Source organism: Oncorhynchus keta, chromosome 23 (assembly GCF_023373465.1).
Source record: "Oncorhynchus keta strain PuntledgeMale-10-30-2019 chromosome 23, Oket_V2, whole genome shotgun sequence".
NCBI classification, from domain to species: Eukaryota; Metazoa; Chordata; class Actinopteri; order Salmoniformes; family Salmonidae; genus Oncorhynchus; species Oncorhynchus keta.
Genome location: NC_068443.1, coordinates 37,624,487 through 37,695,571, shown reverse-complemented (window position 1 = coordinate 37,695,571; position 71,085 = coordinate 37,624,487). Strand labels below are relative to the sequence as shown.

Here is a 71,085-nt window from a genome sequence, read left to right as displayed (position 1 = left end):
TGTTTTGGTCATTAAAACCATCTGCAATGATTGAAACTACATTTATCAATTCTATATTTACCTCAGAGGAAAACATGCCAAGTAGACACTACCATACATATCAATCTCTAAACAACATGTTGGGTTGTCACAGTTTGTAATCAACTCAGTTGACATAAATATAATATCTCTTAGGTAAGCTGATAACCTATGAGCCATATTTAGTCTCAATCACATTTGACACCTTTGGCGAAGTTTCATTGAAAGCGGCCGATGTGAACGTCGAGAAAGGTGACACTTGATAAGAGGGAGAGATTCCAAGCTGAATGCTTATCAGACTTCTTAGTCAACAACAACATCTCCGAAAGGGATGAAAACAACAAGGTGTCAGCTTACTTCTCATCACTCCACAACACTCATATCTGAATCATCAACACGGGCAGCATGTAGCCTAGCGATTAGAGGCTGTGTGTGCGTGTGTGTCTTTCTCTGTGTGTTTGTGTGTAATAAAAGTATAAATAATAACAAATAATATAAAATGGTAGTAAATAATAATAATAATAAAAACATGAAAAACAATAAAATGGTAAACAGTCAATATAGAAATATAATAAATATAAAAAGCTAAACATGGAAACTAACTATGTAATTGCCATCTTCACCATTTCGTCAGTACTACAGCTGTTATTTTACAGATGTACTACAGCTGTTAATACTACAGATGTTATTATTCAGTGTCCTTCAGGCTATGGCAGGCAAATACAAATTTGGCTGCAAGAGGAGCCATTGCTCCTTCACCCATAAGTATTTTTAGTTTTTCCTCTGGGTTTAATAAGTAAAAATTTGGAATAAGTGTCGTAATTTCTGTGAATAATGAATCTCTTGGTGAGGAATATTTATATATTTTTATGTCTGCCGGTTTCTATTGCCAATTGGTGGTCACTCAGCCTGTACTTGGTAAGAATCTGTCTCTGCTTCGTATTCTCTGTTTAGGGCCAGATAGCAATTTAGTTGAAAAGATTTGGACTCAAACTGCAGCCTTGTCTCACACCTCGACGTTGTGAAAGGAATTCTGTTCTTTGGTTTTAGATTTTTATTGCACACTTGTTTTCTGTGTACATACATTTTATTAAGTCATACACCTTACCACCATAGCCCGTTGTGCCAAATATAATCAAATAATCAGATTTTGCCCTCTTTTTTTTAGTGGACGTGTTTATTAATTGTGTGTGTGTGTAAGGTGCATATATGGTCAGTAGTGCAATGGTTGGGGAGAAAGCCAATTTGATATTTACTTATTACAGGACTTAGCACTGAATGTAGTAAACTTTCTCTATAGCCTGAGGGACACTGAGTATCTATGTCTCCACGACACCATGTTTCCAGTAAGATGATGATGTCCTGTCCCATGATGTTATTAAGAAATTCTGGATTTGTTTTTAAAAACCAAAATAGGAAGAGTATAGGCCCTGGATATTCCAAGAGCTGATAGTATAAATGATCTCATTTATAATAAGTGATAATAACTGGTTTGAGTAAAGTACATTGAAAATGAATAAATCATGTAAATTTCAATATATAGATATATTTGTAGGAGCTCATTTTACCAGCAGCTGCTGATCAATTTGGATCCCTCCCTCTCCCCTCCCTCCCTCCCTCCCACCCTCCTCCCTCCCTCCTCCCTCCCTCCCTCCCTCCCTCCCTCCCTCCCTCCCTCCCTCCCTCCCTCCTCCCTCCCTCCCTCCCTCCCTCCCTCCCTCCCTCCCTGTGTCTGGGTGGGGGTGGCTCGCTCTCTCTGTGTGTCTCTCTCTGTGTGTGGGGATGGCTCTCTCTCGCTCTCTCTCAAATTCAATTCGCATTTTGGCATGACGTAACAATGTACATATTGCCAAAGCTTACTTTGGACATTTCAAATATTAACATAATTAATAATAATAAATAATGTGTGCTGCCAACACACAGCTCTCTAAGTCCTCCCCCAACAGGACGGGTAGCCTATCCTCATCAGAGAGGTCTTAGAAACCTTGAATAAGGGTTTCAAATTTGGGGAAATTACACTCCAATTGTTTTATATTTTTGTCATTTTGTCAAGAAATGTCTCGGGTTCTGCTGTGGTGCAGTGGTTTCACATTCTTTCCTCTACAGCCATGATTTCCTGTATCTACCCTTCTCAATGGCAAGGCTGTGCTCACTGAGCCTGTACTTTGTCAAGGTTTTGCTAACGTTTTGATCAGTAATCATGGTCAAATAGTTTGCCACGGATTTAGGGCCAGATAGCACTGCATTTTGCTTTGTGTTTCCCAATAAGTAATGTAGTTTTGTTTTGACTGTGTTGTAATTTGGTTTATTCTGATTGATTGGATGTTCTGGCCCTGAGGCTTCAGTGTGTTAGTAGAACAGGTTTGTGAACTCAGCCCCAGGACCAGCTGAATGAGTGGACTCTTGGTATTGCTGGGCTTGGTAATGATATGAGAGGGGGTCACTGTATTTTAGATGTTTCCAAAACTGAATTGCTATTTTTTTAGTTTTTATTATTAGTGGATACTGGCCTTATTCTGTACTGCATGCATTGTTTGTAGCTTTCCTGTGAACATGTAGGATACTCTTACAGAACTCTGCATGCAGGGTTTCAATGGGGTGTTTGTCCCACTGGGTGAAATCTTGTTTTGCAATTGGACCCCACACCTCGCTGCCATAAAGTAGAATTGGTTCAATGACACATTCAATTAGTTTTATCCAAATCTTTATAGGTATTTCAATTTGAATTTGTTTTTTAATGGCGTAGAATGCCCTGTGTGCTTTCTCTCTCAGTTCATTCACTGCATCATGAAGGTGTCCAGTTGAGCTTATGTTTAAAGTAATTGTAGTGTGTGCAGTACTCTATATATTTTGTACCAATTGAGAACTTGGGTATAATTCCATGAGATCAGGATCTTCTCTGAAAAATAATTATTTTAGTATTTTTGCACTGTACTGCTCTAGCAGGTCCAGGCTCTGCTGTAGGCCATGTGCTGTGGGTGACAGCAGGCATAGGTCATCTGCAAAGAGGAGGCATTTAATCTCTGAATTGTGGAGACTAACACCAGGGGCTGAGGAGTTTTCTAGAATAGTGGCCAATTCGTTGTAAATATTGAAGAGTGCAGGGCTCAGATTGCAACCTTGGCGAGGGCCCCACCCCTGGTTAAAGAATTCTGTTATTTTCTTGCAAATTTTGATGCTGCACGTATTACCAGTATACATTGATTTAATTATGTCATAAATTTTACCCCCTACACCACTTTCAATAACTTTGTAGAACAGTCCTGTATGTCAAATAGAATCAAATGCTTTTTGGAAGTCGATAAAGAATGCATATATTTTGGTATTATTTTGGAGGACATCTACTAGGGTGTGTAGGGTGTACATTTTTGTATTTTTTTATTTCACCTTTATTTAACCAGGTAGGCTAGTTGAGAACAAGTTGTCATTTACAACTGCCACCTGGCCAAGATAAAGCAAAGCAGTGCGACACAAACAACAACACAGAGTTACACATGGAATAAACAAACTTACAGTCAATAAAACAATAGAAAAAAGTATATATACAGTTTGTGCAAATGAGGTAAGATAAGGGAGGTAAGACAATAAATTGGCCATAGTGGTGAAATAATTTCAATTTAGCAATTAAACACTGGAGTGATAGATGTGCATAAGATAAATGTGCAAGTAGAGACACTGGGGTGCAAAGGAGCAAAAATAAATAACAGTATGGGGATGAGGTAGTTGGATGGGCTATTTACAGATGGGCTATGTACAGGTGCAGTGATCTGTGAGCTGCTCTGACAGCTGGTGCATAAAGTTAGTGAGGGAGAAATGAGTCTCCAGCTTCAGTGATTTTTGCAATTCGTTCCAGTCATTGGCAGCAGAGAACTGGAAGGAAAGGCAGCCAAAGGAGGAATTGGCTTGGGGGGTGACCAGTGAAATATACCTGCTGGAGCGCGTACTACGGGTGGGTGCTGCTATGGTGACCAGTGAGCTGAGATAAGGTGGGGCTTTACCTAGCAAAGGCTTATAGACGACCCGGAGCCAGTGGGTTTGGAGACGAATATGAAGCGAGGGCCAGCCAACGAGAAGCATACAGGTCGCAGTGGTGGGTAGTATATGGGGCTTTGGTGAAAAAACGTGTGACAGTGTGATAGACTGCATCCAAATTGCTGAGTAGAGTGTTGGAGGCTATTTTGTAAATGACATTGCCGAAGTCGAGGATCGGCAGGATAGTCAGTTTTACGAGGGTATGATTGGAAGTATGAGTGAAGGATGCTTTGTTGCGAAATAGGAAGCTGATTCTAATTTTAATATTCTCTCTCTCTCTCTCTCTCTCCTCTCTCTCTCTCTCACTCTCTCTCCCTCCCTCTCTCTCTCTACAGGCCTTCAGGCCTCTACTTGTACAGAGCAGGGAAAAACAGCAGGGTGACTTGTCTCGAGGGTATATCATAGTCAACAACACCTCGCAAAGTTTCCAACCCAACCGCAGGCGGAAAGAAAAACATGAAAACAGAATCTGAGGTACTTGTTGAGACAAGTTCTCATATAGTAATCTTTACTGTGCACTTAGTATATGATGTGTAAAGCAATTTCTATGTATTTCATAGTTGCAAACCTCCTTTATTGTGCTGGTTTTCTTTTGTCCTTGGCAATTAATTAGATTTATGGCAGTTCACATAACTGGCTACCCATCTAGCAATCTGATTATTAGGCAGTAACAAACAAAAACAGGCCTACACTCTGGCCCGAGAGAACCAAAGTTATGCACCCTATGCTATATCTAACAATTGTATCACAGACCTTACAGACTTAAAATTCATGATGTACAAATTGAAAGAGATATTTAATGGAGGTTCAATTATGTAAGACTAGCTACCTCAGACCAATAGATCATTAGTGGTGATTCTGAAAAGGTTCCTTCAGACACTTGGCACGACAAACAGGATGACTTCAGGACAGCCCACTTAACCTACTCCTCAGGTTTCCTCCAAACATATCGTGATAACCTTGTTTGGAAGCCAGACAGCGGAGTATTAAGCTTCAACAATGCTAAAATTGGATCCTGTGCCAATAACACCCTATCAATGTTAAAATTGGAGTTGGTGTCACTGTTTAAATTATATCCCCCATTGCATATAGAGGACATTTGGGAAAAGGCATCTCTGGAACTTGGCAGAGCCTTTGTCACTCTCATGCTGTGTCGTAGGGCATGCTGTGGTGGGGGTCAGGGAACCTCCTGGGGAAGCGGGGCCTCTGATTTACTGCCCTTGACCCGGACAGTGGCCCCAGTCATGGTGCTCATATTTACTAATGGGGCCCTTAGGACACAGAGGGAGGCCTTCAGACAACTGCCTCTGAGGTAACTAGCGGACATTCACTGGTTCTCTGAACTCCAGTGCAACCTTAAGCACAGAGAATCCATTTCCTGCCATTAATTGCAGCACAACGGGTTTAATTAAGCTCCAAGATGGAGGCCAAGTTCCCACAGCTTGGGGGCATGAAAGCAAAGTACATTAAATAAGTTAAGAGACAAGAGAAACACAAATTTAAAAAAGGCACAAATACTCTAATTTGCATTGACGCCAAGTCGTTCATTAAGATGTTCTGAACTTGTGCTAGCCCAATAACCAGTAAACAACCTGCCTAAAGCTGCCGACTTCCATCCTGTGCAGTAGATGATCAAGTGTGTGTGACCATGAGAAGGACATGAAGAATGGGGAATTGAGTGTGTATGTTCTCAACATGTGTGTGACCATGTAAGACACAGTGGGAATGAGAAAGAGTGCTAGGGGACTTCAGCCCGAGAAAAAAAAAAAACATTTCAGACTTTTTGCTTTTCACCAGCCCATACAAATAGCACTGGGGATTGGTCAATGAAATCTAGAACTATTTATTTTCAAAGGTGCAGTCCCCCACGTCGCATACCGGTTGTTTGTATATCAGTTTACCACAATTCCCACTACTCAGCAAAGTGGCAGTGCAAATAGCAGGTGCAAAGAGTGACTACATGCTGGAGCCACGAGGCAGGGTCAGACATGTTGCTGCTGGTAGGCCCGTTTTTGAGTGATTGGGGGGGGGGGTAAAAAAGAGTTATGACCTCCCTTCTTTAGTAAACACTGCTGTGATGAAGCTGATTAACTGTGTACTCTGCGCTGCCGAAGCCAACACCACTCAATCGCCATAACAGGGAGTTGGGAGCTGAACAACAAGGACTCACTTTGTTTGGCATTCCAGCAACTGGGCCTAGCGCTTTACCCTGTTATCAGCCACATTGCGGTCGTACTTGGTCTGAGAAGAAATTATCATGTTATCAGAACTTCCAAAATGCTTGTTTTGCTTTCAGTTGTTGTGTTGGCAGTCAAAATGGGTCACTGCAAGATAAAGAAAGAGAAAGTGGTTACTGGAAGGAAATGTCATTTTTAAAATTAAATATTAGGAGCGTCTGTCTGTCTGTCTGTCTGTCTGTCTGTCTGTCTGTCTGTCTGTCTGTCTGTCTGTCTGTCTGTCTGTCTGTCTGTCTGTCTGTCTGTCTGTCTGTCTGTCTGTCTGTCTGTCTGTCTGTCTGTCTGTCTGTCTGTCTGTCTGTCTGTCTGTCTGTCTGTCTGTCTGTCTGTCTGTCTGTCTGTCTGTCTGTCTGTCTGTCACTCCTAAAGTTTTATTTGCTATTACATATAAAGCCAACATATTAAGGAATTGACAGTACATTTGTGTCTCTATTTAATTCCTTCCTCCACTGCACTCACCTCACACATTTAGCAGCGTCGGCCTCTAGACCTTTTTTGGTCTCTAACTTTCTTGCCACCACCCTTCCGTTTTTGTTTTGTTTTGAGTGACTCAGAGTCAGAGCTGGTCTCACTCGCTTTGATTATGTGAGTTTGACTTTGAATGTAAATTTGCGCCACCTCCGCTCAGCCAATCAGAAAACCAGGCCAGCCATTGCCCACTGGTCAGCCAAATGCTCAGTATAGACAATTATGACAGAGAAACAGCTGTTTTGACTGGCCCACCCTAATATAAGATGGTACGGCCCTTCTGGAATTTGCCAGAATTGCCAGACGGCCAATCCGCCCATGTAAATTACACTTTAATTACCTTCTGCTTTTGTAATATCAGAATCATAAAACACGGGACGAGATGTTAAAAACTGTCCATTGTGCCAATAGATGGTATGCACTCGCATGAGATTTGCCGTTATGTTGACAGAGTGGCATGGGAGGTTTATTTCTTAGACTGGGTTAAGATGTTCATTTTGGGACACATCCTCAGTAGTGTGCCTTCGAATCAGTGGGTATTTCGGCCTTTAATCACTAAACACCCTCATCAAAGGTGGCCAGCTAAAGGGTGATCAAGCCTTAGCTTGTGTCCCATGCCCAATTAAGTTTTCCCACGGGACTATGCAAGGCAGGGGCGTCCTCTTCCCTGAGCCAGCCCTACAGCTGACCGCATACCTCATATGCCCTCCTCAAGTTGGAGGGATCTGAATTGGGTTCTCAGGTGGGGTTGGGGGGTCATGAAGTTATTGCCCAGCAAGGGTCCTTCCGTTTGATCCAGATCCACTGGCTGCCTCTTTTAGCTGCTTGAGAAACTGCTCTGACGGTCTGCCGCCAGAGCCTGTCCATGGATTCCAAGTTCTTTCAGCAACCTGATGGTGGAAGAAGCCACGAATCCTCTGCATCCCACTTCAACTGGCCAGACTTTTGCATTTCAGCCACGCTGAGTTGCGTCTGCTGCCAACTCTGTGTAACACAGTTTCTTACGCTTGTAAGCCTCTTCAACAGAGGTTTCCCATGGGACTGTGAGCTCTGTGATGTACACAGACTTTCGTGAAGGGGACCAGAGTACCATGTCTGGCCTAAGGTTGGTAGAAGCAATCTCAGGTGGAAAAATGAGTTGCTGGTCAATATCGACAAGCATCTTCCAGTCCCGGGCCATGACTAGGTAGGAGGATGCTTGGGCCTTTTCTGTCCCTCCCGGATGAATGTTGTTGTTTTGACAGGATTGCTTGTTTTTGGAGGTAATGAATTGGTTGCACTCCTCTTGGTCTCAAGTGCTGCAGCCAGGCTCTTGAGGGCCTGATTGTGCCTCCAGGTGTAGCGGCCTTGTGAGAGGCTGATCTTGCAACCTGTCATTATATGCCTGAGAGTCGCTGGAGCTGGGCAGAGGGGGCAGGTCGGGTCCTCGCCATACCATTGATGTAGGTTTTTTGGTGATGAAAGCACATCATAAACAGCTCTTATGATGAAGCTGATGTTGCTTGCCTCCATTTGCCAAAGCTCACTCCAGTTGATCTTTCTCCTCTCCAGGCCTTCCCACCGCGTCCATTGCCCTTGTTTAGCAAGAGAGACATCCATTGCACTTCTTGCAGTCTGCTCCTGTCTGCGCACCTCCTCGACCACCAGCTTCCTGCGTTCAGATGTTGTTGCCTTATGGAACGTTGGTTTGCTTGCTGCCAGGCCAAAGCCTCCTCTTCCATGCTGGATATTCCCCACAATGTCTTGGTGTCTCAGGGCTGATGTTGCTTGCTGCACAGCCTTGGATGTTGTCCATTTCTGTCCAGTTTGTAGGGGAGGTGCAGCCTTGCTAATGGTCTGGTCTTCGGAGTCCTTCAATGTCATCTGAAGTCTCACTTTAGAGCACTTGTACTCCTCCGTTAGACTTGTAAGAGGTAGTTGCCATAGAGGCCGATGTTACTCAGGCATCGTGGGACACCCAGCCATTTCTTCACGTATGAGGTAATGGTTCGCTCCATCTTATCCACTGTTGTTATTGGGACCTCATAGACGGTGAGTGGCCATATTACCCGGGTGAGAAGTCCAAACTGTAGGCACCAAAGCTTGAGCTTCCCAGTCTTGTTGATGTTCTCAAGACCGTCAGCGATGTCCTGCCTTACTTGCTGCACTTGATCTTTATCCCGGAGGCTTTCGTTGGAACCATCTACCCAGGCTCTTGACGGGTTGCTCAGACACCATTGGTATCGGGTCATCTCCAATGCAGAACCTCACATCTTTAAGCCTTGACTATGGAGATGCTTGAGATTTGCTTGATTTGATTTTCATCCAGGCCCACTTGATGTTATCCTGCAGTTTTGCAAGTAGCCGTCTGGTGCATGCTGCAGTGGTGGTCAGTGTAGTCATGTCATCCATGTATGCTCGGATAGGTGGGAGACGGATCCCTTCCTTAGTTCTCACACCGTCGACCACCCATCTCGATGCCCTGATGATGACTTCCATGGCCATAGTGAAGGCCAGAGGTGAAATTGTACAGCCTGCCATTATGCCTACTTCCAAGCGCTGCCATGTTGTTGTGAAGTCGGGTGTTGTAAAACACAATTGCAGGTCTTGGAAATAGGCCTTTACCGGTGTAGTGATGGGTTCTGGTTCGTGGAAAATGTTGAAGGATTATATATGTTTCTGGAGTAAGATAAGTATTTCTCAGATATAATTCTGCCGTTGAAATTGTGTTTTTTGAGGGCGAGTTAGCTTTGTCTATCACTCCGTGCGTTGTGAGTAGTGACGGGTTGTTCACAAATGAACAGCTCTTTTTGAACTGCTCTTTTTTCCTGCTTGCAACCAAAGACTTTCGAGATATGTTTTCCCTCTGGTTGGTATTGTCATCGGGAACATCTTAGTCCTTTTTTAATGGACTAAGGGCGATTTATCTATCTACTTGACAAGCATTCCACCCAATAGAATTAGAGTATTTCCTTGTTTACCACGGAAAATCTACTGTGGCAATTTACCCGACACAGTATGAATGGAAACTAATGTTGGCCTAATGTTATAATTTTATTCATTTCCTATTTATGCTATCCAAAAGTGTCTGGTATGGTCATTTCTTATCAAGATCGGAGGTAAAATATCTTTGGACTGTCAATATTTGAAATGTGTAACTAAAATCAAGTCAAAACAGGGGGGGGGGGGTTGAGTTATTTGTGCCAGAAGGGAGTGGGCCAGAATGTAACCCACGGCAACACGGTAGGCCTTTATGTGCGCGCACTGAGGGTAGCAGCCATAAACGCTAGACCACCCCAGGCCACGATTGAATAACATTTTGACCGTTAATTTGTCATTTTAGGATACAGGCCACACTGGTATGTATAGTAGTAGTAGAGAACAATATCTTGTGTTATTAAACTATATAAAATGACGGTTGTTGATGTGTATGGCTGCATTCCAGATAGATTGTTGTACATTTGAATGTTGCAATAATAGGACCTAGTCCTACCGTTTGAGCGAGCGAGAGAGAAAATGATTTTGATAGCAAGTCCTGACCCCAATTACTCGACTGCCCCTACATGAAGAGAAAGAGAACGGCTCATTTTCATTTTCATTAGGCTCATTTTCATTTCCTGATGCAACAGGAAAATGATCTGCTACAAAAGAGTGATCATGTTAAGATCTGACATCTGCTGGCATAACGTTGCTGTTTTCCTGCTTGAGATGGTCATTAGAGATTAAGGGTCATATCTGGCAGTGCAGAAGGTTGCGCCTGTTATTTACTACAACAACAACAACAACAAAAAGGTCATCTTTCTTTCACTCTCCATTTTTGCTTGTTATGTCTTCTTCCATATGGTAATTATTCCAGGTGCCAACTTTTAACTAGTGCAGATCCTTTGCAAATATGGTCAAGGGTCTCACAGTAGAACTGAAGGCATCCAAATACAGACCTTAGACGAGGGCTTTCATATCATCCTAAATAGGTCTTGAGCAGGGCAACTCCTCCAACGTTAACCCCTCATGGGGAACTCTCAGCGCTTGAGGAGCGAGCACAGCTGCTGTGGCGGGGTCAGGTCTCCGGCAAATGAGGAGGAACACTGTGTAACCAATATTATTTTCCCCAGTGTCTCATTGTTAGCACTTAACAGTTAGCCACAGACAGCTAGGCTGCCTGCTTAGAACTGTTGCGATTATGTTTCAAAGGGTAGAGATTTGTCACCATTATGAGATTGCATCTCCATACCGGCATACAATTATAAATATACTGTAGATGCTGGAAAATGGAGCTGCATGAACCTATATAACGGGAAAGCGTTTAATATACATAGCATTCCAGATGACATTTCCACAGGCTCGGCTTTGTAGTTTACGCTCAAGCTAGACAAAACAACCCTTCCGTAACATGTTTCAGACTACAGAAATGTAAAAAGCTTTGGGTGTGGACTTCTCAGTTAGGCCTAGGTGCTATCCCAAATTAACTGGATTCCCAGACAATTAGAACACATGCTCGTTATTTACAGTTAGCTAATGGATTTCGTAGGAGCCCAGTTGAACTCCATCCGTTGACCCTGGATCTGAAGTCAACAAAAGACTTACTGTAGTTGTGGAGCCGTTCATAGAGTAAGCCATACATCATGTTGATGATACTTGAGTCTTTAGTGCATTTATGTGGTGTATCCCCCCGATTTTACATATTTCGATAGTACACAGTGGTCAATTCTTTGCTTTATTTATTTTCTGAAAAGAGGGGCAGGCCAGTCAACACTAAATAGTACAAAAGGGATATGCTGTTGTCAAAAGATGAATGAAGCATAACCTTGTTGGCTATTTCCGATACACCTTGCCAATGAGAGTAACTACAAGCTATCAAATAAACAGCGTATCTACATTACATTCGTCATTGTAGTGCATTCTCCATACGGATCATAGACATGGATCCTAGAAGGCTGAATGAATCACATCATTTAGTTAAAGGAATTTGTTTTTGCCAGCTGTGCAACGGTTAAATCGACGTATGGACTCCAATTGGTTGTCTTGAAAAGAATGCACGCAGATGTCCACGGCTTCTGAGGTCAAATTAACGTGGAAATATTTCCCAAATTGGGTTGTGTGTACATTCTGTACTTTTCCATTCTTTAACGTTTCCTGCAAGCTGGGACTCTCGTTTGAAAAAGCTGTGAGAACTAACTGAACTCCAGAGGCAGCATCTGTGTAAGTTGAGATATCTATTGGTCTTCTCTGTAACCTTACATGACAGAGGTTCGAACCCTACGGTATAGCACTTCTCAGCTGGCAGACAACTTAGAAAACACAAGAGCATACTCGTGTATGTATGTATGTATGTATGAGAGAGAGATATATATACAGTGCCTTGCGAAAGTATTCGGCCCCCTTGAACTTTGCGACCTTTTGCCACATTTCAGGCTTCAAACATAAAGATATAAAACTGTATATTTTTGTGAAGAATCAAAAACAAGTGGGACACAATCATGAAGTGGAACGACATTTATTGGATATTTCAAACTTTTTTATAACAAACAAGGTTAAATGCAATATTCGCTTCTAAATTGTGTGATGGGTTTGATTGGTTCTCTAAAGTTTTTTTTCCCGTTGTTGTTTTTGTTGTTTTCCCCCTCGAGGGTTGAGACCTCGACTTGTTTGGATTTGAAAATTCAACCGTTGTAAATGGAAGGGTGGCGGCGCTTGTGGGCTGCGTGTGGCTGTACATGTGGGTGTTTGAATGAGAAGGACACAGGAGAGCATACCAGTAAAACCACAGCCCCCGTCGTGAGCCACACATTGTGCCGACCACATCAAAAGGAGCCATTCTGAAGTCAGTAGGACTATGAGAGCTAGGTGTTAGACAGACTACAGTATCAGGCCCTTTCCTCCTCTCCTCTTTCCAAGAAGCTGACAAACATGAAAAAGATGCCTAATGTATTTGCAGTACTTCTGTTAAAAACACACACACTCACGCTGTCTACCCTTACTTTATCCAGCGGGCATGTTTTCCAGTAAGCATGCCAGTAAACTCCGGCCATCCTGACACAACCGAGCTGATGAACAGCTGTCGCCCATGCTTACTGGGGGTACCTCGGAGCATGCAGAGTACATGATGCGTTGGCCCCTGTGCCAAGTTCAGGCATGCTCAAGCCATGTCCTCCCTTCATGAATCAGCCAGTGACATTAGAGGTGATCCTGGGACAGTGTGCTGCTGCTGTGCACACAGCAATGCAAACCATGTGGCAGCTAAACATGTCCTGAGCAAATAACACAGAGGGTCACAGGGCGGACATCCATCCTCGTGGGCACGTTTGAGGTGAAGTGACGTGAGGTCGAAAAGGGGTGTCAGCTTATTTTCAGAAATTCTTTATTTTATAGACTGGTATTTAGCTGGTATATACACGTAAAAAGTACATGGTTAAAACATTTTTACATAATAATTACTTTGAGGTATCATTAAATTTTTCATGAACAGGCTCCACTATCAGAAAGTTAATTAATTGAAGTACAGTAGCAGAAAATGCATTCCTTAAATTATTTGACCTTTGAGAATCAAAAAGCTAAAGTTCGGGTTGGCTGCCTTTGGTGCTACTACTGTTGATAGTTTGTGAGTCAACATTCAGGAGTCAGAGGTGACTCGTGCACTTTTTTGGAATGATTTCAACTTTTTTTACAAAGGGTTGTAATCATTATTATGAATAATCATTATTCTCAGCTAAGGTGAGTGTGAGTGGAAGGTATGTGGACTAATGAGGGCAGGCTGACAGGAACCTTTTCTGATGAGGCACATGGCATAGCAAGCTGTGTGAATGTTGCACAGTTTTGGTATGTGCAATGTTAGAAGAATGGTTGCGTTTCTTTTTACATACAGTGCCTTCAGAAAGTATTCACACTCCTTGACTTTTTACACATTTTGTTGTGTTACAGCCTGAATTAAAATGAATTACATTTAGATTTGTTATCACTTGCCTACACAAAGTGGAATTATGTTTTTAGAACTACATTTTTTTTATTTTTTATAAAATGAATGCTGAAATGCAGAGTCAATCTATTCCACCCCTTTGTTATGGCAACACTAAATAAGTTCAGGAGTAAAAGTCACATAAGTTGCATGGACTCAAATGATTTTTGAATTAATACCTCATCTGTTATCTGTTAGGTCCCTCAGTCGAGCAGTGAATATCAAACACAGATTCAACCACAAAGACCAGGGAGGTTTTCCAATGACTCGCAAAGAAGGGCACCTATTGGTAGATGGGTAAATATATATTACATATTATATATATTACATTTAAAAAGCAGACACTGAATATCCCTTTGAGCATGGTGAAGTTAATAATTACACTTTGGATGGTGTATCAATACACCCAGTCACTACAAAGATATAGGCATCCTTCCTAACTCAGTTGCCGGAGAGGAAGGAAACCGTTCAGGGATTTTACCACGAGGCCAATGGTGACTTTAAAACAGTTACAGAGTTTAATAGCTGTGATAGGAGAACTGAGGATGGATCCACAACATTGTAGTTACTCCACAATACTAACATAATTGACATAGTGAAAAGAAGGAAGTCTGTACAGGTTAAAAATATTCCAAAACATGCATCCTGTTTGCAACAAAACACTAAAGTAATACTTCAAAAAATGTCCTGAATATTAAGTGTTATGTTTGGGACAAATCCAATAGAACACATTACTGAGAACCAATCTCCATATTTTCATGCATAGTGTGTGGCTGCATCATTTTATGGTAATGCTTGTAATCGTTAAGGACTGGGGAGTTTTTCAGGATAAAAAGGAAATGGAATGGAACTAAGCACAGGCAAAATCCTAGAGGAAAAACTGGATCAGTCTGCTTTCCACCAGACACCGGGAGATTAATTCACCTTCCAGCAGGCCAAAAACATGAAAACACAAATATACACTGCAGTTGCTTACCAAGAAGACAGTGAATGTTCCTGAGTGGCCTAATTACAGTGTTGACATAAGCTTGAAGAATTATGAAAATAATAATGGTCAAATGTTGCACAATCCAGGTGTGGAAAGTTAGAGACCCAGAAAGACTCACAGCTGCAACTGCTCACAAAATGTGATTCTAACATGCACTGACTCAGGGGGTTGAATAGTTATCCAATGAAGATGTGGTTGTTTTTTTTTCATTATTCTTTTTTTATATATACAAATGTTAGAATTTTTCTTCCACTTTGACAGAGTATTTTGTGTAGATCGTTGACAAGATTGTTTATTGCAAGCATAAATTAACTATACTCCTCAAATTTCCAATGATAAAAACCGGGGGGAAAATCCTATATGGTCTGGATATTTTGTCCTTTTCTATATTCTTACATTAGAATTATTCTGTTACATCGCCCACTCCTAGGCTTTATATTTAAAGAATGTTATATGCATCACATATGAATTTTAAGAGTAGGAGATGCGCAAATGTATACAAAAACAAATGTGAGAAGTTTGGCACAATGGACTCAAAGAAGCAGCGGTCAAACATTGAAGAGCAAGCCTCTGAGGTGGGTTCCTACACACTGGAGACTGTTCCCCTCCAAGATAGACAGCATCTGCTAAGCCCTCACAGGAATCCTCTCTCTCACCACTTCTGCTTGGGAGGTGCTGAGTATGCAGCGGTGAAATGAAATAGTCTCGTCTCTTGTTATGAGAGGGGGAAAAGTCCTGGCTTCGATTTGCTTCGGTGTGGTGTGGTAATTTAGACTGAGGACAGATAAGTAGGGAAATCGCTGATGGGGCTCCTCTGCCTTTTCCGAATTTGAGCATAAGTTGTCATGCAATTGCACCACAAGAGGGCAGGAGTGAGTTTTTCCATGTATGACTCTCCAACTTGGTTTACACTAAGCATAACACAAATCATCAAATTACCGGTAGTCACATATCCACGTGAATCTCTGCACGTTTTCAAACACCTTCACAACCGCACGTTTGAGAGAGTGTGTAGGAGATTTTTTAGATTTATTTTTTACCAGTGATGACTAAATGGTGTTTTTTTGTGTTTTTAACGTGTTTCGTTAGCAACAGGTGTAGACAAACAGTGAAAGGCTTACTTACAGGCCCTCCAACAACGCAGTTAGAGATTGTTTGTTTAATACCAAATAGAAATAGTTACAGGCGGAATAAATACTCAGTGAATACCAAATAACAATAACATGGCTATATACAGGGAGTACAAGTACTGAGTTGCTGTGCAGGGCTACGAGGTAATTGAGCTATGTAGGGGTAAAGTGACTAAGCAACAGGATAGATGAGACAGAAGCAGCAGCATATGTGGTGAGTGTCAAAGTATACGTGTGTGTGGCAGGTCAAATGACATTTTATTTGTCACGTGTGCCGAATACAACAGTGAAATGCTTACTTACTACAAGCCCTTAACCAACAATGCTGTTAAGAACAATACCTAAAGAAATAAAAGTAACAAATAATTAAAGAACAGCAGTAAAATAACAATAGTGAGGCTATACAGAGTCAAATGTGCGGGGGCTAGTCAGGTAATATGTACATGTAGGTAGAGTTATTAAAGTGACTATGCATAGATAATAAACAGAGAGTAGCAGCAGTGTAAAAAAAGGGGGGGTGGCATTGCAAATAGTCTGGGTAGTCATTTGATTAGATGTTCAAGAGTCTTATGGCTTGGGAGGAGAAGATGTTTAGAAGCCTCTTGGACCTAGACTTGGCGCTCTGGTACCGCTTGCCATAAGGTAGCAGAGAGAACAGTCTATGACTAGGGTGGCTGGAGTCTGACCATTTTTAGGGCCTTCCTCTGACACCGCCTGTTATAGAGGTCCTGGATGGCAGGAAGCTTGGCCCCAGTGATGTACTGGGCTGTACCCACTATCCTCTGTAGTTCCTTGCGGTCGGAGGCCGAGCAGTTGCCATACCAGGCAGTGATGCAACAAGTCAGGATGCTCTCGATGGTGCAGCTGTAGAACCTTTTGAGGATCTGAGGACCCATGCCAAATTTTTGCAGTCTCCTTGAGGGGGAATATGTTTTGTCGTGCCCTCTTCACAACTTGCTATGCTTGGACCATGTTAGTTTGTTGGTGATGTGGACACGAAGGAACTTGAAACTCTCAACCTGTTCCACTACAGCCCGTCAATAAGAATGGTGGCATGCTCAGTCCTCCTTTTCCTGTTGTCCACAATCATTGTCTTGTCTTGATCACGTTGAGGGAGAGGTTGTTGTTCTGGCACCACACGGCCAGGTCTCTGACCTCCTCCCTATAGGCTGTCTCGTCGTTGTTGGTGATCTGGCCTACCACTGCTGTGTCATCGGCAAACTTAATGATGGTGTTGGAGTTGTGCCTGGCCATGCAGTCATGAGTGAACAGGGAGTATAGGAGGGGGCTGAGCACGCACCCCTGAGGGGCCCCCGTGTTGAGGATCAGGGTGGCGGATGTGTTGTTACCTACCCTTACCACCTGGGGGCGGCCCGTCAATTGGTAGTGAGTGGAAATGCAAACCGGATGCTTCAGATTTATACATCCAGTGAAACATCAGGCTCATTGTTCTATCTGTGGTAGTACTAGCTGGCGCTGCTAGCTGCTCGCTAGCCACTAAGCTATTAGCTAGCTAGTCAGTTTAGCCAATTTATCAAGGTGACAGCTAAAGCACAACAGTGGTTGCTTGGTTGTAGTGATTTTTGGTGTTAACATTATGTCCAAACATTATCCAAACTAAATTCATCCTGAACACATAGCTAGCTATCCCACTTCCCAGTCATTGTTCTCCCAACTTGGACCACTACAATACTAAACGCACTAATATAACATCCTGTAGCAGAGCTAGTGCGCACCACTTGTACGTGCGTAGCACTCGGCCGCCCTGGAAGAGTTCAGGTTGCGTGCACACACAGAACATACCAACGAACACAAGAGATCCACATAGCATAGTACGTTGAGGGTGATGAAACAATGGAAGCCAAGTCATTTTCAATAAAGGAAGCAAAGTGGGCGGACGACCGTTGGGCGATTTGAGCATGAGTGAGCATGAATACTCTGCGACATCATGTTGCTATTGATCAATCGAAGCTCACTGTATTTTCCAGACCCTACTGGATTGGCTGTTGATTCCAAGCACTACCTAGCCTGCTTGCTAACATGACGGCAGTTGCAGACTACCATTAGGCAGAAGAGGAAATTGCCTCAGGCCTCAATAATTTCCTCGCTTGAGGACCCCCCAATGCATTTCTTCCATAAAAATGCTGGCTGTTAATACTGCCATTGTTGTCAAGGCAGAGGACATGTATGTGTAGCCCATGTATCTGATGCTGTCTTGCCAGAAAGAGTATGACATGTCACTTTTTGGCCAGACAGCACCAGATAAATGGGCTACATATAGTAAGACAGAGGGACACTCTTTCACTCACTCAGATGCTTTCTCCGGCAAAATAGTTTTTCAAACAGAAACTTGCATCCTGCAGCACTAATTCCAAAAAGTTTTGGGACACTGTAAAGTTCCATGGAGAATAAGAGCACCTCCTCCCAGCTGCCCACTGCACTGAGGCTAGGAAACACTGTCACCACAATAATCTAGAATTTCAATAAGCATTTCTCTACGGCTGGCCATGCTTTCCACCTGGCTACCCCTACCCCGGCCAACAGCTCTGCACTACCCGCAGCAACTGGCCCAAGCCCCCCCCCTGCTTCTCCTTCACCAAAATCCAGATGTTCTGATATAGAGCTGCAAAATCTGGATCCCTACAAATCAGCTGAGCTAGACAATCTGGACCCTCTCTTCCTAAAATTATCCACCGCCATTGTTGCAACCCCTATTACTAGCCTGTTCAACCTCTCTTTTCGTATTGTCTGAGGTTCCTAAAGATTGGAAAGCGGCCGTGGTCATCCCCCTTTTCAAAGGGGGACACTAGACCCAAACTGTTACAGACCTATATCCATCCTGCCCTACCTTTTTAAAGTCTTCGAAAGCCAAGTTAACAAACAGATCACCCACCATTTTGAATCCCACTGTACCTTCTCTGCTATGCAATCTGGTTTCTGAGCTGGTTACGGGTGCACCTCAGCCATGCTCAAGGTCCTAAACAATCTCATGACCGCCATCGATAAAAGACAGTACTGTGCAGCCGTCTCCATCGACCTAGCCAAGGCTTTCGAATCTGTCAATCACCACATTATTATCGGCAGACTAAACAACCTTGGTTTCGCTAATGACTGCCTCGCCTGGTTCACCAACTAGTTCTCAGATAGAGTTCAGTGTGTCAAATTGGAGGGCCTGTTGTCCGGACCTCTGGCAGTCTCTATGGGGGTGCCACAGGGTTCAATTCTCAGGCCAACTCTTTTCTCTGTATATATCAATAATGTCGCTCTTGCTGCGGGTGATTCTCTAATCCTCCTCTACGCAGACAACACCATTCTGTATACTTCTGGCCCTTCTTTGGACACTGTGTTACTTAACCTCAAGACGAGCTTCAATGCCATACAACTCTCCTTCCGTGGCCTCCAACTGCTCTTAAATGCAAGTTAAACTAAATGCATGCTCTTCAACCGATCGCTGCCCGCACCTGCCCGCCCGTCCAGCATCACTACTCTGGACGGTTCTGACTTAGAATATTATGCGGACAACTACAAATACCTAGGTGTCTGGCTAGACTGTAAACTCTCCTTCCAGACTCATATTAAGCATCTTCAATCCAAAATTAAATCTAGAATCAACCTATTTTGCAACAAAGCCTCCTTCATTCATGCTGCCAAACATACCCTCATAAATCTGACTATCCTACCGATCCTTGACTCTAGCAATGTAATTTACAAAATAGCCTTCAACACTCTACTCAGCAAATTGGATGCAGTCTATCACAGTGCCATCCGTTTTGTCACCAAAGCCCCATATACTACCCACCACTGCAACCTGTATGCTCTCGTTAGCTGGTCCTCGCTACATATTCGTCGCCAAACCCACTGGCTCCAGGTCATCTATAAGTCTTTGCTAGGTAAAGCTCCGCCTGATCTCAGCTCACTGGTCACCATAGCAACACCCACCCGTACCACGCACTCCAGCAGGTATATTCCACTGGCCATCCCCAAAGCCAACACCTCCTTTGGCCACCTTTTCTTCCAATTCTCTGCAGCCAATGACTGGAACTAATTGCAAAAATCACTGAAGTTGGAGACTTATATCCCCCTCACAAACTTTAAGCATCAGCTGTCAGAGCAGCTTACCGATAGCTGCAGCTGTACACAGCCCATCCAACCAACTACCTACCCGTCCCATATTTGTTTTTCTGCTCTTTTGCACACCAGTATTTCCACTTGTACATCCTCATCTGCACATCTATCACTCCAGTGTTAACTACTAAATTGTAAGTAGTTCGCCACTATGGCCTATTTTATTGCCTTACCTCCTTACTTCATTTGCACACACTGTATACAGATTTTTCTATTATGTTATTGACTGTACGTTTGTTTATCCCATGTGAACTCTGTGTTGTTTTTGTCACACTGCTTTGCTTTATCTTGGCCAGGACGCAGTTGTAAATGAGAACTTGTTCTCAACTGGCCTACCTGGTTAAATAAGAAGGTGAAATGTAAGAAAATGAAAAACATTCTTAAAAGTTTCAGACACTTGCAAATTGAAGGAACGTTTGCGGGTGCACAGTACATCCGAACGGATGCTGGAATAATTGTTGATGAATGTGAGAAGATATCACTTCAAAAAGCAGGTTTCGTTTGACAAATCAGATGAAAATATCATGACTGGTTGTGTTCATGGCACATTAAAAGGTCATATGTTTTTACAGTTTTATAATAATACATTTTAACCCATTACAAACTGGCCTCTGCCTGGGGCCGCCAAACCACTAAGTCCTGAGGGGGAAACAAGCATTGACTATCTGAATTTACACTTTAAAATGAGCTCTGCTGCGAGATGCTAAAATACCATCTGAGGAGCACGCATATGCGTTTTCCGATTAGCAGACCAGGCAGCGTCAGCACACATAATCTGCAGCTGGATGCTTCTCCTTCAGTTGGCTGTACAAATGTTCTGCATTTGGAATCTAGGTCAAAGGTTGTCAAGCTGGGGGAACGTCCATTTTGAAATTGAATAAGCAGCTGTAGTTGTGTAGGTGATCAGTCACAGACGGCTGGAATGCGTCATATTCCCGTAGCCTCCAGCATCCTTGACTTTTCTTAGTTAAAATCCTGTTTAGTCTGTCCTAGGAATGTCCTGCTTATAACTATTGGCGGAGAATATTGATTGCTTCCTTCACTGGTTTGTATTTTGTATGCTGGTTCTCTTCCATAATGTAATTAAGACTCAAAATCAAGAGAATCTTGTTTTGTTATGGAGGACCATGTTAAAGAGTATGGTGATTCTTCCTGGAAAGAACTTAAGCATGATAAAGATAAGGCTTGAGGTATTAATCTACTGTACATGTTTATTTGTGGAATGGTAATTACATCCCCTGAGTTATAATTCCTCTCACAATCCCTGCCCAAAATATATTGGACCTATGGGGGACAAACATCCCCAAATAAGAAACCAAATAAATATCGATAATCACCAGCAACACGGGAAAACATCTACACAGGTGAAGTCGGAAGTTTACATACACTTTAGCCAAATACATTTCAACTCAGTTTCACAATTCCTGACATTTAATCCTAGTAAAAATTCCATATTAGGTCAGTTAGAATCATCACTTTATTTTAAGAATGTGAAATGTCAGAATAATAGTAGAGAGAATTATTTATTTCAGCTTTTATTCTTTCATCACATTCCCAGTGGGTCAGAAATGTACACAAACCAAATTCTAATAGAGTGTATTGCCTTTAAATTGTTTAACTTGGGTCAAACGTTTTGGGTAGCCTTCCACAAGCTTCCCACAATAAGTTGGGTGAATTTTGGCCCTGACAGAGCTGGTGTAACTGAATTGAGTTTGTAGGCCTCCATGCTCACACACACTTTTTCAGTTCTGCCCATAAATGTTCTATATGATTGAGGTCGGGGCTTTGTGATGGCCACTCCAATACCTTGACTTTGTTGTCCTTAAGCCATTTTGCTACAACTTTGGAAGTATGCTTGGGGTCCATTTGGAAGACCCATTTCCGACCAAGCTTTAACTTCCTGACTGATGTTTTGAGATGTTGCTTCAATGTATCCAAGTAATTTTCCATCCTCATGATGCCATCTATTTTGTGAAGTGCACCAGTCCCTCCAGCAGCAAAGCACCCCCACAACATGATGCTGCCACCCCCGTGCTTCACAGTTGGGATGGTGTTCTTCGGCTTGCAAGCCTCCCCCTTTTTCCTCCAAACATAACGATGGTCATGATGGCCAAACAGTTCCATTTTTGTTTCATCAGACCAGAGGACATTTCTCTAAAAAGTACAATCTTTGTTCCCATGTGCAGTTGCAAACCGTAGTCTGGCTTTTTGATGGAGGTTTTGGAGCAGTGGCCTTGCTGAGTGGCCTTTCAGGTTATGTCTATATAAGACTTGTTTTACTGTGGATATAGATATTTTTGTACCCGTTTCCTCCAGCATCTTCACAAGGTCCTTTGCTGTTGTTCTGGGATTGATTTGCACTTTGACAGAATGTGTCTCTTTCCTGAGCGGTATTTATTTTACCTTTATTTAACTAGGCAAGTCAGTTTAGAACAAATTCTTATTTTCAATGACGGCCTAGGAACGGTGGGGTAACTGCTTTGTTCAGGGGCAGAACGACAGATTTTTACCTTGTACCTCTGGGATTTGATCTTGCAACGTTTCGGTTACCAGTCCAACGCTCTAACCACAGTCCTAATGACGGCTGTGTGTAATCCCATGGTGTTTATACTTGTATACTATTGTTTGTACAAATGAACGTGGTACCTTCAGGCGTTTGGAAATTGCTCCCAAGCATGAACCAGGCTTGTGGAGGTCTACAATTTTTCTTCTGAGGTCTTGGCTGATTTATTTAGATTTTTCCATGATATCAACGCAAAGAGGCACTGAGTTTGAAGGTAGGCCTTGAAATACATCCACAGGTACACCTCCAATTGAGTCAAATGATGTCAATTAGCCTATCAGAAGCTTCTAAAGCCATGACATCACTTTCTGGAATTTTCCAAGCTGTTTAAAGGCACAGTTAACTTAGTGTATGTAAACTTCTGACCCACTGGAATTGTGTGTGATACAGTGAATTATAAGTGAAATAATCTGTCTGTTAGCAATTGTTCGAAAAATTACTTGTGTCGTGCACAAAGAAGATGTCCTAACAGATTTGCCAAAACTATAGTTTGTTAACAAGAAATTTGGGGAGTGGTTGAAAAATGAGTATTAATGACTCCAACCTAAGTGTATGTAAACCTCCGACTTCAACTGTATAAACATATTTAAAGCCAACTTCTAACACTGACTGGAATGACGGTCTGTGGTTCGTGACACAGTCCATCAGTCACATTACCGGTGAAACAACTACTTATATTTGAAATAACCTTTTGACTTGCAGAACCACATTAGTACAGTATGCAGTGGGTCACTTCCTCTGGCTTGTCTCAGACGTCATCAGGCCCAGGCACGACGTGCGGTGCGTGCACCAGCAAAAAGGCAGTAGAACGCTAGGGGAACCTTCCAGTCCCCAAATGCAGAACTCTGTTCTAGCCCTTTACACCCGTCAATTCCCTTCCCGCCATCTGTAATAAAGCACATGCATATTCTTTCCATATAAAAATCAGTAACCAGTGAGTATTTTTGTTCAATTTGTGTTCTCAACATTATTTTGATATTTCTAGTCTTGAGATAAGGCCACACGTTTGTGGTTGGGCTACAGTGGTATTGCATGTTCCTGCCAGAAACAAAACATTTCTCAGCTTTTCCGTTTATTGGGGGGGGTTGTGTTAGCTTTTCAAAAGCTTTCAGCAACACAACATCTGTTTCCTTTCAAATAGTCTCTGTCAGTTACTCTGACCTTATAAATCATATTAGATAACTTTTAGCGCATGGGCATAGGCACAACCCACTGGGGAACAAGGCCCACCCAATAAAATAGAGAGGTTATGTTCCGAATTGGACGTTATGTGTTTTCAATTAAACATGCAGACACCATCAGATAGAATTCATAGCAACCAGTGCACTGCGTTAGTCAGATTTGATGAAATAGAACATGACACATGAACTTGACAGGAATTCACTAATGAAAACAAACTGAAAGCCACACCCCCAATAAACCACTCGAATAGGACTTTAGGCACATGTCACTGCATTCTTCAATGTAGCAAACAAGACCACTCATAATCCAGTGCCTTTATCACAGTCAACAACACACCTATATCCACATTTCTGCAGGCCCACCCACCAACAATTTTCTGCTATTTCTGGCTAAATAACAAAAAGTTATTTGACCGTCTTCATAAAGTCCCTGAGCCTTTATCAAACGAATGGATGTTTGGTCCAGGATGTACAGTTCAGTTGAAGTGAGTTTCACTGCCAAGCACTGTAGGAAGCCTTCCCAGTTACCTTTCACCTACTTAGCCTCCACCACGGACATGAGAGGGTTAACTCCTTTTCTTTGTGGTCTGGCCCCAGCTCATGAATTGCCTACTTGCTCCCCAGCAGTTAAATCTGGGCCTTGGGAATTACCATATAATGTAGGCATTCTCTGTGGTGAACTTTCCCCTAATTCTCACACTGCTCCTGCCTCACGGCAGGCCTAAAGAGGAGCACTCCAGGCCAAATTATACAGCACGTTCCCCCTGACTTCCAACACTTTGCCAATGACTTCACACAACCGCAATCGGCTTCATTCTATCCCAGCCACATGATTAAGCCGACTCAGGCAGAAAAAAAGCTCTCGCTGTGCTTTGATGGATGCGCTAATATCTACAATCGACACGGAGTGTGTTAAGAAGTGCTTCAGTAAATGAAGTACAATCAGTTATTTTTCTTTATGGAGGAAGCAAGACAATGTTTATTCCCAAACTGAATATATTCAGCCAAATTCTTAACTCTGCAAATGAATATGCAATGTAACATTGAGTTGTTTAAAACCACTGATTTATCTAAATCCCTTTTCTTATCGTATGGGAAATAATGGTAACTTGTGTCATTGCTAAATTACGGTCAAGTCACCCCGTAACACATGATCAACAACAAAGAAATCGATGTCAGTGTCAATCACAAGTGACAGGTTTAATACTCATCGCTGCATCCTTTATTAGAAGGTCGGCTAGACCTCTTAATTCCCTTGGATCACGTCACTTCTCCCTTTTTGTTGACAAAGCTCTTGTGCACAAACTTGCAACATTATCTCACTTCTCTGTTAAAGTAGAAAAATACTGGGCACCAAACCCGTTCACAGGGTTGGTTAACTCGAGGTCCCTCGTGTCTCTATCAACCTAGGTAGAACAGCCTTTAGTTAAGGCGAACCATTCAATCTTGAATCCTTGGTGGCAAGGCGGCAGTTTAGAACACTGAAGAGGGTTAAATTCCCTTAGGTTTTGCTTTGATTGTGGTGTTTTATTTGTTTTGTTGAGATGTGGTGTGTCGATATCTGCTGTGTCCTGTAGTTAATTTTTTTGCTGTTTTATATTGTAAGTTGTTTTTCTCAATTGGTTCCCCTGAATACACACTGAACAAAAACATTTAAAAACTCAACATGTAAAGTTTTGGTCCCATGAGCTGAAATAAAAAAAAATCCCAGAAATGTACCATTTGCACAAATAGCATCTCTTAAATGTTGTGCACAAATTTGTTTACATCCCGGTTCGTGAGCATTTCTCCTTTGCCAAAATAATCCATCTACCTGACATGTGTGGCATATCAAGAAGCTGATTAAACAGCATGATCCTTACACAGGTGCACCTTGTGCTGGGGACAAGAAAATACCACTTTAAAATGTGCAATTTTGTCACACAACACAGTGCCACAGATGTCGTGAAATTGGCATGCTGACACAATGTCATTTTAGAGAACTTGGCAGTACATCCAACCGGCCTGACAACAGAAGACCACGTGTAACCATGCTAGCCCAGGACCTCCACATTCAGCTTCTTCACCTGCGGGGTCGTCTGAGGGTGTGTGTGTGTGTGTGGGGAGGGGGGGGTTCAAACTCATTGTGAGGAACAAACTCATTGTGATTAGCTGGGCCTGGCTGCCAAGTAGGTGGGCCGATGCCCTCCAAGGCCCACCCATGGTTGCACCAGTGCCCAGTCATGTGAAATTAATAGATTTGGGCCTAATAAATGTATTTCAATTCACTGATTTCCTTATATGAACTGTAACTCAGTCAAATCTAAAATTGTTGCATTTATATTTTTGTTTAGTATACATATATTTTTTAATCAGCCTGTATGGCTTTCCTATTTTGTTTGATGTGAACCACATTCTTTGTTACATCATGATGTGTTCAAAGTGCGTCAATCTATCCCTTATCATACAGCTGTCTGATTGTCAATTTCTAGTGTACTGACAAGTCTGAACCCCTTTCTGGGTACGGAATGATAGAAACATTATAGAGACAGTAGCTTTCTGTTTAACATCCTTATGATCATCAATACATCCTAATGTGTTTGCACAAAAAGCTGTCTTTATCATACAGCTGTGCATGGCAATGTGCAAGGGTTTGCCCGAAAATCTCAATTCTTCACTGTATTCTAAGGGTACTGATGGAAACCAGCTTCATTGTTACATCATGTGCTCCCCTCCCAGTCCTCCTCTAGACAAGAGTGGGGAAGAAACCAGAGAGCAGATCTCCCCCCTCTGCTCAGCCAGCCAATCAGATCAGCCAGCTGGCTGGAGTTGAAGGGCTCTGAAAGTATAAAACTGAAGTGCTCCTCACAGAGAAGTAGGAGCTTGAGATCTAGTAACCAACTGGAAAGGGTGCACACTTTGCTTGCCTCTGCAAACCACCGGAGGATTAAAACCAACCAAAGAAACCGAGTCAACAAACTAACAAACAAAGGAAAGCAAGCGACAATGAAGACAACACTAGTAACTGTGACTCTGTGCCTGGTCATTCTGATGGCCACCGGCAACCCCTTCGAGAGGAGAGGAGGCTTGGCCGCTGGCGGGAAGGAGAAGAGGGTGCAATATGCGGCGTGGGACGATGTGAACGTGATCGCCCACGGCCTGCTCCAGCTGGGTCAGGGGCTCAAGGAGCATGTGGACAAGACCAAGGGCCAGATGAGGGATATCACTGCCAAGCTGAAGACCTTCAACGGTACCGTGGCCGACCTGGGCAAGGAGGGTCAGAGGCTGCAGGCGGAGGGCGATGCACTGAAGGCCCGGGCCCGGGGGCTGGAGGACAGGGAAGTCCAGGTGCTCAACGTGACGGCCGAGCTGAGGGAGAGGACAGAGGAGATGCAGCAGGAGAGGAAGAGGGTGGATGAGCGGATGAACAAGCTGGAGGAGAAGGTGGATGGCATGCTGCAGGGAGAGGGGCTGCCCGACATGAATGCAGGCAACTACAGCGATGCCCGCATCATTCAGGTAAGGTGGGAATCCAAGACTATTTGGGGATACTTTGTTTTTCTGTTTGAAAAAGCTATAATACAAAAATTGCGCATTTGATGTGAAAGGAGAGCAAACGACAGACAAGACAAACTGAGCTGATTTGCTGCATGTCTCCCCCTTCTGTAAGCTTACTTCTCTGCAGTTGCCATTGTATCCAATCATTTCAATTGTATGAAGGCAATTTTACAGTAAACAGCCTGGCCTATTCATTCACTGTGCTACATGACAAAACATCACAGAAAAATAGATGAATTGATTAACATCAAGTCATGCTTAATACAGTAGGTTACTAGTATTATACATCAGTCCTGCATAATAGTTTGACAAATTGCCTATTCGCTACCACTACCCATCTTCAGAAAAACAAGTGGAGGGGGGGCCGTGTGATGCACTTTGATGGACAAGAACATATGGTCTGGCGTTATTTCAATTGACCAAAAGATATTCAGAATACAGTAAAGAAAGATCTCCAGCAAACCCTTGAGTCACTGGGACTGTACAGAAGGCACGCCAGTGGGTGTGTTACTATTGTGCTGAAGAGCTTGGACTATGTGCAGAGAGAACGCAAAATCTTGCCAGACAAAAGGAACTGCACGCCTAATTTTTAAACCGTGAAATTTGGAACATGGTCCAATTTAGGAAAATGTCACGCTTGATTTTATAAATGGTTTACAGCTGCAATAGCACCTGAACTCGAAAGAATTTATTGTTATGGCCATTTTGGTGGGAGGGATGGAAAACCCCGCGTTATGTAACCAAACTACCCGATTGGAAAATACAAATGCCAGCGTTGATTTTGGACATGTGCTCCGAAGGATATGAGTTGTGTTTTCTGGATATAGTCTAGTAGGTCAATGTGGGCTAGTCATGTTATAAGTAACCTAGGCTATTTACAATTACGTCGCAGGAGAAAGATTTACAGGGTACCCGAATTTGATCTGTTTTCTTTCAGTGGATGCTGGAAGCTCAGAATAAACGTATTGATGACCTGGTCAACAGAATCCGACTCCAGCAAGATAAACTTGACAAGCAGAACGTGCGCATCAGAACCCTGCAAAACCAGGTGTGGAACACAAGTCCATTTGAAAATGTATAATTATTTATGCGATTGTTTTGTATGAATTATTTAAAGCTTTGTTTTCTTGCTCCCTCAGATTCAGCTGACAAAAGAGAGACCAGCATTCAGGCGTAAACCAGAGGAGGCCGTTCACAATGGTAGCATTGAGCAGCGCGACTCACCCATCGGTAAGTAAAACCAAGCTTCATGTCGAATCCGTTGACTCAATTTACTTTTAAGACACCCAAACACTGACCTCCCGTCCCATGCCATCTGCTTAGGGACAGTAAGATGCTTAAAACGTAAACTTTAACTAGAGTTGTTCCTACATTACTTGAAGTATAGGTGTATTAGCTTTAATTATCAGATTATTGTATGCACGCATTTTACTGCCCAAAGCTCACGAGAAATTGTGCACAGATGATTGATTACTTGTCTGATGGAAATCCCAATCTGATGAATCCCAGTCGGAGCTTGTTTTTTCGCAAGTTTCCAGTTGTCTTGAACGCACTGAAGACATAATTCGGAGATGTCTGATTTCCCAGTTGTTTTGAACGCGACATTAGGGACATTTTTCCATGTAAATTCAACAACAAAAAATGTGATGTGATGACGTTGAATCAATGTGGAAAACTGATTGGATTTGCAAAAAGTAATCAACATAGGGACATTTTGTATTTCTGTCACCCAACTTTTAACCTAAATCCAATGACATTATTTGGTTGATTTCACGTTGAATTCATGTTAGTTGACGACTCAAAACAAATGAACTGACATCTGTGCCCATTGGGTGTTTTTCATTGGGTTCACAGAAAATAGCATGTATTCACAGTATAAAGAAAAAGATCACATCAGGAAGTGTACATTAAGTGAGGCTACTCCCCCGTCTTACTCAATACTGCAGTGCAGTAATTGTAAAAGTGATCATGAGCTCCTCCACCTACAGTACACCCTATGTCAGGCAGCTGTTCCCATCTGAAATGTACTACTCATCACGTAGGCTTTCATCAGGGCGGTATAGGGTTGGCTCATGGTTTCTGGCAATGGAACAAGGATTAGGGCTAACTCCGTGGCAAGTTCCTGTTTCGTCCTCAGAGGGGTGGTCACACTAAAAATCTAGCATGAAGGGATATGAATGAATCAATAAGAAATTAGAAGAGTTTATATATCCCTCTGAATGATCCCTATGCAAACCATGCCACTTCATGGATGTTGGTCAGATCTGCGATTGACCGACTCAAGAGTTAATTGAAGAAGAAAGTACCATTGTTATACAATTTCAATATATATTCCCTGTTAAAAACAATCGCTCTCTCTCAATCACAAGCAACATCATTTGTGGTTATAGCCACTAAATGAAGTAGTTGAAAAGTGAACCCCGGAGCTTGGAGATGCAGTCGCTCAGGCGAACACAATGAGTCCTCTCACAGCAAGTTCTGACAGCAGGATTTTTAGGAATGTTATAAAAGAAACAAGTCCTCTGGCTGCACTTCCATTGAGGGAGAGTTCAGCCGTCTCGGACAGTGTTATCTCAGGGTCACAATAGACCCCGATCACTGAGGGATTACAGATCTGACAGAGCTCGGGGAGGGGTGAATTTCAAAATCTAGTATGCTATGTTCTTCAGATTAGGTCCTCTGGGCCAGAGCCAGAAAAAAAGTCATAACAGAAAATGGAGGTGGTCTAATTTTGTCTGGTGAACTTTGCACACACATCCTTTGTTGTTTTTGATGACACGGGCTGCCTTGCTCCATCCTTCCAGCTCTCCACTTTGTACTCCTTCCCATAAAACAAATAATCGCCCATCCCTCAGGAATGTCCAACCGTTCCCCCAGATCTGTCAGAAGCCAGCTGTCCACCTTCTCCCCTCCTCCATCCCCGTAGACCCCCGCCTCTTCAGGCCTAGATGAATGCAACTGTGCCAAAGTTGAGGAGAACCCCTCTGAACGCAAGGCAAATTACAACTACCCATCGCTAACCAATAGAGCTCATGCCTCGCCTAGAAGGGTCATTCCAGAAGAGGGATGTGTTGCGGTCGGCGCTCATGTTTGTACTTGAAAACAAATATCAACCAAGTCAAACCGATATTGATTGATTGGTCCCAATTTCAATCTTGAATCATAGTTTAGGCGATTGGTGCAGACAAAGAGCATCATAGCGGATAAACATGTGCAGTATCTCTCAAGTCAGCATCATATAAACGTGAACAATTTTCTGGAAAACACTTAAGGTTGTGCTGTGCACTAACTCATGCCTTATCAGGCACATTACATCCAATGGGCTCCCCAGACCGTTTGTTGACGCTGTCTCTATCCCATATAGCGACAGCATGCTCCTAGCACTCTCTGAGCATTCCCTTTGCATGCAGTGGCCATGCACTTCTGTCACTGACTGGCTGCTGTGCATGTGAGGGAGGTGTGACAAACAGGAGGGGAGGGGGAGGGGGAGGACAGAAGGGGGTGGAGGAATGCGAGTTGCCAGGCAGCTGAGGTGGAAGTTTGCTTGGGAACTGGGAGAAAGGTCATGTTTACTACTAAGCAAGGAGCCCCCAGCCCCCCCCCAGTTCGGACTAGGGCACAACACATTAACTCTTTCTGTGTTATAGGGTATCCAACTATTGATTAACACACTTCACGATAAGGCCCCTTCTTTTTCGCAAGCATTCATAGACCCAGAGAGCTACAATAGAGAAGTCAATGATAGGGATCCCAGCAGTGGAGGCTGGTGGGAGGACCTATAGGAGGAGGGGCTCATTGTAATGGTTGAAATGGCATAAATGAAACCCTATCAAACGGTATGGAAACCACATGTTTGATTCCAATGACGGCCTACACGTGTAGGCTGTCATTTTAAATAAGAATGTGTTCTTAACTGACTTGCCTAGTAGCATACTAAAATAAAAAATGTTTGACTCCGTTCCTTTAACTCCATTTCAGCCATTACAATGCGTTTTTATTTTCTAGTTGAATTAATCATTTAGAATGTATTTTTATGTTGATTTATATTTGTTCCGGTTTAGAGGAAAGGCCAAAGCACTGTTAGGACACGGACATTGACGACGTGCACTGATACTAACTATTTGAGAGACTGTGTGGACGAACTGTGAACCATGTTGTATTTTTGTTATTTCAGAGATGGCCTCCGATTGCCATGAGCTGTTCCTGAAAGGTGAGACGGCCAGTGGCGTGTACACCATTCAGCCATTAAACTACCAATCCTTTGAGGTCTGCTGCGAAATGACAGCCGGTAAGTGGCATTATAGCCAGGGTTATACCCTTGTGTTCTATTTACAGGGCTTAACTAGCAATCGTTAACTAGTCCAACAACCAATCTTCAGGCAAAAGGATAGCTCAGAAGCCCCTATAGGGGACAAGTCACCGTATAAGGTTTCCCTGTAGCGTAGTTTTTAAACACATTGTATCACTACATGTATGACAATTGGCTGTGGTAAATTGCTCATGGTCAAGACTAATCCAACTACTCTTCCTCTTTCCTCTCTACAGAAGGTGGCTGGACTGTGATCCAGAGGCGCCAGAATGGCTCAGTTGACTTTGACCAGCTATGGCTGGCCTACCAGAGCGGCTTTGGCAGTCTGAGTGGTAAATAAATCCTCTTATCTTTTCTCATCTCCCTCACTAAATTCCACTGGCGCTAGCTAGCGAGGTCACGCCGAGGTTCGGACAGTACCACCTGTAGCCACAGCATAGAACAGTACAGCACAGCGCTCTTGACCCGAAAACCTCCCAGTTCAGTTTGATTAACAAGTATTGATACTATCACTAATGCAGGATTGTAGATGTCAAGATCGAGAGATCAGGTGGATCTTGATATGGCAGGTTTGGCACAAACAACCATCTAATCTGCAGCTTTAATGACACTGATGGCTTTAGGTGCCTGGAGTGACCAAATCGCATGTTCTATTCCTTTTTAAATTCCATTAAGTGATTACCGGCCTCATTACGATCAGATCTTTTAAATTAACGAAGACACATGTATGCAGACTTTGCACACGCTGCCACAGCCACTGCTTAGGTCTGAACCCTTTCTTTTTTAATCTCTCTCTCACTAGGTGAGTTCTGGCTTGGTCTTGAGAAGATGCACGCCGTGGCCAAAGACACGGACTACACCCTCAAGGTCAAGTTTTCCGACTGGATGGATGATTCTGAGACGGTCCAGTACCCCATCCGTCTGGGCGGGGAGGAGAGCCACTACGCCCTCCACATCCAGGAGACCTCCATCGGAAACCTGGAGAGCTCCCTGGCCACCGACGCCTCCGGCCTGCCCTTCTCCACCCGCGACCAAGACAATGACCAGAAGAGCGACACCAACTGCGCCAAACACCTCTCTGGTACGCCCCTCTTCATCCAAGTTCAAAGTAATTTTTTGTCCGAATTTGATCTTGAGGTCTCAAGATGTATCTCTCAGTAACTCAAATTTGGAATGTAGCACCAATGCCAATCTAACTAGATGTTTGCGCTCTTTCCCCAGGTGGCTGGTGGTTCAGCAACTGCGGACGCTCCAACCTGAACGGGCGCTACTTCATGAGCCCTCCTCCCAAACAGAGGCATCAGAGGAAGCAGGGGGTTTTCTGGAAGACCTGGCGTGGCCGATACTATCCCCTGAAGACCACCGTCATGATGATCGCACCCATCGCGATCGAGAACAAGTCGTAGAGGAGAGACCCAGCAATCTTCCGACTTTTCTCTTCTTAAACTGAAACACCTTTAGAGGCGGTTGGCCGACGAGTTAGGTTATAGCGACCTGCTCATCCCAGGCCTCGCCCACTTAGGCTTCCAACAGAGCCAAGGCCATCATAAAAGCCAAAATGAACTCATAGTTGAATGGGCTCCTTGTTTCCAAAGCTTTGTTTTTTGAAAGTCTTCAAGTCTCTCGGCTACAGACACAACCGAACAATGCAGAAATGTCTGTTTTAAGAAGTGAAGAAGTACATGTGCATCAGCCTTAGTGGAAATGAATGGCACAGAATGAGGCGAGTGCCAACGTGTGTTCTGTGTTCCAAGAAACAACGCATTTTCTACATGTGGAGACCCATCTGACAGAAGTTTTTAAATGCAAGCGCTCTACCCAGATGTTGAGCAGTGACATCTAGCTAGAATACGGTGTTGTCAGCATGAACACTGCCCTCCACTGCAGTTGTACAAGTGGGGCATTATTATTAATCTGATTGTATGGACCAAAATGGTGACTGAAACAATTAGTTGTTTTCCACATGAACGTAATGGCATTAGCTATTCAAAGGCATTATGTAAATAAATAATCAATGTAAACTAGGATTACAGAAAGTGTGTTAAGAATTTTTAAACAATAATGGTTTCTTTGTCTACATTTGTCTGTTCCTCTATGGAGCAAAGCACAATTCCAGCCTTTTGTACAAAGTCACTTTTTATTTTTTTCCTGCAGTTTTATTTTGAATCAAAGTAAGCTCCTGCTCCACTGTTGCGTTCTAGTGGAGACGTTTTATTCCTCAGTCATATTGACTGCATTTAAAATGACCAGAGTCGTTTCATTCTGTATGATGAACCTTCACTGCAACCCGTTGTCACATTCTCTAGTGTTCTTTGTCGATGACTTTTAGTTTTTTCCCTTTTTTATTTAAAAGCTTTAAAGAATCTTTATATATTTCTGGTATTGTCTGTTTGTAATTTATATAGTCTATTTTATGTTTTTCAGGTGTAAAATTGTTGTTTTTCTTTTAAAGAAAATAAACAGATTTTTGGCTTCAATAGGAGTCAATAAAAATTATTTAAAGAACCAATATTGTCTGAGCTCTGATCAAACACACTGATGCAGCTGTAAATACAAAACCAGAAGTGAGCCATGTATGCAGTCAGAATGAAGTAATATGTCAGACAACTTCAAATGAACATCCGTAGCTAACCCAAAAACAGTCAAATGAATATGGTTAGCCAACTTGAAAACTAGTCAAATGAACATCGTAGCCCAGGGGTTTTCAAACTTTTCTTGCCCAGGGACCCCATAATATGTTAGCAAAAAATAAAAAGTCATGTCTTGACTTCTCATCAGGTGAATGATAAATGTCAAGTAGAAGTAAAACATTTTGAAATGAATATATTTGGAAGACAGTTTTCATACTTTCCTAGTTTATAAAAAAAGGTATCTTGCCAGGGGAGAGATTTTGCTGTTGTAAAGCACATTTTCTGCAATTCTACACATATTTCCACTGAGCTGAGAGAAAATGTTGCTGATTTCCTGCAATTTATGCATTTTGCCATTGGGTAATTGCCTCTGCTCAAACATATCAAAATCAATGGGCATGCTCGATTCTCCCTTTTTAATTTTTTAGTTCTCAAAGATGGTATTATTTTTTATATGTATAGTTCAATATCTTTTCTGCAAGCATTCTATCTGGTTTTGGTTGTTTAAGTTGACACTGAAATTGCCCACCTAAGACTTTTCTATAAAGAAAAAAAAACCCAGTAATCAGCTCCAATGACTGCAAGTTCCTCCATATTAAGGGATTTCGAGATGTTGGCAATGACGCCATTTAAATGGGCTCCCGAATGGTGCAGCGATCTAAGGCACTGCGTCTCAGTGGTAGAGGTGTCTCTACAGACCCTGGTTTGATCCCAGGCTGTATCACAACTGGCTGTGATCGGGAGTCCCATAGGGTGCCGCACAATTGGCCCATCGTCGTCCGGGTTAGGGGAGGGTTAGGCCGTCAATAAGAATTTGTTCTTATCTGACTTGCCTAGTTAAAGGTTAAATAAATTTTAAAAATCTAGACAGATGAACAGGAACAGCTAGCGTGCTAAACTGTTCCTTTAGACTTCCAATTGTGCCAATGCTAGTTAAAACATCCCCTAACTTCCTTCATAAATGGTATCCACAATGGTATTCTACTGTAGCTAGCGGAATTCATAAAAATGATCATTTTTCACATAAATTCCCCAAAATATTTTCCTCAAATAAGTAAGATCGTGGACCCGCTGCGGTACCTCCCACAGACTAGGGTAGCCAACTCGAAAACAGTCAAGTGAACGTAGTCTTAACACTCCATCCAACACAGATGGTAGGTCAGCATGAGATACTTGATTGGAAAATGGATAAGCAGACTTGCCAACTAATCCATCCCATTCACACACAGAGGGTTAATCAGATCTTTGCATACTGCCTGGCAGGTGATAGAGGAATGTCCTGGCCGTGCTTAAGCTTGCCTTGCGCTGCGCCCCACAGCCAAGAGACAGGCCCTAACTCTACCAGCTGCATCCCCCATCTCTACTAGCAAATGGTTCCCAATGTGAAGATTCCCCACAAACAAACTACAGAGACAAACGTGTCATAGTGCTGAACAGGGACGGGCTGCTGTGTCAAGGTATGTTTGCTTTTACAAAGTGAGGCTGAGTAAGGGTTCCTCCAATTAGCGGTATTGATTGAAATTGAGCTGACACAGAGCCGAGTTCAAACGTGCTTATTATCAAATCAATATGTTTTTTTTTTTTTGCCTCAATTTCAATGATTTATTTGCATATTTACCAGGCTTGATAATATTGCATTTGATCAAGACTGCAGTACTGAAGCCATTCCATCATCGTAAAAGCAGTGAAGCTCTCCCATTTTTCCACCACAGTAAGGAAACATAATATTTCACCAATTCACCTTAAATTGCAGCCACTCATAAAATCTGGATGGAATACCTGAGGGAAAGAAAACAACCTTCCCTAGGCAGGCTAGGGTTGAGACAGAGACACGTGTTAACAGTATCCGTGTATAGTGTCTTAGAAGCACCATGCATGTGGACCTCTTGTAATTCTCCCAGAATTAACAGCTAAGTCATCTTAAAACAAGCTATGTCCAGAGGCTTCCTTCCGTCAACTTCAATGTCTCACACCTCTGATAAATCTGGTCAGGTGTCAGGCTTTACGGCTAATGTGCATTCTAACACCTTCAGAGAGAGTGAATGACAGGAAGGGGCATCCAATGCCCAATGTCCCGCTGTTCGTGATTGACCTCGATCAAATGCTAGCTCAGGTGGAGTTTTCCTTAATCAATCTTGTTCTGAGGGCAGTTCTGCCTCGAAGGGCAGAACAAACAGCATTCTGCCTGGGTGCCGATGTGAGTCTAGCCAATTGGTAATTGTCTTTCTGTGACAATCAGGCTATTATTCTGACTTTCAAGAGTCAAAATTCACTGTCCGGTAGGGATCATGCACACATGGAAAAGAAAAACTCTTGAGATGCATTTTTCATAGAGGATGACAAATCAAATATTTTGTCGTTGTCATCAATAAAAAGGTAGCCAAAGGGTAAACCGTTACTTTGACTAGTCATTTGCAATATAAAAAAAAAGAATACAATTCAACTTCACTCATAAACTATTTCGAGCTGCAGTTGAACGTCTCACCCTCTGAAACAGGTGCTCAAAATGGCTACCAAAGCTTCATGCGGTGGTCCACATGGACTGCAGTCTACTCAGTAACATCAAGGCATCTGCAGCGTCAATCACGTTCAAGCACTCTCGCTGGGGCAAGCTCATCTATAAAAATACAAGCATCGATCCCTGGCGGCCATGGCAACTGCCCCCCTCCCAAAGGGAAGGTGGATGCAATGATTAAAAGGTGCTTTGCTGTTCCAAAGGGAGAAGAGATGTCTTTCCCACTCTGCAACAAACTAGGAGGGTCCTGCTCACGTGGAAAGATGAATAGCCCTGAGATGGAGCGTAGTTTCACTGTGTTTAAGATATCAATCACATCGTAGTTGACCATTGACACTCACACTTGTTATCATGTACAATATGACACATTGAAGCAGAAGCGTGTCTATATATCTATCCATCCATCCATCCATCCATCCATCCATCCATCCATCTATCTTTGTTCATGTTCATCTAGGACAAATGAAATAACAACAAAGAGCGGAGATTTCATTATACATTTATTCATCGTCATGTATAAATTTTATTCAGGTGGTAAAAAGCTGTTTAAGACTCGGCTGCTCACACTTGCATCGTTATTGGAGTAAAAAAAGAAAATAACAGCATGATCAGAAGTCAGAAGTACTTTGGCAAATATTGTATCTTCAGGGGGCAAGACGACACCTTGAGCAATGTAATGCGAGGCGAGATTAGAGAAAGGGCGCAAAAATGACTATATCAATGAGGGACTTCGTTTGACGCTCATTATAAAATAATAAGAATCCATACAAATATTTTATTTTAACAATACACACTTAAAATAGTTGATGAATGCAAGTAGAGGCAGGGTCTCTTCAGCTAGCCATTACACACCACCCCCAAGGCTTAAACTCACAGTAAGTATTATAGCTATATTCTTTCTGTCTGCCTGTCTGTCTAGATTCCATTTCCTGTTTGAGGAACCCCACTCCTACTACTGACTTGAGTGAATAAAATGTAGGAAAAAGAAAAACATTTGGCAAAACAATCATGGTTCCAGTGAAGAGGAAAACAAGGGAGAGTGATTGCGGCTCAGCCTCCAGATAATGTTGTCCTCCTTTCATTCCACAGTGAAACTTGATAACACTGCCTTGGATCACCTCAGGTAACCTAACCCTACCCCCCACCCTAATGTAGGGGTGAGAGAAAGGAAGAATGGGAGAGAGAGAGAGAGAGAGCAGGCAACAGAGAAAGAGAGGGAGAGAGCTAGCAACAGAGAAAGAGAGGGAGAGAGCTAGCAACAGAAAGAGAGGTGGAGGCATAATGGAGTGAGATCTCCAGTTCACGGTAAATGTGGGGTGGATGGGCGTGGCTGCAGAGTGTGAGGTCTCTATGCCAAGGTTGAGGGGTTATCGGGGGGAGGGGGAGGTTCACCCCGGTTTCAGAGGTATTGTTGTAGAAAGTGCAGCAGCATGATCTCATAGTGTTCTCCTGACTCTGGGCAGCGAATACTGTGTCGCTCGTTGGGGTAGACCTGCAAAACAACAGAGGAAAATCAACCACTAATTCCTGCTTCAGTACATACTGTACAGCACATGTGACTCCAGCTACCTACAATCTGCAATGTTCTGAAAATATTCCCTGAAACCCATTCATACCAAGAAGCTGTACACTAATAAAGAGGCCCAACTTTCTGGTCTGCTGGCTTTCATTTTTAAGTGACAGTTTAGTCATAAATTAAGACATTGGCTTCATGCTATATAGGCGCATACCAGTGTATGCTTCTGGGCCCCACTTTGACAGCACATGGAAGAGACTGTAGCAGTATTTTCTCTAATTGTGCAACAATGTTAGGGAGAAAATAATATGGGTAGCGTAGAGATAGTTGATGCACAGTAGTTACCCAACTGTTGCATTCCAACACTGAGGCCCTACAGTATGTTAAGCAAAGCTGTCCAATTTGACAGCTGCACTGTGTTATTGCACTGTCATTACGTCAACCCAAGTGATTAAGATTATATCCAGCAGAAGCTGCTATGCCTATGGTCCATACGTTATCCATAACCTGCCATTAACGCTGATTCTAGAAATTTGAAAAACGCATAAATAAATTGTAGAAAAAGTAAAATACTAGCCTGTAGCTGATATGGCTTCCCAGCACGGATTATTTGTGACACCAGGAAGTTGGTGTGGAAAAAGTGCACATTCTCGTCGAGGAATCCGTGTAGAATCAGCAAGCGGTTTGGCCTGTTAGGACAAGGAGAGGGTTTCAAAGGGATGGAAATGGACATAAAATTAGGTTCATGTTTAAATGTATACTATACAGTAGTAAGTATATCCTGGGTTTTTAAAATGTATCCAGAAAAAAATCCAGAAAAAAAATGTATCCATGTATACAGGGTGTGCAACTTTCACTGGGCACGATGGGGCCATGCCCCCCCCCCCACATTCTGAAATTGCATTTTTGTCCCCTGCAGTTTTATCATTGGAATGTGACTCTTCTTTTTTTTTTAAACAATGAGGCAATGGTGGGCTTTAGGACCATGCGGATGCCTCCGAGCAGTCGGGGAGGCTGTTTGGAGTGTTTATCCGAATGGATAAAAAAATATAAAAAATATGTGTGTGTCCCCCACTTCTAAAACCAAAGTTGCACCCCTGTAGAAATGTCAATGGTGAAACTCAATAACATCCCATCTGTCCTTGAAATTTGAGCTGAGACGTTTTTCACTTAAAACCCATGCCGTTTTTAACCAACTATGATGAACAAAATGGAAAGTAAAACAGAATTGTGCGATCATGTTACAACACCTACATCTGACCTCGAGGGCCTACCATTATATCCAGACCACAAAAGTGTTATCTACAGTATATATATATATATATATATTTATATATATATAAGTAGGCTATTCTTATTTCTTAGATTCGTTGAATTGTAGAGTGCAGTAAACTGGGACTGACTCGCTGGGCAGCTTGTCCACGTGCAAAGCCACGGAGCCCTCCTCGTAGCCCTGCGGGTTGTTCTCAGGAGTATCCATGTAGCGCTCCGTGTAGCCCGTGTCGTACGCCATCCACACGGTCACCGGGGCACCCGCTATGGCCACCTGAAAGGAACAACAACATTGCCATTTTTTTCTCTCATTTATTTGACTTATTTATTTTCAGTTAGGGACAGCACAGAAACTCCCCAGATACAGGTGTGCCAAGCTTGTAGCCCAAGCTTGTAGCCCAACCCAAGAAGACTTGAGGCTGTAATCACTGCCAAAATGTGCTTCAACAAAGTACAGAGTCTGAATAATTATGTAAATGTCATATTTCTGCTTCTTTTCTTTTTTTTTAATACATTTGCAAACACATTTTAAAACCTGTTTTTTTATGTGTCATTGTGTAGATTGATGAAGGGGAAAATATTATCTCATCCATTTTAGAATGGAGCTGTAACGTAACAACGTGGAAAAAGTCAAGGGTTTTCTTTGTCATTATAGGGAAGGAGCCAGGGACTAAAATGGAACTGGTCCTTTATGACCTGTTTGTAACTAGCAATAATAGTGAGATTGTGTAGATTGATGAAGGGGATTTTTTTTTTTTTAATAGCCTGTCCTGCTATTTCTCCCTCCACAGCCTCCATTGGGAAAGACACAATTAAGACATTGACACATTGAAACAAAACGTCACACTTCAGTTTGCGCTAATTTCCAGCATTGGTGGTTAGGTCGAAGCCCGATTTCTGTCAAGCAGTAATGTACATATTGACAAGAAGCTGAATAGGCCCCCTATTACCCCTGAAGTGGTGGTGAGAGAGATATACTCTTGTTGATCTTCACCACCATGATGTGTAGAGCAGTACCACTAAGAACAGGCACCATAAGCTAAGACTACTGATGAGAACTGCAGTGTGGAATGACGTGTAACCCACAGCGACACCATGAGGACAAACAGTGAAACTACATCTATCCAGAACAGATGTATCAAATCAAACCTATCCCATCTATGGTTCAATCAATCCATAATCAATCAAGCCCACTCTGATTTTAAGGAGAAGGAAATAGTAGAGGAAAGGTAATGACACTTTGTGGAATGAACCTCGGCCCAGTCCAGATCTAGAGATTCTAGTATTCTATTGTCTCGGGAGTGGTGCCTTTAACTGTGGCGCGTCTCACCTTGAAGACGTTGGGCCTCTGGATGAGGCCCATGAGGGAGAGGAAGCCGCCGTAGGACCAGCCGTGGATGGCCACGCGACTCAGGTCCACAAAGTTGAACCTCTCCGACACGTACTGCAGCCCCTCCACCTGGTCCTCGATCTCCACCTGGCCCTGGTAACACACAGAGCGAGAGCGAGAGAGGGAGAGAGTCACACCGATAGATCCACATGCCCAGATGGCTTGGGTAGAATGAACATGGTTCTAAAATTCAAAAAAGGATTCATAGTCTGGATGAAAGCTGTGTGAGAGATATGAAGTGCACATTCCAAATAGTCACGCTGCCCAATGAATAAATAGTATGAAGTAATATTAATAAATAAAAGGAAGCCAGCATACGGTATATGCTGCACACATGTGCTTTAATGAACACGCACAGCCGGAACAGCCTTGGTTGGTAAGATGCAAATTTGCCATTCCTATGTCTAAAGTTGAACACGGGCGCCTTAACGCTTAACTACAAAAAGACGGAACCATTTGTATTGAAACAATTTATAAACAAAAAGCAAGATACGGGTTGGAAGGGAAATAGTTGTTTTCGAAAACCAATCCTACCATTTTGTTTTTCAGAGCCCCTTCAAACTCCAGGCCCCTCTGACAGGAGCCCCTCCCGTCGATGACCACCACAGCGTATCCCAGTGAGGCCAGGGTGTTGAGGCGCAGGTATTTCATCCCCTTGAAGGAGTTATTCACCAACTGGACCTGTGGATACACACAGGTCCCATTTTCACACCACTGAGACAAACCTAGCAGAGCTGAGCCTCACTAAGGCCGGCCTGAACCATTCTGGAAAAGATCACTCAAAAAGAAAATATATCTTAGCAAGCGCAGTGAGGTTTGGGTCAGCCCTATCGTGAACACGGGACTTCAGCCTTGTACACGTCTTGCTACTGTATGTGAAAAGCAAGATGACAGAGCTTGGAATGGCTATTTCCTGGGTTAAACAGGAAAGCATTCACTATTATTGCTAGTTACAAACAGGTCATAAAGGACCAGTTCCATTTTAGTCCCTGGCTCCTTCCCTAGTTCCTACCTCGTCGGTGCTCACAGGTCTGACTGGATTTCTATCAGGAATCAGACATACAAAAAAAATGGTGTGTCTGAGAGAAGCCACAAACCTGCGGGCCGCCATAGACAAAGAGGACTGTGGGATGCTTCTTGCCAGGCTGGAGGTTGTGAGGCTTGTACACCATTCCGTAGAGCTGGAAGCCCGACTTTCCTGGGAAGTCAAAGATCTCCGGAGATTTGTAGTCTCCTGGGCAACCTGAAATACACACAGCGAAATAAGTACTGATGACATCAATAATTGACTGACATAAAATTGCCCACCTAGCTTAAAAACTGCAATCTGGGATTAGTTTTGCAGCAAAACGACAGCCCTTGCTACTCGTTTTAGTATATAGCTGAGGAATGGGGCTGGGGAAATGTATCCACTCTCAAATTCACAAATATATATAAGTAACTGAATTGAACATCAAACAGATCCCAGATTGTAGCTTTAATAAATCTGTGGCCTTATGGCATCACCACTCCCCCCAACACAGCGATCAAGCTACTACCCCTTAGCTACCCTAGTGAAAGATTCCTGGTGATAACACTGCCTTGAAACAATCACCGCTCGGCCTCAACTCTACTCTAAATATTTATATATTGATTGTATTTTAGGAACAAACAAAAAAAAAAGATAGCGGACCTTCACATTTCCTCTTAATTATGCAACATGTACTACGCACAAAGTATTACTCCAAAATAGACCAATGGGATTATTTAATAAACATCTGGATTTAGCTTGTTTTACCTATGGTGCAAACATCACTATGAAACACCCATGACCTCGTTCTAATGACGTAGTAAGATATGTTGCTTTAAAGCAATGAAATAGTGGAGTATTGGTGAGTCATACGGGTTGGGCCACTCAGAAGTGACTAAGTAAAGGGCTAAATTCAAAGCATACTTTTTTATTTTATTTTTTTTACACCATCCCTCTGCACTTCATTGAAGTAATCACAGATCTAACACAACTGGATAGGAGCAACTCAGAATCCCTTGGTAGAGTTTACCCCTATCCAGTTAGATCAGTGAATGCCTCAAGGAACGAGGAAGGAAGTCTTTGAAAGGGGTAATCTGCGATTGCTACATACATTTTTGAACTTTTAAAGGAATGATATATACCCATTGATTCTTGAAGAGTATACAGTGCATTCTGATTCAGAGCCCTTGACTTTTTTCACATTTTGTTACATTACAGCCATATTTTTCCCCTCAATCTACACAATACCTCAAAATGACAAGGTGAAAACAGGTTCAGACATTTTTGCAAATGTATTGAAAATAAAAACTGAAATACTTTATTCACATAAGTATTTAGACCCTTTGCTATGAGACATCAAAAGTGAGCTCAGGTGCATCCCGTTTCCATTGATCATCTTTGAGATGTGGACTCAAATCAAGTTGTAGAAACCTGTGGTAAATTCAATTGAATGGACATGATTTGGAAAGGCACACACCTGTCTATATAAAGGTCCCACGGTTGACAGTGCATGTCAGAGCAAAAACCAAGCCATGAGGTCAAAGGAATTGTCCGTAGAGCTCCGAGACAGGATTGTGTCAAGGCACAGATCTGGGGAAGGGTAGCAAAAACATTCTGCTGCATTGAAGGTCCCCAAATCCATCATTCTTAAATTATTCTTAGAGCTGAAGATTCTTCTTAGAGCTGAAGATTCTTCTTAGAGCTGGCCGCCTGGCCAAACTGAGCAATCAGGGTAGAAGAGCCTTGGTCAAAGAGGTGAACAGGAACCCGATGGTCTGTCTGACAGAGCTAGAGTTCCTCTGTGGAGATTGGATAACATTCCAGAAGGGCAACCATCTCTGCAGCACTCCACCAATCAGGCCTTTATAGTAGAGTGGCTAGACGGAAGCCACTCCTCAGTAAAAGGCACATGACAGCTCGCTTGGAATTTGCCAAAAGGCACTTAAGACTCTTGAGAAACAAAATTCTCTGATCTGATGAAACCAAGATTGAACTCTTTGGTCTGAATGCCAAGCGTCACGTCTGGAAGAAACCTGCCACCATACTTATGGTGAAGCATGGTGATGGCAGCATCATGCTGTGGGGATGTTTTCAGTGGCAGGGACTGGGAGACTAGTCAGGATCGAGGTAAAAATTAACTAAGCAAAGTACAGAGAGGTCCTTGCTGAAAACCTGCTCCAGAGCACTCAGGACCTCAGACTGGAACGAAGGTTCACCTCTAACAGGACAACGACCCTAAGCACACAGCCAAGACAATGCAGGAGCGGCTTTGGGACAAGTCTCAAAGTCCTTGAGTGGCCCAGCCCAGACTTGAACCCGATCGAACATCTCTGGAGAGACCTGAAAATAGCTGTGCAGCAATGCTCCCAATCTAACCTGACAGAGCTTGGGAAGATCTGCAGAGGAGAATGAGATCAACTCCCTAAATACAGGTGTGCCAAGCTTGTAGCGTCATACCCAAGAAGACTCAAGGCTGTAATCGCTGCCAAAGGTGCTTCAACAAAGTACTGAGTAAAGGTTTTGAATACTTATGTAAATGTGATATTTCCGGGTTTTTCCTTTTAATACATTTGCAAACAAATTTTAAAACCTGTTTTTTCTTTGTCATTATGGGGTAGTGTGTAGATTGATGAAGGGGAAAAAATATTTAATCCATTTTAGAATTGGCTGTAACATAACAACGTGGAAAAAGTCAAGAGGTCTGAATACCTTCCCGAATGCACTATAACATAAATGCATGATGAGGTAATGGAATGAGACCTAACCCCTCTCTTCCTAACCTGGAGCTTCCATCATGCTGGCCCAGCACTCAGGAAGGAATGATGTTGATTAAACATTATTGGAACGAGGCCTAAACCCTCTCATCCGGTCACCCTTACCTGGGGCTTCCATTATGCTGGCCCAGCACTCAGGAAGGAATGATGTTGATTAAACATTATTGGAACGAGGCCTAAACCCTCTCATCCGGTCACCCTTACCTGGGGCTTCCATCATGCTGGCCCAGAACTCAGGCACCATGTGGAGAGGGTCTCCCTCTGAGGCGGTCAGCTTGTAGACGTGGACACAGGGGGGAGTGCTTACGTTACTGTAGTGGCTGACAAACATGTCAAAGTTCTGCCGAGAGAAGAGAGAGAGAAAGCGGGATGGGAGAGAGAGGAGAGGAGAGGAGAGAGAGAGAGAGAAAGCAGAATGGGAGAGAGAGAGAGAGAGACCGGGAGAGAGAGAGAGAGGGGGAGAGAGAGAGAGAGAGGGGAGAGAGAGACCGGGGAGAGAGAGAGAGAGAGGGAGAGAGAGAGAGAGAGAGAGAGAGAGAGAGACCGGGGAGAGAGAGAGAGACCGGGGAGAGAGAGAGAGAGACCGGGGAGAGAGAGACCGGGGAGAGAGAGAGAGACCGGGGAGAGAGAGAGAGACCGGGGAGAGAGAGAGAGACCGGGGAGAGAGAGAGAGAGACCGGGGAGAGAGAGAGAGAGAGACGGGGAGAGAGAGAGAGAGAGAGAGAGAGAGCGGGATGAGAGAGAGAGTAAAGAATAGCGACAGAGCATGCGGAGAGGAGGGATACAGTGAAAGACAGAAGAAGAGGGGAGATACAGTGATAAGAAGGAGAGAGAGAAGGAGACAGAAGAGATGAGTGGCAGTGAATGAATCTTCTTATCATCACATCGGAGACTGAACGTCACTGGGCCCTGATTTCAAGCCAGCTTTGCTGCTCATCTTATACCGTTAGAGGCACACCTGAAACAAATCACACAACTGATCTGAGACCAGCAGCGTCAGAACCAACTCCCTGTGTATTTCAATATGGGTCCAGATGCCCACACAAGAGGCCACACCCCACGACACAGCATTGTCTACTCGGCCCAATCTGTTCACAGCCAGGGCAAATCCCTTACATTGTAGCAACGTCCATCAATATCCTCTCGATGTCTCTCTATGACACACACAGACAGACAGACACACACACACACACACAGAATGACCAGATGGTTACACCGTATGACATGGGCAGTTCCACAACGCTCCATGGTGTAACCAGGCTTCTCATAGGGAAGGAATCACAGCTGTCCCTCCATAAGGTTCTTGTGTGGCATGATCTGATGAAGCGTGGGTAGAGGTTGATTAAGTGCAGTGTGTCAGAGGTCAGGGTTGTTGCAGTGTTTTGACGGTACTACCTACTGCAGCGGTGTTGTTTGGCAAGATGGCTAGTGAATGCAATGCCAGGCGACAGAGGGCTCTATTCCACCAAAACCTGTAGCTCGGTTTCAAGAATGCATTTTGCGGTGAGAGTTGGCTAGGCACACAAAGGTTTCCAAATAGCACCGAAAGCCAGGCAGCCCATAAGCGTTACAAAAATCTAAATGCTGAGCTAGCCTACTACTGTTAGCTCAGTCCCAAAGAGTAAACATATACTCCCTACCCTGCGTTATTAGAGAAAGGGCTAAGGGTAATGCTAACGTTAGCTAAATCATATTTTGTTGCATCCGTACCTTACTTATGGAGCAGCTGTGGGAGAAGCCAGGCTTGGTGAGTCTGACCACGTCACCAGGGGACTGATAGCTGACCACATAGAGGTGGTGCTCCAGCGGAGTGTCTCTAGTGCCCTGGAAGTACACCAGCTTAGAGGCCTCATTCACCCAGATCTACAGGGACAGAGGGAGACAGAGAGATACAGAGTGAAAGAGAGAGATACAGAGTGAAAGAGAGAAGAGGAGAGAAAAGAGAGAAGAGAAGAAGAGGGGAGAGAAAGAGAGAGAGAAAGAGAGAGTGTGAGAGAGAGGAGAGAGAAGAAAGTATGAGCGAAGAGTGCGATGAGAGGGAAGAGAAAGAGAGAGAAGAGGAGAGCGACAGGAGAGAAAGAGAGAAAGAGGTCCTGAGATTTATTTTGACGGCAAAGTACATTATAACTGTACAATAGCGTGGGCACACACACACACACACACACACACACACACACACACACACACACACACACACACACACACACACACACACACACACACACACACACACACACACACACACACACACACACACACACACACACACACACAAATCCATTATAAACATATTCAACACATCAGATTATAAAAACACAGCGACAAGAAGGGCTTCAATCTGATGAACTGAAGTTACTACCTTGGAGCCATGCCTGGCCAACACCTCCCACTCTCCACTGGTCAGAGTCACCTCCTCCTTGATTGCACATTTAAAGTCTCCTGCAGAGGAGGAAGAGACCATCGAGATTTGAGATGCTGCTTTGACGTCCTTCATTAGCATTACTTGACCGACAGTGCGGCAATCTGACACCCCCCTGGATGGCGACCGCAGATATTTCGAGGTTACATCCTATTTGCCTTCAAGATCTCGCCATTCACTTAAACCGGCGACACATACAGATCGGCGATTAGCCCGAGGAAGGAAGGACTAAGCCCGAGTCCTGGATCTGTTTGTGCTGTGACATGGCGATGACAGCAATGACATTGGCAAGACGGAAAAAACAGATCTGAGACTCAAGGCAATTTGACGTTGTTAAAGGATCTTCAGTCTAATGACTCACCCTCTGTATGTGTGTAGTTTCCTGACCATTGGTAGCAGCCTGGTCGCAAAGTTGACGTGATTTTGTACAGATGGCTGAAGCCCGTTTTGGATTCATTCACCCATATGAAGGAGAAGTCGTCCTCGGACGTTTGAACGAACGGATAGAAAATATCATGAACCTGGAGGCAACAGAAAATCATGGCTGTTATTCGTTTGTCGTGGCCCAACTCTTCCTTGCAAATATACACCGAGTGTAAAAAACATTAGGGACACCCGCTCTTTCCATGACACAAACTGACCAGGTGAATCCAGGTGAAAGCTCTGATCCCTTATTGACGTCACTTGTTAAATCCACTTCAAATCAGTGTAGGTGAAGGGGAGGAGACAGGTTAAAGAAGGATTTTTAAGCTTTGAGACAATTGCTAAATGGACTGTGTTTGTGTGACATTCAGAGGGTGAATGGGCAAGACAAACTATTTAAGTGCCTTTGAACGTGGTAGGTACCAATATTTGAGTGTGTCAAGAACTGCAACGCTGCTGGGTTTTTCACGCGCCACAGTTTCCTGTGTTTATGAAAAATGGTCCACCACCAGGTGGTGAAAAGGACATCCAGCCAACTTGACACAACTGTGGGAAGTATTGGAGTCAACATGGGCCAGCATCCCTGTGGAACGCTTTCGACACCTTGTAGAGTCCATGCCCTGACAAATTGAGACTGTTCTGAGGGCAAAAGGGGGTGTTCCTAATGCTTTGTACAATCAGTGTATATGTCAACATACACCCACAATATATAGTGACTGTTTTACATGTAACGTTTTAGTCATTTTAACAAACACTCTTATCCAGAGCGACTTACAGGAGCAATTAGAGTTAAGTGTTTTGCTCAAGGGCACACTGACAGATTTTTCACCAAGTGTGATCGGGATTCGAACCATCGACCTTTCGGTTACTGGCCCAATGCTTTTAACCACTAGGCTACCTGGCAACTGTCAATTCAATAATCAAACTCAATAGGCAAATGTTCCAAGAGTAGTTCCCAACAAGCGTCAAACCTTTAGTTTTGAAAGAGCACGGATAACCAAATCTAGAGTCTTATGATTCATGGTACACATAATACTAACCACATAATCTGGTAGCTACAATTCTCTCATATAGTACAAAACGGGTTAGATTGAGGGGCCCCTCCATTACCAAACCTTATTCACGTTCCATCATAACAAAATGTTTACTTTCCCTGTTCATGCTCAAAACAACAACTGAGATGTGCCCAGCCTCTTAAGAAGTGCCATCCCCAGAAACTCTCTCTCACATTGATCCAGATGTCGGTGGTCTCCTCATAGACAATGTAAGGGTGGACGTCCTCGGGCACGGCCTCCAGGCTCTCCTGTCTCTGGGCCGGGTCGTCTGTGATGGGGATGAAGAGGGCCGGGGGAAGCAGGACCAGCTGGAGCCTCTTCTGACTGCGGTCCAGCAGCACGGCCCAACCACTGAAGAGGGAGACAGAGAGACACTTTACCTCACTGACTGGATCCTATACAGTACACCAGGCAAAAGCAAATTTGAGCCATGCGTCCTCCGGGATCGAACCCGGGTCTGTAGTGACTCTAGCCTCTAGCACTTAGACCACGGCGCCATTCAGGAGCCCCCCCCCAAAAGTTTTCTGAACAAAAAATAAATATGGAACTGGGAACTAAGGGGCCTAGTCCAAACCATGAAAATCAGCCCCAGATCATTATTCCTCCTCCACCAAACTTTACACTATTGGGGAAGCTAGAGTTCTCGTCCGTTGAACTGACAGATGGTGAAGTGTGATTCATCACTCCAGAGAATGTGTTTCCACTGCTCCAGAGTCCAATGGCGGTGAGCTTTACACCACTCCTGCCAACGCTTGGCATTGAGCATGGTGATCTTAGGCTTGCGTGCGGCTGCTCGGCCATGGAAACCCATTTCATGAAGCTCCCGACTAACAGTTCTTGTACTGACGTTGCTTCCAGAAGCAGTTTGAAACTCGGTAGTGAGTGGTGCAACCGAGGACTGATGATTTTTATGCTCTACGCGCTTCAGGAGTCGGCAATCTCATTCTGTGAGCTTGTGTGGCCTACCACTTATGGCTGAGCCGTTGTTGCTCCTAGACAGTTCAACTTCACAATAACAGCACTTACAGTTGACCGGGGCAGCTCTAGCAGGGCAGAAATTTGACGAACTGACTTGTTGGAAATGTGGCACCCTATGATGGTGCCATGTTGAAAGTCACTGAACTCTTCATTAAGGCCATTCTACTCTCAATGCTTGTCTATGGAGATTGCATGGCAGTGTGCTCAATTTTATACACCTGTCAGCAAGGGGTGTGGCTGAAATAGCCGAATCCACTCATTTGAAGGGGTGTCCACATACTTTTGTATATATAGTGTACATGTCTACTGGAACAATGCAGTCATATCCTGCATAAGAGTAATGGTAGTAGGCACCTCCATTAGCACAGCTGATTGATGGAGAGAAAATAATGATATATTCACGGGAAATGACTTTACATACCCAATTTATCAATCGCCAAATTTCTTTCATGATACATCATGTACAAATATAATGTATATTTCTTTATTTTTTACTAAATGTTTTATTGTTGGACATAAAAGACTGTAAAAAACACCAGCAAATAAGATCCAAGTTATTTCAATTTTGGAAATCTGTTCCCACGCATAATAGAGAGAGAAAAAACCTGAGGAACACCTTCCTAATATCAAGTTGCACCCCCTTTTGCCCTCAGAACAGCCTCAAATTGTCGTGGGCACGGACTCTACAAGGTGTCGAAAGTGTTCCACAGGTATGCTGGCTCCAATGCTTCCCACAGTTTTGTCAAGTTGACTGGATGTCCTTAGGGTGGTGGACCATTCTTGATACACTCAGGAAAACTGTTGAGCGTGAAAAACCCAGCAGTGTTGCATTTCTTGACACACTCAAACATTATATCTGTTTGGGCTTCCTGCGGACAAATTTGCAGTCGACAAATTATTTGTAATTATGTTCCGGCCCCCCTGACCATCCGCTCAAGAAGATATCGTCCCGCGGCTGAATCTAGATGATGATCCCTGGTGTACAGGCATGTGTTTGAGCTCAACACTAACACAACTGATTAAACTAGTCAACTAACACCTACACAACTCTAGTAGCTTTCCTCCAGTTGGGAATCAGTTGCACATCCCCCATCTCTAACCAATATAAGCCAACAAAGAAACAGAGACTAATGCGTTCCCTGGGGAAACATTATGCCGTAACACTCACTATTTGCCGTCACTTGTCCATCCTGCCCGGGCGATGTACTCCGCCCCGGGGAATAGGGTGGTGAAGGGGAGAACCAGCTCCTTGTCTTGGATGCTCATGATCTGGAGACAGACAGAAAGACAGGAACAGAGAAGGACAGAGAGACGGACGGAGAGAAGGACAGACAGAGACGTAATTAGTCTGCTCATAAACAATGCAGGGAGCAGAGAGAGAAATAAGAGAATGAAAGAGAGAAGTTGAAAGTAGGCAACTTACTTTGCCTTGGTTGTTAGTCTTTATCTCTGCCAGTTTGAGGGTGGTTTGTGGATTTTTACTGCCTAGAAAAATAGAAACATTCAGATTATAAGATAGAGAAAAGAAAACTCAGGAGCTCTACTCTTGAAATGATTTGATTAGGTCATTACTAATGTGTGTTACTACATACACACAATGTACACCTTCCGGAGACACCTGAAACCCCACCTCTTTAAGGAATACCTAGGATAGGATAAAGTAATCCTTCTCACCCCCCTTAAAAGATTTAGATGCACTATTGTAAAGTGGCTGTTCCACTCGATGTCATAAGGTGAATGCACCAATTTGTAAGTCGCTCTGGATAAGAGCGTCTGCTAAATGACTTAAATGTAAATGTACAATTCTACATGAGTAGGCCTCAACCTGCGCCAGGGGGGAGGGACTCAACCTGCGCCAGGGGGAGACTCAACCTGCGCCAGGGGGACTCAACCTGCGCCAGGGGGGACTCAACCTGCGCCAGGGGGGACTCAACCTGCGCCAGGGGGGACTCAACCTGCGCCAGGGGGGCGCCAACTCAACCTGCGCCAGGGGGGGACTCAACCTGCGCCAGGGGGGACTCAACCTGCACCAGGGGGACTCAACCTGGGACTCAACCTGCACCAGGGGGGGGGACTCAACCTGCACCAGGGGGGAGGGACTCAACCTGCGCCAGGGGGGAGGGACTCAACCTGCACCAGGGGGGGGAGGGACTCAACCTGCACCAGGGGGGCACCAGGGGGAGGGGCTCAACCTGAACCAGGGGGAGGGGCTCAACCTGAACCAGGGGGAGGGGCTCAACCTGCACCGGGGGGGAGGGGCTCAACCTGCACCAGGGGGAGGGACTCAACCTGCACCAGGGGGAGGGACTCAACCTGCACCAGGGGGAGGGACTCAACCTGCACCAGGGGGAGGGGCTCAACCTGCACCAGGGGGGGAGGGGCTCAACCTGCACCAGGGGGGGAGGGGCTCAACCTGCACCAGGGGGGGAGGGGCTCAACCTGCACCAGGGGGGGAGGGGCTCAACCTGCACCAGGGGGGGCTCAACCTGCACCAGGGGGCTCAACCTGCACCAGGGGGAGGGGCTCAACCTGCACCAGGGGGAGGGGCTCAACCTGCACCAGGGGGAGGGGCTCAACCTGCACCAAAGGGGGGGCTCACCTGTGCGGGGGTATCTGTAAGCATCGGCCTTCCGCTCCTCCAGGGCTGGAGAGGGAACATGAATGATCTCTACCTCCGTCTCATCCACCTCTTCATACAGCAGATGCAGGGTTTTCCCCCCATCTGAGTCTAACAGAAGGGAAAAGCAGGCTGAAAATGCATACAGATACAGCTGGAGTTTATATGACAGACATCTTCATGACGACAGTGTCTGGGGCAGGTTGAAGCCTGTACAATGTTCATCAAAGCATCACTGATTGACTGACAGACAAGACTACTTGATTACAGAAGAGCCCAATTTCTCTCGCATGAAAGTGAGTGGTGCTCTACTCATATGGAAGGAGTGGTAGATGGTGACCCTACTCACCCTCTACAGCAGATGGACTCCACCAGTAGCCAGTGAAGCGGTCAAACTCCTCCTGGATCACAAACGTGGCCACGCCTGCAGACTTGGGGTCCTCCTTTACGTTATCCAGACCTGAACCAGGGAGAGGGCATTCATTCATTTGATTAAATCTATGCAGCGTCAGCAGCATGGCATAGAGAACGTTTACAATGCCATACGACTACAGTACAACAAACATCCAAAAGTTGCTGACCGCCCTGACCTTTGTGACAGAAGGTGAGTCTCCTCTCCTCCCCAGACTTGATGTTAGCCAGCCACAGGTCGTTGTTGTTGATAAATGCAATGAAGTTGGGCTCTCCTGGGGAGATCTTGGGGTCCATGCGGGTCCCTGAGCACTGTGTCTTAATCTCCACCGGCTTCATTGGGGCAGACTGCTTTTAAACCAGGAAACACACTGTCAGTGTACAGGGTCGTATTCATTAGGCACCAAATGGCACAAAACAGACTGAAACAGGGAAGACCTAGACTTGTCCAATACAACGGCTTGTTTTCATTTTCCATTGAAAAACTGTTTTTTTTGTTCTACAATGTGCACTAATGAATACATACAACCCTGAAGACAACCATATATACAGCAACAGTCATTCATTGCAGTGGCGTTGGGTGCTGTGCTAATGCTTATCTCAACTACTAGATTTTTAAATTCCACTTATATTACACAGATATCAATCCCAGGATGGTCATAATTGAACCACAACAGGAAATAATCAAAAACTGCTTGCAATGATAGATTCAGTCTTAGACAGATATGTTGACAAGTGTGAACACTGAGGCAGGCCATGTATAGAAAACAACATAACGGTAGATATGGTGTCAAATCGAGCCCATATAGCCAACCTATTCTCTAGAATCTATAAACTAACCACAACCTGATAGAACTAAGGGAAGAAGTGAGTGTAACGCTCTAGAAAGCACTATAAAAAATATACACCAGCACTACCTGGTAAAAATAATCAGACCCCTTGGATTTCTACACATTTTATTGTGTTACAAAGTGGGGTAAAAATTTAATTTAATTGTTTTTTTTTTGCCAACAATCTACACAAAATACTGTAATGTCAAAGTGGAAGATTTATTTTTGAAGATATTTTTTTTTAAAGGAATAACTCAAATATAATTGTTGCTTAAGTATTCAGTCCCTTTGCTTAGGCAAGCCTAAATTAGTTCAGGGGTAATATTTGGCATAATAATAATAATAATAATAATAATAATAATAATAATAATAATAATAATAATAATAATAATAATAATAGGGGTTGACTACACCTTCCTCTGTCCCTCATACATAGAACTATCTATCTGTAAGGTCCCACAGTCAAGTATTCAATATAAAGCAAAGATTAAACTATAAAGACCAGGGAGCTTTCCTTCATAAAGAAGGACAGTGATTGATAGATGAGTAACAATAACAAATCAGATATTGAATATCTCCTTAAGCATGGTCAAAATAATAATTATGCTGTGGATTATGTATTAAACCACCCAGAAACATCAAAGATACAGTCATCCTTCTGAACTGAGCCACAGGACCGGAATGAAACTGCTCAGGGATGTTACCATGAGGCCACAGGTGAATTTAAAATAGCTACCATGTTCAATAGCTGTGATGGGAGAAAGCTGAGGATGGATCAACAATATTGTAGTGACTCCAAAATAATTACCTAAATGAGAGTGAAAAGATTAATACAAATATGCAGAATAAAAATATTCCAAAACATGCATCAAGCCACTAAAGTAACACTGCAACAAAAACACAGCAAAGGAATACACTTTTTGGCCTAAATGCAAAGCCTTATGTTTGGGGCAAATCCAACACAACATCATTGAGTAACTGTCTCCTTAATTTCAAGCATGGTGGTGGCTGCATCATGGTATGGGTATGCTTGACATTGGCAAATACTGGGGAGTTTTTCAGGATAAAATAATCTAGATGGAGCTAAGCACAGGCAAAATCCTAGAGGAAAACCTGTTTTAGTCTGCTTTACACCATATACTGAGAGGAATTCACCTTTCAGCAGGACAATAACATACAACACAAGGCCAAATCTACACTGGAGCTGCTTACCAAGACAGTGAATGTTCCTGCAGTCTTGACTTAAATCTGCTTGAAAATCTATGGCAAGACTTGAAAATGGATGTCGAGCCCATGATCCCCAACATCTTGACAGAGCTTGAAGAAGTTTTTAAATAATAAAATGGGAAAATATTGCACAATCCAGGTGACTGCAAATGAAGGCTCCCGAGGGGCTTTTGCCAATATTAGCCTGACGAGGAATACAGGTGTGCAAATGATATTTTGCCCTAGGCCGTAGACCACCCAGAAGACTCACAGCTGTCATCGATCCCAAATGTGTTTTCTTAAAGTTAGAATTTTACTTCCACTTTGACAGAGTATTTGGTGATAGATTGTTTACAAAAAAAATGAAATCAATTCAATCAATTTAAATCCCACATCAATTTGAATCCTCAAGGGTACTTGAATACTTAGTACCTTTCATACCAAGACGTTTTTCTGCCAAATTGACCAAGCCGGCAACTTTTTGCCACCTTTTCTTTATATCTGAAAGGTGTTGCCGGCAACAACGCCTGTACTTTTATTTCCATCAACCGACCTAGTCAGGATTGCTGTAATGTATTTAAAAGTCCCACCAACTTACCATCTTGGTCAAGCATTAAATCATTAACATTATATTGTCGTCCAACATTAAACTTGTCCTTATTAAGTTTGGGGCGACAGGTGGTGAAGAGCGTTGGACGAGTAACCGAAAGGTTGCAAGTTTGAATCCCTGAGCTGACAAGGTAAAAAAAAAAATCTGTCATTCTGCCCCTAAACAAGGCAGTTAACCCACTGTTCCTAGGCTGTCATTGGAAATAAGAAATTGTTCTTAACTGACTTCCCTAGTTAAACAAAAGGTAAAATAAAAATGATAATTTTAATGCATTTATTTTCTCCATTTAAATGTATTTAGTTCTGTCCTTGAGCGGTTCTCGTCTGTTCTCACAGTAAACAGGATTGTCACAGTAATGCGTTGGCATTTAGCCTGGGGGGAATGCACACTGCCATTTCATTTTTTTTTTATTGACTTTGACAGGTAAATATTTAACGGCCCTTATAATTAGTTCATAAATGATAGAAACGTGTGCATATTAACCAAACTTAAACAACAAATCGCTAGTAGGCTATCTCTGTCTACAGACAAAATAAACATTGGGGCATTTTGAAATCAGAGAAAGTGCACAATGATGTGATCACATCCAAAGTGGATCAAAGAAACAACTTTCTGAAATCACCCTAAAGAAGTCAGATCGTTTTAAACTTTTCTTATGCGAGTGGTTCCACACATTAGTGACACTCAAGTTGTGTGGGATAAATATGATTTATTCTGTTATTTATTCCATTATATTAATTCTTACTATAAAATATGTGTGTTGATTGATCAGGGCAGGGGAATGTATGCTAAGTATGTATGTCTCTTGAATGAACAAAATTAAATAATAATTTGCACAGACAAGTAATATAATTAAACTCAAAATATACTATTCTATTCTTTTGGTACTAAATTGTTTTAGATGTATGTTTCTTAGGACCTACATAAAATAATTAATGGATTTCTTTGTCTAGCCAGCGCATACACAGTTGAAGTCAGAAGTTAACAGACACTTAGGTTGGAGTCATTAAAACTTGTTTTTCAACCACTCTTTCTTGTTAACAAACTATAGTTTTGGCAAGTCGGTAAGGACATCTACTTTGTGCATGACACAAGTCATTTTTCCAACAATTGTTTACAGACAGATTATTTAATTTATAATTCACTGTATCACAATTCCAGAAGTTTACATACACACTAAGTTGACTGTGCCTTTAAACAGCTTGGAAAATTCCAGAAAATTATGTCTTGGCTTTAAAAGCTTCTGATAGGCTAATTGCCATAATTTGAGTGAATTGAAGGTGTACCTGTGGATGTATTTCAAGGCCTACCTTCAAACTCCGTGCCTCTGCTTGACATTGTGGGAAAATCAAAATAAATCAGTCAAGACCTCAGAGAAAAAATTGTAGACCTCCACAAGTCTGGTTCATCTTTGGGAGCAATTTCCAAATGCCTGAAGGTACCATGTTCATCTGTACAAACAATGGCACGGAAGCATAAACAACATGAGACCACACAGCCATTATACCGCTCAGGAAGGAGACGTGTTCTGTCTCCTAGAGATGAACGTACTTTGGTGCGAAAAGTGCAAATCAATCGCAGAACAACAGCAAAGGACCTTGTGAAGATGCTGGAGGAAACGGGTACAAAAGTATCTATATCCAGAGTAATACGAGTCCTATATCGACAAAACCAGAAAGGCCGCTCAGCAAGGAAGAAGCGACTGCTGGCCTCCCGGGTGGCGCAGTGGTTAAGGGCGCTGTACTGCAGTGCCAGCTGTGCCATCAGAGTCCCTGGGTTCGCGCCCAGGCTCTGTCGTAACCGGCCGCGACCGGGAGGTCCGTGGGGCGACGCACAATTGGCCTAGCGTCGTCCGGGTTAGGGAGGGCTTGGTCGGTAGGGATGTCCTTGTCTCATCGCGCACCAGCGACTCCTGTGGCGGGCCGGGCGCAGTGCGCGCTAACCAAGGTTGCCAGGTGCACGGTGTACCCTCCGACACATTGGTGCGGCTGGCTTCCGGGTTGGATGCGCGCTGTGTTAAGAAGCAGTACGGCTGGTTGGGTTGCGTATCGGAGGACGCATGACTTTAAACCTTCGTCTCTACCGAGCCCGTACGGGAGTTGTAGCGATGAGGCAAGATAGTAGCTACTACAACAATTGGATACCACGAAATTGGGGAGAAGAAAAGGGGTAAAATTTAAAAATAAAAAATTTAAAAAGAAGCCACTGCTCCAAAACCGCCATAAAAAAAGCCAAAGCTGTTTGCAACAGCACATGGGGACAAAGATCGTATTTTTTTTGAGAAATGTACTCTGGTCTGATGAAACAAAAATAGAACTGTTTGGCCATAATGACCATCGTTAGGTTTGGAGGAAAAAGGGGGAGGCTTGCAAGTCAAAGAACACCATCCCAACCGTTACGCACTGGGGTGGTAGCATCATGTTGTGGGAGTGTTTTGCTGCAGGAGGGACTTCACAAAATAGATGTCATCATGAGGATGGAAAATTATGTGGATATATTGAAGCAACATCTCAAAACATCAGTCAGGAAGTTAAAGCTTGGTCGCAAATGGGTCTTCCAAATGGACACTGACCCCAAGCATACTTCCAAAGTTGTGGCAAAATGGGGACAAAGTCAAGCTATTGGAATGGCCATCACAAAGCCCTGACCTCAATCCTATTGAAAATTTGTGGGCAGAACTAAAAAGGCGTGTGTGAGCAAGGAGGCCTACAAACCTGACTCAGTTACACAGGCTCTGTCAGGTGGAATGGGCCAAAATTCACCCAACTTATTGTGGGAAGCATGTGGAAGGCTACCTGAAACTTTTGACCCAAGTTAAACAATTTAAAGGCAATGCTACCAAATACTAATTGAGTGTATGAAAACGTCTGACCCACTGGGAATGTGATGAAAGAAACAAAAGCTGAAATAAATCATTCTCTCTATTATTATTCTGACATATCGCATTCTTAAAATAAAGTGGTGACCCTAACTGACATAAAACAGGGAATTTTTACTAGGATTAAATGTTGGGAATTGTGGAAAAACTGAGTTTAAATGTATTTGGCTAAAGTGTATGTAAATGTCTGACTTCAACTGTAAGTGCCAGAACATATCTGACAACGTTTTGAGTTGCCAACTTTTTATTCGCCATACAGGAAAATAGCTATGATCGCTATGATGGCTATGGCAACTTACTGACTTACTGTTGTGAATGTGAAGAAATGAAAGCAGCGGATGGTCTAAATTTAAACGGAGGAATTAAGAACCGCTGATGTAGAAAGGGCTTTATAAATACACTTGATTGATAATAAAAGGGGGTAAAACTCACAATGAAGCCGTTGTTTCCCCCGTCCTGACAATAGAAGAGGCTGTTGCTGGCCTGGAAGAGGAACAGGCCGGTCTGGGAGTGGTAGTCGTAGGAGGTGATCCCAAACGCTCCCAGACGCTTACGCTCCCGAAGCAGCTCCTCCTCCCGGGAATAGGCCCCCTGGTGCGGTGTGGCCTGGAAGTGTTGGAAAGAGGGGAAAGTCATTTGTATGAGTGTTTGTTTGTGTATGTATGTATCCCACAACTGTTGCTAGTGAGTAAAGATGTAAGGGACAATATAGGATGGATCACAATAATTGCTTGCTAAAATAATAATTGCTTGCCAAAAATGTAATTTCTGTAATGGCAATCCTGGTTCGAGGTAACAATCCTGGTTCGAGGTAACAATCCTGGTTCGAGGTAACAATCCTGGTTCGAGGTAACAATCCTGGTTCGAGGTAACAATCCTGGTTCGAGGTAACAATCCTGGTTCGAGGTAACAATTCTTTGCATTAACTGCCTACATTATGACTAATATTATTTGCTAATTGTGGAAACTAAGATAAGCAGGATGTTTATATATATATATATTCAGAAAGTATTCAGACCTCTTGACTTTTTACACATTTCGTTACGTTCCGGCCATATTCTAAAATGTATTAAATATGTTTTTTCTCATCAATCTACACACAATATCACATAATGACGAATTGAAAACACGTTTTTAGACATTTTTGCAAATGTATATATTTATTTATATAAGTATTCAGACCCTTTGCTATGAGAATCAAAACTGAGCTCAGGTGCACCCTGTTTCCATTGATCATTCTTGAGATGTTGCTACGACTTGAGTGGAGCCCACCTGTGGTAAATTACATTGATTGGTCATGATTTGAAAAAGCACACACCTGTCTGTCTATTTTAGGTCACACAGTACTAAGAGATTCTTGATGAAAACCTGCTTCACAGTGCTCAGGACCTCAGACTGGGGCAAAGGTTCAACGACCCTAAGCACACAGCCAAGACAACGCAGGAGTGGCTTTGGGACAAGTCTCTGAATGTCCTTGAGTGGCCCAGCCAGAGCCCGGACTTGAGCCAGATGGAACATCTCTGGAGAGATCTGAAAATAGCTGTACAGCGACACTCCCCATCCAACCTGACAGAGCTTGAGAGGATCTGCAGAGCAAAATGGGATAAACTCCCCTAATACAGGTGTGCCACGCTGGTAGCGTCACACCCAAGAAGACTCAAGGCTGTAATCGCTGCCAAAGTTGCTTCAACAAAGTACTGAGTAAAAGGTATGAATACTTATATAAATGTAATATTCTAGGTTTATTTTTTTTAATAAATTTGCTAAAATTTCTAAAAGCCAGTTGTTGCTCTGTCTTTATGGCGTATTGTCTGTAGATTGATGAGGGGGAAATCCATTGAATACATTTTAGAATTAAGGCTGTAACGTAACAAAATGTGGAAGAAGTCAAGGGGTCTGAATACTTTTCGAATGTACTTTATATTTTTTAATAGCTATATATAATGCAAAAAGAGGTGAGGGCGATGGAAATGCTTTTGACGGTTGATTTGCTTCGGTTCGTAGGGTGGCACTATGTGCTCTTTTCAAAGGATGGGTCCCGGTCTCTCGAGGGGCCCTGGGATCGGGGGTGGTCTGCCGATCACGGGATGACAACCCAACTTGTGAAGGGGAGGGGTTTTCGTGGGTGGAATAGTGGGGAACAATTGGAGGTTTACTTAGTAGCAATGCAAATATAGTACAGCTATATGGACACTCAATCACCATAGTACTTTTTAAATGGTGAGTTTACAAACATATATTATGATAAATAGATTTGAAACTATGGTAAATGGTGAAATAATTATAGCCAGTTATAACTAATGGCTTAGCAGATAATAAGAAAAAGACAATCAGTATTTACCTGGCTAAAAGAGAAGGAACATAATATCCATTGTTTACAGGAAACTCAATTAACATTTTTTTTTAGATAAGATAGATAAATAGGAGAGACTTGAGTGACCAGCCGGAGGAAGATGACACGACCGCACCCTTCTCAGAGGATAGGTACTCAGTGTAAAGCCAATTATTACACAGCTGGGCCCACTAATTGCTTTGTGTCTTCCTCTATATAGGTGTGCCAGGAGAGGAGCTAGGGGAGGATTGGGAGTAGAGACGGGGACCTGTGAGGACGTCGGTTTTTCCTACCTCCAGAGAAAGTTCTGTGACCGGGCACCTTGTCTCTCTGTTAACCTAGGCAGGCTTTAGGTAGACAGAAGCGTTCCTCCTTGTAACTGTTATGTGTAGACGATAGTCTAAGACAGGAGTAGCCGTTTGCGGTTTTGCTTTCAATTTTTGTTCCCTGTACTGGAGTTATCTTGTCGGGCGAAAGAAGACCCGTTTAGTAAACAATAGTAAACTGCCTCTCGTCTGTTCATTTTATGCCTCCAGTGTTAGGGTGTTTCAGACAAGCTGATCCGTTCTAAACGGGTGTAGAATACAGGCACTTTGAGGCAAGATCACAACCTTTCCTCTTTCCGGTGACCGTGATTTATAATATACATCCCCCCCAGAAGCCCACTACACCCGCTGATGTAGAAATTCTTTGCTCATGCCTGTCAGCTAACGGCCTGCGCCATCGCCCAACAGGAGACCATAGACCTCCTCCGGTCCGAAATAGCAGACCGCCTGTCTCCCGGGGACCGTAGGATGCCTTCCACCCCCAAGCCATGAGACTGCTACTCGCTGTTTATCTATGCATAGTCACTTTACCCCTACCTACATGTACATAATACAACTACCTCATACCCCCACACATTGGCCCTGTATGTAGCCTCGTTATTTTATTGTTGTTATTTTTCTTTTGTTTATTTAGTCAACTTTTTTCTTAACTATTTTTCTTAAACTGCATTGTTGGTTAAGGGCTTGTAAGTATTTCACGTTAAGGCCTACACCCGTTTTATTCAGCACAGGTGACAAATACAATTTGATAAATGTAGCTGTGTGGCACTAGCAGAGGCTCTAAAATGTCAACTGCGGCACTCACTGCAACTAAACTATACCGAAATTAAATGACCACATAATAGACGTACCCTAAAACCAAATTGAAATCTGATAGGTGACAATATTAATTGTCAAATTGTGAATGACGAGACTAATGAACAGTGCAGCGTTTGTAGGCTCATTGACACAGAAGCAGGGAATGGAGCAAATGCTTATTCTTACCAACAAGTGACTTTTTGAAATCCTCCTAGTGAGACGCATGCAAGAGAGCACGGGCCACAGACTATATGGCACGGGCTTGACTAGTTAGATTTGCGGTTTTAAATGATCAACCGCGGCGCTATCCATGGTGCTGAATCTCCCGATTTTTGCTGCTGTTGCGTGTCTGTTTCTTTAGCGCAGCATCGGATATGCCACAATCAGTAGGTAGGCTAAAACAAACGTCATTTTCAGTAGGCTGTAATAACCTCATCATTACCAGTTGGCAAACAGTGCCTACAATAAAACTAGGCTACATCAACGAAATAGCCTAGTGTGTTGACAGAGAACTTTGAGTTGATTCAATTGCAGCAAATACCACAAGAAACCTGTGTTCCTCTGTATATTTACCAATTTACAGTGGTATAATCATGTCAGATTTTTTGGGGTGGTATTATACGCTTTATAACATTTCCGCTTTGAATGGGAATACCGGGATGCACGGTAGGGCTTGCCATTTTCTTGTGAAGGAAAAAGTGTTGATTTTGGGAAAATATTCAGCCCTAGTTTGGATGTCATTAGGTTTCAGTGGAACAAATTAGATACGTGATATTCACCTGGAAGTGATCCAGCATCTGTTTCCACGACAACACCAAGAGGGCCTCTTTCCGGATCTTCTTGGGGATTTCGGAGTAGAGCAGTGAGTTCTCTCTACTTCCGTAAGACATCCCTGGTAGAGAGATACATTAGAATTGAAAACGAGTAAGGTGACCAAGGTACAACTTGCAACACGGTGCAGTTAATTGTAAAAACATAAGTGGTACTCAATGAACCACTGATTGAGCAATAGCGTGACAGTCTTCAGTGGCAGGTGGTTTTGAGCTCACCGAGGTAGTACAGGCGATGGGAGTGGGGGCCTGACTCATCGTTTTTCTGCACAAACTGGAAGTCATGGGGCGCTTTGTTGGCGATCATTCCCGAGTACTTCCTGCTGCTGTGGATGATGTCACGCAGGCCATCCCACGAGTGCTTCTCCACGTAGAACTGAGACGGGACGTCCTCCATCTCCACCACCTCTGTGCTCTCTGTTAGCCCGTCCACCGCCGTCATATTCACTTCTAAACAACTGAGAGGGGTGGGTGGGTGGAACAACCCAGAGACAACCCACTGGTCATTTACATGCTCACAAACAAATGACACTTGCATCTGGTATGGAAACGCACACAGACAGAGACTCACACATATGTCTCGGCCGACACAATGGGTTATCTAGCACAGCGTTTCCCAACCCTGGTCCTCCAGTAACCCCAACAGTTTCGTTGTGGCCCTTGACAAACACCTCACTCAACTCATTGAGGGCTCGATGATTAGTTGACAAGATGAATCTGGTGTGCTTGTCCAGGGTAACAATAGAATGTGTACTGTTGGGGGGGGGGTACTGGACGACCAGGGTTTGGCAAAATACTGATCTAGCACTCCTATTCGCACAGGTCATTTGAACACACAAGGACACCATACCTTTTCCAGTAACCTTCTGTTTTGTTCCCACGCTTCACTTTCTTCACTCTGTGCATTCACCGGCCAACCAGCCTCAACCAGACTCTGCAACCTAAAGTTAACCATTCAAATAAACAGGGGGAAATCTTATAATATAATGTCTTATGGACATTGAGCAACACCTACCTATAGAATGGCTCTCCCTCATTCTAAATCCAGGTGTCATAATCAACGTGACAATCAGGCATGCAGTAAAGGTTTGGCATCTCGGGAGTGGAAGAAGGTAGCAGCAGCATAAGGAATGTCCCACATTCCATTGCTGGTATAGTTGGATGTTACAGGAATACATGACACTTTAGCTAACATACAGTATAATGAAAGTAAAAACAAAGTAAATCAAAAAGTTTTAAATTAAAAAAAGCTTTACTTAGCTCATCGCCAAAAGGGGGTAGAAATATATATATATATTTTAAGTATGAATTTCAGCACCCCGCGGAAGGACTGCATTTGTACAGGGATAAACACACAGGTATGTTTTCTAGAATTGTAATTTTTTACAAGTATCGACTGATTGTGACTCAATGTTGTTGCCAGAAAATCGCGCAACCAGTTATCAATGCTCAACTCCTCGATATAAGAGAACGAAGATGAGCGCTCCTCGGCTATACTGCCATGAGGATGATAAGCGCAACATCGTTCACGAATTGCAGCACACCATGTTCTCGAGTTAAGTTTGTTGAGCAGACGCTGTGTATGTTTTGGTTCTACAAAGCTGTGTCCATCATAGCATTCGATAATCAATTAATTGCATTCATTCTTGCACCATGCGATCATTTATCACTTCTTAACATGTATTTTTCTTCTCTATGATGCCTGCGCGCATAGGCCTAAATGTATGACAAAAGGTTGTTTGGTCGGAGCACGTCTCTTGGGTCCCCGGAGGAGCGCGTATTAATCCTGATGTAGAATTCATTGCGTCCAGCAGTTCAAACGAACCGCTAAAATTAACGAGTCACTCAGGAAAAACTCATAATGACTCTTGAGTCAGTAAAGAGAGTGGTTCAAAAAGAACGAATTGTTCGCAAACTGAACTACTAATTTTGAGACAAATATAGATGTTGAATTGACGGCTTTTCCTAGTGGGTTGTGTTGATGGGATTTTCAGAGTACTTGTTATTCATCTGTCATTCCCTTTCAGATGATGTAAAAGAGAAAACATTCAAGTACTGGATGTAAAGAGAATCTGAACACCAATTGCTATAGAATGCTCGGTGTCAATTACACAAACCTACCCGCCTGGCCTGTACAATTTCACATTGAAGGTCCAGAAGGAGATGATGGGTGTGTAAACAATATGACAATTGCTCAAAATAGCCATCAGGTAGGTTAGGGTATAGATGCACAAATTGGTCCTAGATCCGCAAGGGAAAACCAAGCCGAAAGGAAAATATGGGCAGGCTCGTGGAGTTGGATTAGGAATGGGTAGACCTAAACTGCACCTTTACAGAAGAGGTACAAAGAAGTATCACTTTTGCATTTGGAAAGCAGGAAGTGATAGCTGACAAGCTGTTGTCATCCACACATCGCCTGTCTTGGAGCCTCATATATGGAGCATAGACCATGTACACTGAGTATGTCAAACATTAGGAACACCTGAAGGGCCTGGACTCTACAAGGTGTTGAAGGCGTTCCACAGGGATGCTGGCCCATGTTGACTCCAATGCTTCCTGCAGTTGTGTCAAGTTGTCTTTATGTCCTTTGGGCGGCGGACCATTCTTGATACACAGGAAAATGTTGAGTGAAAAACCCAGCAGCGTTGCAGTTCTTGACACAAACTGGTGCGCCCGGCAACTACTACCATACCATGTCCAAAGGCACTTAAATATTTTCTTGCCCATTCACCCTCTGAATGGCACACATACACAATCCATGTCTCAATTGTCTCAAGACTTAAAAATCCTTCTTGAACCTGTCTCCTCCCCTTCATCTACACTGTCTGTGATGGAAAGAGCAGGTGTTCTTTTGTATACTCATTTGTATATAATTGGAGTGATGACTACACAAATCTGAGTCACTGTGATTTCCTCTCCCGTTCATAACCCTTTGTTAAAGGAGATTTCAGATTTGAACTAAAATGTCTACCGTTCTAAATATCAGATAGGTTTGGCAGCTAAAATGGGGAAAGGAAAACAGGGAGGGGGAAATAATTTAATGACCAGCACGACATAGCCTAGTTAGAAGCTATCTTTGTTCTCGTCAAGAGCCGAGGTCACACAAAAACTAACTGTTTACTGCTACTAGCTATAGTACAAGTTGGCAACAATCTCGTGATTAGCTACATTGTATATCTAATAGAACGTACGTGATACAGCAAACCCGCAAGCTAGCTAGCTACATAATACCGCAATGTTTCCTAGCTAGGCAGGAAACATTGTAACATGACAGCTCTCTCATGACAGTTCTCGGGTTTACCAGCTATGAGTTAGCTGGTTCCATAGCAAGCCTGTCACTCTAGCTACATCCTCCTGTCGGAAACGAGTTTAGAAGCGAATACTTACCAATCCGGCTACTACTTATTTCCCCAACTATCCTTGGCTTTATTAGCTAGCTATTAAAAAACAAATATTACTAGTGCTAAAGGTTGCGTCCATGGCCCAGAATGTGTAATAAAGTAGATAGCGTCTCATCAGCCACACTAAAGAAGTACTTCCGGGTTACGGGATTTCGAAAATGTTCAAATATAAAAGTCCCCATGTAAAAGTAGAATAACCTAAATAAAAGTGTCAATAAATTGTATTTATTCATGATATATGAAAATAATTGTCTAAACATTAACAATGATTCAGATTTGTTCATATTTAAGTGACATTTGCATTACATTTGGGTTTTAAATGCCCCCAATGAGAATCACTGTATATGGAATACATATTGGTTTATAGAGCAAAAACTATTCTGGGGGCAGCAGTAAAATTATTGTAGGGAATACTCAGTAAGGTCTGTGGAGTGTATATATGGTGTCATTTCATAGGGCTCTGAATAATACGGAGTGTTGCTGGCCTTTAACTGTGGTCAAACAGATTCAAATTGGGTGCCTGGACACTATACGGTACAAATATAACACTACAGAAAAACTATTATTTGTGCTGATGTAAAGTGGGGTGGGGAGATCTTAGTAGCATCTGTAGAATCTGTATATGGTGTTTTTTCATGGGGGACTGAGGTCTTTATGCCCAGCAACACTTTCTACTCCACCCATTCTATTGGTCCCAATGCAATACACTGTAGGCCTATAAATTACATATTGGCTTATAAAGAAATTAACTATTCTATGTGCAGAGGTAAAAGTGTGGTTGGGAGTACTCAGTACGGTCTGTAGAAAAGCACCTTCGAATTACCTGGTGGTATTCATGTTCCTGAAGTAATTGCCTCTATACATACTAAACTATCAACACTCAAAAGACAATCACAATAAGGTAACCTTTTCAGTCAAAACAAAAAACGAATTTATTTACAATTTTAACATAATGAATATCAACCAGGCTATAGGTACACAGTCACTACAGTCACCAATTTAATACAATGTGTCCATTTAAAATTAATGGTCAAACATTCAGACAGCTGCTTGTGGATTGCCCATTGGGCCAGCTGTGTTCTGGTGGTATAAACCTACTTAACCAGTTTAATAGAAAGGGAAGCCCATCCACAATTGATCAGCAGGCAATTAAGTACAGCCTGATTTTGTTTTGATGTTGTTTTTTTAAAACTATGCTAAGCAGCCTGTTAGAAGGTCTGTGAGAGGGCTTTGTGCATGCAAGAACAGTCGGGTATGCTTTTTTTTACAGAATAGTGTAGGTTAACAGGAAGAATAAACCAATATCACGACATGCCTTGCTTATATTGATATCAAACGGTATCGATATCATATCAAATTATCGATATTGGTGCCAACCACTATATAAAATAAATAACATATTTATATTTAAATATAGTTAAATTATTAAGCATATATAGTGTACTCATACTCCTTGATCTATTCCATATTTTGTAGTATTACAGCCTGAATTGAAAATGGATTAAATGGATTTTGCTTTCACACCCATCTAAACACAATAACCCATAATCACAAAGTGAACACATGTTTTTAAGACATTTTTGCAGAATTTATTACAGAAATATCTCATTAACGTAAGTATTCACACCCCTGAGTCAATACATGTGAGTCTGTCTGGGAAAGTCTCTTAGAGCTTTGCACACCTGTATTGAACAATATTTGCACATTATTATTTTTTAAATTCTTCAAGCTCTGTCAAGTCTTGCCATAGATTTTTAAGCCAACTTAAGTCAAAACTGTAACTAGGTCACTCAGGAACATTCAATGTCGTCTTGGTAAGCAACTCAGGTGTATATTTGGCATTGTGTTTCAGGTTATTGTCCTGCTGAAAGGTACATTTGTCAACCAGTGTCTGTTGTAAAGCAGACAACCAGGTTTTCCTCTCTGATTTTTCCTGTGCTTAGCTCTATTCCGTTTATTTTTGTCCTAAAAGACTCCCTAGTGCTTGCCAATGACAAGCATACCCAAAACATGATGCAGCCACCCCCATGCTTGAAAATATGAAGAGTGGTACTCAGTGATGTGTTGTGTTTGATTTACCCCAAACATAACGCTTTGTATTCAGGACATAAATGTAATTTCTTTGTCAATTTTTTTGCAGTATTAACTTTAGTGCCTTTTGCAAACAGGATGCATGTTTTTGAGTATTTTTCTTCTCTACGGGCTTCTTTCTTTCTTTTTTTCACTCTGTCATTTAAGGTTAGTATTGTGGAGCAAATACAATGTTGTTGATCCATCCTCAGTTTTCGCCTATCACAGCCATTAAACTCTGTAGCTGATTTAAAGTCACCATTGGCCTCATGGTGAAATCCGCGAGCAGTTTCCTTCCTCTTTGGCAACTGAGTTAGGAAGGACACCTGTATATTTGTAGTGACTGGGTGTAAACACCATCCAAAAGTGTAATTAATAACTTCACCATGCTCAAAGGGATATTCAATGTCTGCTTTTTTTTTACCCATCTACCAATAGGTGCCCTTCTTTGTGAGGCATTGGAAAACCTCCCTGGTTTTCGTGGTTGAATCTTTGTTCGAAATTCACTGCTCAATTGACGGACCTTACAGATAATTGTATGTGTGGAATACAGAGATGAGGACATCATTCAAAAATCATGTTAAAAATTATTATTGCACACAGAGTGAGTCTATGCAACTTATTATGTGACTTGTTAAGCAAACTTACTTACTTAGGCTTGCTATAGCAAAGGAGTACTTAGTGACTTATTGACTCAAGACGTTTCAGCTTTTCATGTTTTATTAATTAGTAAAAATGTCTAAAAATATAATTCCACTTTGACATTATGGGGTATTGTGTGTAGGCCAGTGACACACAATCTAATTTAACTAAATCCATTTTAAATTCAGGCTGTAACACAACAAAATGTGGAAAGAGTCAAGGGGTGTGAATACTTTCTGAAGGCCCTGCTGTAGCTTCATTTCATCAGTTTGCTGTATCATTCAAGCTTAAAATCTTAACTTCTTTCAACTAAGTAATTTCCTCTCCGATAACTCACGTAAATCAGTCTTGCATGCCATTGTGAAAAGGCGTGATTCTTGTTTTAGAGAACAAGCACACGCATACATCACAACTGCTACTGTTTCTAAAAGGCAGAGGTTGCTGATCCAACTTTTCTCGACCTTGCTTCTCAGCGGTGCAAAAAGGCCTACCCATGAGAACTTTTCTAAATACTGTACCTGCCGCTATTTCTTTAACCTTCCAAAATGTACCTCATCTGACAAAACACACTTCCTCGCTTATTTCAACGTCAACCTCCAGTTACATGCTGCTCATCTGATTCAATTGTCATAGAGCTTACGATGTCCTCACCTGATAAACCTCGACCACAACTTTCTGTCTCTAAATGGTAGTATTCATTCCCAATATCTTAGGTGTCTGATTGGGCTCCACCACTGACACTCCATCATGTGAACTATTGGATACATCAGGTTGAAGATCGGAAGCAGGTTCTTTATCCTCAAAAGGGTGTACATTTTGTTGGCAGTCTGAGTGTCTTGTTTGAACAGTTGACATTCCCTCGTTTAAACTCTCCACAGGCAATAGGTTTTGTACCTGAGCCTCATTTACAGTGCCTTCGGAAATTATTCAGAACCCTTGACTTTTTCCATATTTTGTTATGTCACAGCCTTATTCTAGAATTGATTATATTGTTTTATCTCCCTCATCAATCTACACATAACACATAATGACAAAGCAAAACCAGCTTTTTAGACATTTTTGCTCATTTATATTTATATTTTTAAAGTGAAATATCACATTTATATAAGTATTCAGACCCTTTACTCAGTATTTTGTTGAAGCACCCTTGGCAGCGATTACAGCCTCAAGTCTTCTTGGGGATGACGCTACAAGCTTGGCACACCTGTATTTGTGGAGTTTTTCCCATTTTTCTCTGCAGATCCTCTCAAGCTCTGTCAGGTTGGATGGGGAGCATTGCTGCACAGCTATTTTCAGGTCTCTCCAGAGATGTTCGATCTGGTTCAAGTCCGGGCTCTGGCTGGGCCACTCAAGGACATTCAGAGACTTGTCCCGAAGCCACTCCTGCGTTATCTTAGCTGTGTGCTTAGGGTTGTTGTCCTGTTAGAAAGTGAACCTTCACGCCAGTCTTAGGTCATCCCAAAACATTCCGACAGCATGATGCAGCCACCACCATGCTTCACAGTAGGGCTGGTGCCAGGTGTCCTCTAGACGTGACGCTTGGCATTCAGGCCAAAGAGTTCAATCTTGGTTTCATCAGATCAGAGAATATTGTTTCTCATGGTCTGAGAGTCTTTAGGTGACTTTTAGCAAACTCCAAGCGGGCTGTCATGTGCCATTTACTGAGGAGTGGCTTACGTCTGGCCATTCTACCATAAAGGCCTGATTGGTGGAATGCTGCAGAGATGGTTGTCCTTCTGGAAGGCTCTCCCAACTCCACAGAGGAACTCTAGAGCTCTGTCAGAGTGACCATCGGGTTCTTGGTTACCCCCACTTACCAAGGCCCTTCTCCCCCAAATGCTCAGTTTGGCAGGGCGACCAGCTCTAGTGAGAGTCTTGGTGGTTCCAAACATTTCCCATTTAAGAATGATAACAATGGGTTTTCCAATTGGCCATTGCAAAGTTTTGGCAACTTCCTACCAAAATTGGAAATAAAATGTTTCATTATGCTGCATAATAGAAAGTATTGCCAATGAAATAGAATGGTAATCCAAACATTTATTTTATTTCAGAAAAGGTGATTCTTAACTTTCTGATCCTCCCCAACATCCCTGACACCCCCATACAATTTATGTTTCAGATTTGGTGGTTCAACAGCATTATTTTCATTTATCATCTGTTGTGTCAAATCATTCTGATCTATGCATTTAGAGTTAACTATCACCACAGACAACAGCGTCACTATCAGTACAAGAATAGGGCAGGCCAGTGCTCATGATTGGGATATCCATTGCAGTGTGTTAATGCAGTGTAGCCACACCATCCCAGCAGCGCAGAAACTCGGAAAGGAAGTTAGAAATATAACTTTGCCCTGTGCTTCTCCGAGCATGCACTTCGTATTGCCTCGGTCCCTAGGCCTACAGAGTTCCACAGTATGAGTCATAATAACCATACAACCTAGCAGTCAAACAGGGAAATGGTGTCAGTCATTTTCCCACCATTTTTATCATAGAGGATTTTTAGAAACAGTTAACCTGGTTTGATGTTTTGATAACGGTGCAAATCTCTCTAGGACACGGTAACTTTTATCAATACATTCACACGCATTTACCCTTAAAAAATGTAACTGCTAATGTGGCTATCATAAGGAACTAC

The 71,085-nt window shown here is 43.0% G+C and overlaps 2 protein-coding genes across 4 annotated transcripts; one reads left to right on the top strand and one right to left on the bottom strand.

The window, feature by feature from the left end:
• The first annotated feature begins 26,518 nt into the window (after positions 1–26,518).
• Positions 26,519–34,028, top strand: angptl4 (angiopoietin-like 4). The gene is made up of 7 exons (XM_035755604.2): positions 26,519–27,171; positions 28,148–28,258; positions 28,350–28,440; positions 31,385–31,498; positions 31,756–31,851; positions 32,322–32,600; positions 32,741–34,028. The coding sequence occupies exons 1-7, from the start codon at positions 26,659–26,661 to the stop codon at positions 32,923–32,925; spliced, it is 1,389 nt and encodes a 462-aa protein (XP_035611497.1). The 5' UTR covers positions 26,519–26,658; the 3' UTR covers positions 32,926–34,028.
• Positions 34,029–37,147: 3,119 nt separating this feature from the next.
• On the bottom strand, positions 37,148–65,875 carry LOC118370553 (dipeptidyl peptidase 9-like). Of its 3 annotated transcripts, none has more exons than XM_052477154.1 (21): positions 65,726–65,875; positions 63,189–63,279; positions 62,558–62,796; positions 62,288–62,400; positions 58,485–58,658; positions 52,708–52,879; positions 52,467–52,577; positions 52,100–52,228; positions 50,924–50,985; positions 50,669–50,769; positions 48,696–48,873; positions 47,406–47,565; positions 46,985–47,064; positions 46,336–46,488; positions 44,830–44,965; positions 41,940–42,085; positions 41,377–41,523; positions 40,783–40,935; positions 39,584–39,726; positions 38,758–38,869; positions 37,148–38,156 (listed from the first exon to the last, which is right to left on the bottom strand). In XM_052477154.1, exons 2-21 carry the CDS (start codon positions 63,242–63,244, stop codon positions 38,064–38,066), a joined length of 2,658 nt encoding a protein of 885 aa, XP_052333114.1. In that variant the 5' UTR covers positions 63,245–63,279; positions 65,726–65,875; the 3' UTR covers positions 37,148–38,063. The 3 variants fall into 3 exon arrangements, with proteins under 3 accessions (XP_052333114.1, XP_052333115.1, XP_052333116.1); XM_052477155.1 differs by having other exon boundaries at positions 52,708–52,876; XM_052477156.1 differs by lacking the exons at positions 37,148–38,156; positions 38,758–38,869; positions 39,584–39,726; ... (6 more) ...; positions 47,406–47,565; positions 48,696–48,873 and having other exon boundaries at positions 50,668–50,769; positions 52,708–52,876.
• Positions 65,876–71,085: the final 5,210 nt, after the last annotated feature.

Coding starts and splice junctions, on each gene's coding strand:
- angptl4 (XM_035755604.2), top strand. CDS start 26,659: ATGAAGACAACACTAGTAACTGTGACTCTGTGCCTGGTCATTCTGATG. Junction 28,441..31,384: donor GCAGCGCGACTCACCCATCG/GTAAGTAAAACC, acceptor TTGTTATTTCAG/AGATGGCCTCCGATTGCCAT. Junction 31,852..32,321: donor CGGCTTTGGCAGTCTGAGTG/GTAAATAAATCC, acceptor CTCTCTCACTAG/GTGAGTTCTGGCTTGGTCTT.
- LOC118370553 (XM_052477154.1), bottom strand. CDS start 63,244: ATGCACAGAGTGAAGAAAGTGAAGCGTGGGAACAAAACAGAAGGTTAC. Junction 44,966..46,335: donor ACAGCTGCTCCATAAGTAAG/GTACGGATGCAA, acceptor TTCTCTCGGCAG/AACTTTGACATGTTTGTCAG. Junction 41,524..41,939: donor TTGTCTATGGCGGCCCGCAG/GTTTGTGGCTTC, acceptor GTGTATCCACAG/GTCCAGTTGGTGAATAACTC.